Below are 69855 nucleotides of genomic sequence, written 5' to 3' on the forward strand. Positions count from 1 at the left end.
TCTAAGAAGAAACAGACAAATTGTGGCTAAAGGCCTAAAAGTTGGAAGACTGTATCACATGCTCATGACAGTAGTAGTAATCCAAGAGGGAGAAGTACATGTAGTGGATGCCATTGACCCTTTGCAACTGTGGCATGAAAGACTGGCACATAAGAACAAAAGACATGTAAAAGATGTGTTAAAGTGAATGGGAATTCAGGTGACTAATAAATGTGAAGATAATATCTGTAAAGGCTGCATGATGGGAAAAGCTCATAGGTTGCCATTCAGCAAAAGCAAAACTGTCACTCAAGAAATAGGAGAATTAATCCATGTAGATATTGGAGGACCAATGGAAATTGGTTCCATAAATGGCTCCAAATACTACATCCTCTTTAGAGATGATTTCTCAAATTTTCGAACTGTAAAAACACTAAAGGCAAAAGAAGAAGCACCTGATCAAGTAAAGAACTTCATAGCATACATAGAGAATCAAACAGGAAAAACAGTGAAAGCTATTCGTACTGATATAGGACGTGAGTTTGTGAATCAGAGATTGTCGAGTTACTTGGAGGGTAAGGGCATCTGTCATCAGACCACAGTAGGGTATTCTCCTGAACAAAATGGAAAAATAGAAAGAGAAAATAGAACAGTGGTTGAGCTAGCTAGATCCATGCTGTATGCAAGAGGACTTGACAAAAACTTGTGGGCTGAAGCAATACATACAGCAGTTCATGTCATAAATTTGACATGAACTGCTGTATGACAGGAAAAAGTAATGTCATAGACAGAACCCCAATTGAAGTATTAACTGGAAAGAGAATCCACATTGATCATTTGCGTGTATTTGGCTCAAGATGTTTCATACATGTTCCTGAAGCTAGAAGACAAAAATTAGACCCAAAGAGCAAGGAAGGAATCTTTGTGGGATATGATCAAAATATAAAGGTTGGAATACAGAGTTTTGGTTGGAGGAAAGGTTGGAATCTTCAGAGATGTTGTCTTTGACAAGGAACTAATAGCAACAACACAGCTTAAATTAGATGTGGATAAAAGTGAAACAGATAATCATCCTTGTTATACTAGTGAAGAAACTGAAGTACAAGTGCATGTGCAACCAGAAATAGAAAAGGCAACAAATGGCAAGGAAGACTATAAAGCAAAATTAAGAAATAGAGAAACTTTAAAGAGTGTAAAATCGTTTCAATTACAGGAACTGCCAAGTGCAAACATAGCTGAAATTGCAGAACCGCTCACTGTGTCTGAAGCACTACAATCAAATGAAAGACAACATTGGTTAGTTGCAATGGAAGAAGAATTCTGTGCTCTAATAAAGAACAAGACCTGGGAATTGGTGATCTTACCAAAGGGCAGGAAAACTATTGATAGCAAATGGATTTTTAAAATAAAAAGAAAACCAGATGGTTCAACTGACAGATATAAAGCTCGATTAGTGGCCAAGGGATATACACAGAAGCAAGGCGTAGACTATATGGAAACATCCTCACCAGTGGCAAGGTTTGAAACAATTAGAACTGTACTCTCAATAGCAATAAATCAGGGACTCCTGTTAAAGCAGTTTGATGTGAAAACAGCCTTCTTGCATGGAGATCTGAAGGAAGAGATTTATATGAATCAACCAGAAGGCTTTGATGATGGAACTGGGAGAGTTTGCAAACTAAACAAGAGTTTATATGATTTAAAACAAGCACCTAGATGTTGGAATGAACGAATACAGACCTTTCTAATTAGAAAAGGATATAGGTTAAGTCAAACAGACCCCTGTTTATATATAAAAAGAACAGAAAAAAGTCTGACTGTATTAGTACTGTATGTGGATGATGGATTAATTGCAGGTAAAGATGCACAGGAAGTACAGAATCTTCTAGAGGAATTGAAGTCAGAATTTGAAATAGTAGAAGGAACACTTAAGCATTTTCTAGGAATTGAAATATACTTCAAAACTGACAAAATTATATTGAAACCAACTAATTATATTGAAAGGATCCTACACGAATTCAATATGAGTGACTGCAAGTCAATAAGTACACCCATGGAAGGAAAAGAAATATACAAAAAGGAAGGAGAACAAGTGCATGTACCCTACAGAGAAGCAATTGGTGCACTACTTTATCTCGCAACACGAACCAGGCCTGATCTATCCTTCTCAGTGAATAAATTAAGTCAATTTTGTGAGCATCCTCGTCTAGTACATTGGACGGCTATTAAACGTATTTTTCGCTATCTAAAAGGAACTGTGAACCATGGATTGGTGTTGATGAACAATGGAGGTGAATTACTTGAAGTATTTAGTGATTCTGATCATGCTGGAGATCTGGATGATCGGAAATCCACTACTGGATATGTACAGTAGTTAAAGTACTGGGAAATACAGTGGGTTGGGGCAGTCGAAAGCAAGCTACAGTTTCACTGTCCTCAACCGAAGCAGAACTGATAGCTGCAAGTGAATCAACGATAGAACTACTCTGGTTCAAGCGTCTAATTGTCGACCTGGGACTCAAGAGTGCAATAAAACCTATATTACATGTGGATAACCAAAGCGCCATATATGCCTAGCTAAAAATCCAGAATTCTCAAGAAGGACAAAGCATCTGGACACTACATACTACTTTGTTAGGGAAAAATTTCAAGAAGGAAAATTTGAAATTAGATATTGTCAAAGCAATATTCAGCTGGCAGATATCCTGACCAAAGCTCTGCATAAAGAAAGCTTTGAACAGATCAAGAGCAGGTTGGGAGTGGGTTAGAAAGGCTGCTCAGAGACACGTTTTCTCTTTTTTGGTTTTTAACTTAAGGGAGAGTGTTGGGAGAATTTAATTTACTAAGTGAAAAACCGTAGAGAACACGAGGGGGCGCAGTAGTAGTTGGCGCCAGGGTTGAAGGGTGGTAAGGTGAAGTGTGAAAAACGTGTCTAAATTTCCTGTATATTTCTTTGTTTAATATTCAAAAAGTAAAAGTTGTTAACTTATAACTGAAGGTGTCCTTCTTTGGTTGAGAGAAACAAAGTCAACATTAACAAGAAAGTATTATGGTGGAAATATATTTATCGATGCAATTAAAACGGTTGGTAAGAAGTTATTAAAAATAATAGGCAACCAAGCAAAATCTGTGGTTGAGGATAAGACGAAACAGTTTGTAAAAATAAACTTGAAAGTATTTTATCTAAAAAATCTCCGAATGTAGAAAGCATAGTAAGAAATATTATAACTAAGCAAAGTTTATATGGAACAGGATTCAAGAAATTTTTATACTAATAAATGGAAAAAATTTGGGATTTAACTCTTCCCAATTATTACAACAATGAAATCGAAAGTTTTCAGTACAAACAGTATAGAGAAGATAAAGTTTCTATCGATGAAAAGAAATCAGCGAAATATGAATTTAATATTAAAGATGTAAATGATATGATTTTATATTCCAGTGGTTATATCTGTCCAGAACTCGAAATTATGAAGCAGGATGGTTCTTCGATTGGAAATGATAACATAACCTTGGTAAATACTGGAAATTTGTTCTCAAGATCTGAATTACACATTGGTAAGACACTAATTGAAGAAATTGAATTACCTTCATTAGATCATCACATTAACGGTCTTATAAACTTTACAAAAGATTATTCTACTTCCGAAGCAACTAATATGTTGTTTTTCATTGACACCTCAGAATCACCAGATAAACAAGTTTTAATGTTTGATGGAGCAGATGATCAATCTCTTGGAACTAAAGAAAAAATGGAGACCTTTTTTAAAGGAATAAAAAAAATGCAAATTATAACGAAGGATTTACAAAAAGATGGATATTAACTAAAAACAGTAACAAGATAAAACTGTGAATACCAATTTAACAGATGTATGGATTTTTAACGACTTTAGGAAAATAATATCAAACATTGATGTTGGATTTGTGTTCTGGAGAAATTCGAATAATGATATGATCTATACCGACGTTGATAATCCGAATTATAAAGTTATAATCTATAATATAATCGAGACGGGTTGATAATAATGATAATAATAATAAGTGCAGAGCCTAAACGGTTAGGAGTTAAAAGTTGAAATTTGGTACATAGATAGGGTACGTCACGAAAACGCACACTAAGAAGGGATTTTTCGAAATTCCCCCGGGGGAGGGAGAAAGACAGGATTAAGGCTTAACACTTCCATCAACAATGGAAGTGTTAAGTAACAATGGAAGTGCTAAGTAACAATGGAAGTGTTAAGTAACAATGGAAGTTTTAAGTAACAATAAAAGTTTCAAGTAACAATGGAAGTATCAACAATGGAAATGTTACGTAACAATCGAATTGTTAAGAGAAAGCGACATGCAAGACGCAGATGCACTTTGTTTCGTTTTTGCAGGAAATCGAACACATTTTTACACCCATCTAAAAATTCTGTAATTAGTCTGGAATCAAGGGGACCCAATTCTTGCATTCTGTGAAAACGGGTAAGGTTGACTGTAACGTAATAATTTTTATCTTAGTTATCGTTACTTTTGCCTGAGCAACGCCGGGCCTACCTGCTAGTATCTGATATTTCTCTTTGGTTACCACATATTAAACTATATCGAGAACCACAACTAAATTATAATAGTGTATCTCTAAATCCCTCATCAGATATAGAAATTAATTGGTATTCTGTTAGATTAATTAAAAGTAACGTTCAAAATGGTTCTAGCGAAACAATAATTGTAAATACAACCACAGATGGAATCAGAAATATTTTTGTAATCCCACAATATCAAGAAAAGGAAAACGATCAGAATCAAAATAATATGATATTTGATAATTTAGATATGATGAAATGTTGGTTAAGAATTAATAATGATAAATATCCAACAGAAGATTATAATGTTAGCTTTAAACCCGGAGAATTAGATTATTCGAGATATTATTTTGATTTCTTAGCGGTGGGATTAAATACTAATAACACAAAGTCTGGTTGTTTAGTAGGTTAAACAAACTATGGAGGACTGTATCCAATAATTCATTTCGATGTTTTAATCACCCCTCTTATAATAATGTTGATAATTTGAAAGTTGAATTCTTTTGGCAATTGAGAGAAACACCTGCTAAACCGTATAGATTAATTTCGTATTAGTCGAAAAAAGAAAAGGATTTATGAATATGTACAACAAGACTTTTGAAACCATTAAAACTTTAAAGTAATTACATGGCTTGGTTTCCTTTTGGTCATTATTACGATGAAGGTCCTCCTGGTCCTCACGGTAATGGTTTCAAATTAACATATGATGGAAATTGTGATATGCAAAATAAGATCTTAAAATATTGTGAACATCCAATAGATGAAAACGATGCTGCAATCAAGGAATATATTGATAGTAAATTAAAAATAATCAATGAAGTAAATAATGATTCTCAAACTTTTGCTAAAGAAAATGCTAATAAATTAAAAATATTACAAGAAGATCACCTAACAGATAAAACTAATTCAGAAAAAAATATTGAAGAACTAAATTTAAACGTAAATAATTTCATAATAGAAACGAGTAAAAAACTTCAAACATTAGATGATAGATGTCTGAAAATGTATAATGGTGCTTTCAATGCAAAAAACAAAAGAATTGGAAATGTCGATGATCCAGTGGAAGACAAAAATGTTGTGAATGAAAAATATTTGAAGAATAATGCTTTATCCATAAATGATGAGGATGTGTTTGACGCAAAAAATAAAAAAATAATAAACGTTTCACAACCTACATCTGACTTTCAGGTTGCCACTAAATTTTATGCAGATAATAACACTTTTATTCTTAGTCAAGTTGATACAAAAGACAACAATATACTTTCAAGAACAGAAAATGGATTATATGTACCTCCCGCTCTTTTCTTGAAAAATGATTTTTATGATTCTGATAAAAAAAGAATAACTAATTTAAAAAATCCAATTAATGATATGGATGCAGTTACAAAATTTTATCTTAAAGATTGTTTCAAAAATAACCTTTCCTTCATCTTAAGAGGTTATCGACATTTAGAAAAACCAGAAGATTATGTATCACTTTATTTAACATTAGGCGTTCTTTTTTTAGAGAAAGTCATTTTGATAATTATAAAACATATTTTATATTAGAATCTAGTGGTTTCATTAGTAAGATATTTTATAGATGTAATTTTTTAATATCTCATTTTTGTGGGTATATTTATCAATGAAAAAATAGTAAGTTTTTTTAAAAATGAAAAAAATATCCCTTTATTCTTTAAAGAAACTATTCCATTCGAAAGGGGAGATAAAATTACAGTTAAAACTTATAAAACAATTCCATCCAACGAGGAAGAAATCCCAAAACCTTTAAGATATTATATTAAATTATTTATATATTATACTGATTAATTTTTTTCTATATAAATGGACACAAAGAAAAAACTAAACAATATTGAAAAAATTCAAAATACTCCAACAAAGAAATTATGGGAGTTGGAAATTGATTATGAATATTCGATTGATTATGTTAAAACAATATACAGTCGTTTTGGAAAAAAAAACTAGTAGTTCTTAAAGATGAAGAATTGAATGACTTTCAAGTTTTTCTACCTGATCGATTTAATAAAAAATTAAGGGATGAAGATTTAGAGGAGATAAGTAATTTTAAATTTGAATATAAGGGTAAGAAAAATTGTGGGAATAATTATAAAGCACATATTATAGAGTTTGTTTGACTTTATTTTATATTTTCTTTTTTGTAATCAACGAGATTTTCAGTGGTTTATAATTCTTGTTTAAATTTGTTGAATTTTGATTAAATTCATTGAATTTTAAAAAAAAAACTTAAAAATTAGGAATCAACGAGATTTCATTGGTTTTAATTTTTTTGTTTAAATTCATTGAATTTTACTATTGATTTTGATTAAATTTACTGATTTTTAAAAACCTAATATTTATGTTTTGGGCAGAAGGAACATTATTATACTACTGATGCCCACATCCTGGCAATTTGGTTGTCTCATGCTTTTCAAACAAAATACTTATTTCTAATATTAAACCTTTGGATGTTCATATTTACTACTCTTTTTCTTGAGAGATTTGTCCACAACATCATTAATCGGCATTAAGTAATAAATTAGATGCTAAAAATCACGTTTTGGTATCATCACAAAAGGACACTGAAATAAAATAAACCAGCAACGAGTTCCTCAACTTTTTTGGCAACATTTAAAATTTTTATCACATCCTGTTCTCACATTAAAAAACATTTTATATATTCAACTAGTATAAAATGGCACAAAGCTTAATTTTAAAGATAAAGATGAGTTTACAAAAAATTCTGAATGCTTACAATTAGTAAAATAGTCATTAAGTAAGACCCTACTGGAGAAAACACACGATTTCCATTATCTTTCTTTCCCTCGATCTTACACTATCAAAATTTAAAACAATCTATTTTCCTAATAAGTAAACCACACTGCAAAATTTCAGATATTTCAAATAAAAAGAACAGGAGTTATTTAATTTCAAAGAATATGAACAAAATCCTGCCACATGAAAAAATTACAAAAGGATTTTTAGTATTTCTGGAAGTTTCAAGATGTCCTACATCTAAAAATGAAAAATCTTGCAAATCATTTTTCACCGATCGCAATGCTTTTCCTCTATTATATATAACAGCTGGGAATGTATAAAGAAATTAGCGCTGCAATATTCACAACACCAATTTAGTTTGAAAGAAAGCATTACATAATCAAGACTTTTTAAAGTACTACGAATATTGGCATAATGGAGCGGTCGACCAGGAAACGTCTATAAATATTACTTAATTGTAATCTAATATATAATCGAGACGGGTTGATAATAATAATAATGATAATAATAATAATAATAAGCGCAGAGCCCAAACGGTTAGGAGTTGAAAGTTGAAATTTGGTACACGTTAGGGTACGTCACGAGAATGCACACTAAGAAGGGATTTTTCGAAATTCCTCCCGGGGGGAGAAAGACAGGATTAAGGCTTAACACTTCCATCAACAATGGAAGTGTTAAGTAACAATGGAAGTGTTAAGTAACAATGGCAGTGTTACGTAACAATGGAATTGTTAAGAGAAAGCGACGTGCAAGATTTACAGGCGCAGATGCAGTTTTTTCGTTTTTGTGGGAAATCGAACATATTTTTAGAACCATCAAAAATTCTCTAATTAGTCTGGAAACAAGGGAACCCAATTCTTGCATTCTGTGAAAATGGGTAAGGTTGACTGTAACGTAATAATCTTTATCTTAGTTATTGTTACTTTTTCCAGAGCAACGCTGGGCCCACCTGCTAGTAAATAATATTTTTTCAATTTTACTAAAAACTGTTACAAAAATACAACAATATTCATTAAAATCAATATTTTAACCTCTGTTTAAAAATGTGCTGTATTTTATATGTATAAAATGAATAAAAGATATATATCTTAATACGAATTTTTTCTTACAGAATACAAACACATTATATCTGTTGAGTAGGAAAAGTTAACAAGTTCACCAACAGACGAAAAAAATAGTACAATAATACCCCGAACTTACGCGATAGGTGGAACCGAGCGATAACCGCGAATTCTCTTAAGTCTGGGGTATCATGTCGCATATAAATACATACAAATCATTTTTAATTGCGGCTGGAGATTAAAGAAAACAATAATTTAGAAAAAAATGTTTAATAAAATTTTAGATAATACATATGTATAACAAATTCTATAATAATATTACTCCATAATTTTAACATTGCTTCCATCTCAGGGATAACACCGTGACGTTTACGAATGATGCTTGAATTTAAAGTTTGAGCATATTTTTCAGCTTTGAAAACTTTTTCTTTACCTTTTATAATTTTTCTTTCTGTCGATTCCGGTAGATCAAACTTCTTCGCCAATTCACAAATTTTCATTTTTGTATCGAAGTCATTAATAATGTTAACTTTACATTCCAGAGATAAAAACGTTTCTTTTCTTGTTTGATGCAGAAGAATCGGTTCTACTTCGTTTGCATGACATAGTTCAGTCTTCAAATATCCGTAGATATAACAAACACAGAAATAAATAACACAAAATAAATTGTAGCTATATGTCGATTCTACGCGACACGTCCGAAGATGTAAGCCAAACAATAGTGAGGCGGAGTGAGTAATCAGGAGTTGCGTGGCACTCAAACAAAAGACGAGTCGACAAGATTTATAAATCACGTAACTCCGGATTCGCTTTAAGTAAAGGTATTACTGTATTTGAAATTTCAAAAGTTATTTTAAGAGAAATGTAATAAGTCAAAAAACTGACTTAAATCACAAGTTTATTTATGAATTCGCAAATAATCTAAACTGGGAATTAATTAATATAGAAAAATTATATATTTCCAACATCATTTATTGAAAGACATATCAGACACAAGCAAAATAAAATTTGATTTTAAAACACCAAGTATTAGACGAAGAACTCGTAAATAATTTTTCAAACTTGCTGGACTGGAATAAAAAAGCAAAATTTTTAATTTTGCTTTTTTATTCCAATAAATATAATTCCTAATTTACATACATGTTACCGCTAAAGCTCGAAAGCCATTAATGTGTACATTACCTAGCTAATCTCCAGATTAACTAGGGTGAGCCGTTTACATGCAGAATCAAGAGTTTTCCGCATTTAACCTAGGTATTCCGCACATTAACTGCTTCCGTATCGTTAAAGTTCAAAAGTTTGTTTTTCTAATTTCCTTTCCCTACTACTTCCCAAACAAGACAGAGCAAAAACTGATGCACGCTCAATTTTAGCTGTGGTTCTGAGTAAAACAGAGGATAGCTTTTATAAACTTGGTACTAAAACGGGTATTTTAAAACAATTGTATGCAAAATCTGAATTCAGAGTTTGCGAAGAGAGATTTTTAAACGACAAAAGATGTCCCTGCTGTAGAAATATGTTTACGTCGAATAGCAATAAAACAATTCCTTGGTACTGACTGGGCAGGGTTTCAGAAAGTTTGACTAAAAATCTAAGTGTACTACAATTAGGTGGTCTTGTTCAAAAAAATTGCTATGTAATTCAAAGTGTCACCAATCTTTAGATTGCTTTAATAAGTAAGTACAGTTTTATCATATGTTTTGCAAATTCATTTCCTTAATTGTAATACAGTAATATTTTAAACCGTTTGATTTTTATATTACAGTTTTTTAATTGATTGATGATTGAATTTATCAACTAATTTGTTCATTGTTTGATTCTATTAACTTTTCTTTATATATCGAAAATTGAATAAATAACATTATGTTAATTTAAGCGTACAGAAACGTTGCTGTTGTTCCAGCAAAGATGTTATTTTCAGTTTACCGAGTGCCTAGTAGGTAATGTGCAGATTACCTAGATCATCTGCATATTACCTAGGTAATTTGAGAAATGAAACAATTTTCGACGGACCACCCTAGTTAATCTGCAGATTAGCTAGGCAACGTTCCACAAGCTTTCAAGGTTTAGCGGTAACATATATACTTTTAAACAATAAATTTGTTTAAAAGTATATACATAAAATAGATATGAAAATAGCTTTAAAATAGGAAAGATTAAAAAACTGCACTCTTTGTGAAATAAAAGATTATTTATATTGGGATTCAGTGTTTTGTTATTAAATACTGAACGAAGTTTTTATTCATAATTTCAAAAACCATTTTTTTGTGTGTTCTTTTGAAATATCAGAAACTAAATCAGAAATATATTGCTAATAATTGACAAAGTTTATTAGTTAATGTACGTCATGATACAGTCAGTATAACATTCTTGATGATAGGAAAATTCAGAAAAACAAAAAAAAAAAAACTAATACAAATCATATTTCTTAATTTAAAAAAAATATACCACAAAATGTTTGAATCTAAACTACTCATGTACAATACTTAATAATAATAGATTTTTATCATTAATATAACAAACATAATCGATAAATTTAAATATTGTACACCTACAATACGTTTTCAAAGTCAAAGTCATCAAAATATTTATTCGTCGATGTCAAAATCTTAAGTAACATGAAAATTACGATAAAATGTTAACACCAATGAAATAATCATTTCCTATTCAACAAGAAAATTTATTTTTTCAAAAATAGCATAAATGACAGAAAGGACAACGGGAATGAAGAATAACGCATGAAAAGCTGTTTCCATTGCAATAAGAATTACAATTTTTGCAAATATACAAAGAAAATATACATCAGAATATAAAATCAATATTCCTAATCCCGTGGTCAATGATCCTTGGAGTATTGGAAAGCCTATACGATATAGAGAATCTTTTAATTTTTCGTTTGGTGTTTTGCTTGCTGACATGACATAAGCATACGAAACATGAGTAGGATAATTCACGCTGAATCCCACACACAGAATAAGGCTGATCATTGATATAATATCCAAGTTGACTCCCCATAAAGACATATAACCTAAAGTTTCTATCATTGCAGATACGACAGATATTGCAACAATAATTGCGATTAATAAATTCGGTACAAACAATAGAAATATTACTGTTATTAGCACAGCAGTAATCCAAAATAATTGTTTAATCATTTGTCCAATGATGATTCCTTGTTCAATCATACCTGACTTAACACAATGCACTAGTACAGGAATGTCGGATTCATCGGCAATTTTCAATAAATCTTTTAATGTCTCTCTTTCTGAGTGTGAAGAATTCAAATTCTTTCCCATAATAAAAAACCTACTGTATAAGATGTCGGTATTGTTACTGTTAAAAACGACATCATTCGAGAGAGACTGGGCTGCTCGGATATTAAAGAACACATCGCGAAGTCCATCGATAAAGTCTTGCTTGTTTGACATATTGTAACCTTGCAATGAAAATTTTGCTACCGGACTTTTCTGAAATTCTTTGTAGAATTTCAACCAAGACACAGTAAATTCTTTTCCAGCAATATTTGGATGATTCTCGAATTTAGTCAACACAGTTTCTATCGACATTTGTACTTTTATATCTGAGTAATCCAACGTTTCATTAATAATTATCTGAAAAGGATAGGAGTAACGGGTAAAGTAGTTGTAATTAATTCGAAAACCTCGTGTAATAAGAGAATCTTTTGGAAATAGACTCTCATATTTAATACCATGTTCGATGTGAAATGTACCCCATATTCCAAACGATAAATTAATTGTGTAAATTATAATAATAATCAACTTCACTGAGGTATTGGATAGCGTTTTTCCTAATAAATCTCTAAAAATTGCCATAGTAAATTCTTCTTCTGTGTTTTTATTTTTTTCAAGATAATCATCATTTTGTTCTGAAATAAAAAATCTGGAATTAATATACGGTTAACGAAATAAACTTTTTTTGATATTCTGATTAATATACGGTTAACGAAATAAAATTTCTGATATTCTGATTAATATATGGTTAACGAAATAAAATTTCTGATATTCTTTTTACTTTAACGCGATGAATAGTTTAGCCTTTCTCAAACTATGGTTCAAGACTCAATATTGGGTTGCATTAAAATTTCAATGGGCAAGCTATTACTGAAATATTTTCTATGAACGGAGGCATCTTTCATCTATCAACGGAGGCATCTGCCTCCGTTCATAGAAAATATTTATCAACAACTTTTTTCCTATAATTATTTTCAAATTAATATAGACTTCTGAATTATTCATAAACAGTATTATTCACAGTTGTCAGCCTTAAATTTATAGTACTTAAATTTTATTTTAAAAAAAATACAATTGAAATACGTTATATCTTACAAACGAAATTAGTTTAAACTGCTGTTAATGGAAATATACTCAATTCTACATTTTATACCTATCAATAATGATATAACCATATAACCAACACCTTATTAGTTGCTGAGGGAGTTTATTAAAAACGAACGTTTTCGATCTACTCAATAGATCATCATCAGGTTAGAACATTTAAAAATGGAATACAGCATAAAAAGAAACATCACATTCAAAATTCAAAAACCGATAACATATCAACTAAAAAGAATAAAAACTGTGCATGGTACATAAAATGTAAAAATAAATAATATACTACTATAGCTAAACATTAATACAATCCACCATAATCAAATAGAAGTTACTAAGTTTCCTTTAAAGCGATTATGGATTATATTTCGGTTCACGAGCTACTTTTAAGCTTTTTAATGGCAAACTTCCAAGCTAAGGGAAGACCTACTGCGTCTCTGGCATTAATGCATCTTTCACCAAGTTTGCTGATGTATATTTCCCTTTTTTCGGCAGTTTTTGCTAAAGTTGGAGAGTGTACTTGTCTGACAATTTCTGCTTCCGCCCAGCCTACCACACATCCTTAAGATTGAGCTATGTGGGCCAATATCGTTGCGTTAGATCTTTTTCTAACATCATACTTATGTTCTCTGATCCTTACTCCGAGGTTTCTCGTTGTAATTCCTATGTAATCCATTTTTATCCCTAACTGTTGGTTCTTGTAGGGGATTCTATAAAGTCCTGCTTTATCTTTATTTTTAATATCCCCTTTCCTGGGCAAATTCCGCAGATCTAACAGCCAGGCTGATTTGGCCTCTTTTTTAAATTTGAAACGACAATATAATTCACTTATTAAGGCCAAAAAGAGGAGNAAAACTAAACAATATTGAAAAAATTCAAAATACTCCAACAAAGAAATTATGGGAGTTGGAAATTGATTATGAATATTCGATTGATTATGTTAAAACAATATACAGTCGTTTTGGAAAAAAAAACTAGTAGTTCTTAAAGATGAAGAATTGAATGACTTTCAAGTTTTTCTACCTGATCGATTTAATAAAAAATTAAGGGATGAAGATTTAGAGGAGATAAGTAATTTTAAATTTGAATATAAGGGTAAGAAAAATTGTGGGAATAATTATAAAGCACATATTATAGAGTTTGTTTGACTTTATTTTATATTTTCTTTTTTGTAATCAACGAGATTTTCAGTGGTTTATAATTCTTGTTTAAATTTGTTGAATTTTGATTAAATTCATTGAATTTTAAAAAAAAACTTAAAAATTAGGAATCTACGAGATTTCATTGGTTTTAATTTTTTTGTTTAAATTCATTGAATTTTACTATTGATTTTGATTAAATTTACTGATTTTTAAAAACCTAATATTTATGTTTTGGGCAGAAGGAACATTATTATACTACTGATGCCCACATCCTGGCAATTTGGTTGTCTCATGCTTTTCAAACAAAATACTTATTTCTAATATTAAACCTTTGGATGTTCATATTTACTACTCTTTTTCTTGAGAGATTTGTCCACAACATCATTAATCGGCATTAAGTAATAAATTAGATGCTAAAAATCACGTTTTGGTATCATCACAAAAGGACACTGAAATAAAATAAACCAGCAACGAGTTCCTCAACTTTTTTGGCAACATTTAAAATTTTTATCACATCCTGTTCTCACATTAAAAAACATTTTATATATTCAACTAGTATAAAATGGCACAAAGCTTAATTTTAAAGATAAAGATGAGTTTACAAAAAATTCTGAATGCTTACAATTAGTAAAATAGTCATTAAGTAAGACCCTACTGGAGAAAACACACGATTTCCATTATCTTTCTTTCCCTCGATCTTACACTATCAAAATTTAAAACAATCTATTTTCCTAATAAGTAAACCACACTGCAAAATTTCAGATATTTCAAATAAAAAGAACAGGAGTTATTTAATTTCAAAGAATATGAACAAAATCCTGCCACATGAAAAAATTACAAAAGGATTTTTAGTATTTCTGGAAGTTTCAAGATGTCCTACATCTAAAAATGAAAAATCTTGCAAATCATTTTTCACCGATCGCAATGCTTTTCCTCTATTATATATAACAGCTGGGAATGTATAAAGAAATTAGCGCTGCAATATTCACAACACCAATTTAGTTTGAAAGAAAGCATTACATAATCAAGACTTTTTAAAGTACTACGAATATTGGCATAATGGAGCGGTCGACCAGGAAACGTCTATAAATATTACTTAATTGTAATCTAATATATAATCGAGACGGGTTGATAATAATAATAATGATAATAATAATAATAATAAGCGCAGAGCCCAAACGGTTAGGAGTTGAAAGTTGAAATTTGGTACACGTTAGGGTACGTCACGAGAACGCACACTAAGAAGGGATTTTTCGAAATTCCTCCCGGGGGGAGAAAGACAGGATTAAGGCTTAACACTTCCATCAACAATGGAAGTGTTAAGTAACAATGGAAGTGTTAAGTAACAATGGCAGTGTTACGTAACAATGGAATTGTTAAGAGAAAGCGACGTGCAAGATTTACAGGCGCAGATGCAGTTTTTTCGTTTTTGTGGGAAATCGAACATATTTTTAGAACCATCAAAAATTCTCTAATTAGTCTGGAAACAAGGGAACCCAATTCTTGCATTCTGTGAAAATGGGTAAGGTTGACTGTAACGTAATAATCTTTATCTTAGTTATTGTTACTTTTTCCAGAGCAACGCTGGGCCCACCTGCTAGTAAATAATATTTTTTCAATTTTACTAAAAACTGTTACAAAAATACAACAATATTCATTAAAATCAATATTTTAACCTCTGTTTAAAAATGTGCTGTATTTTATATGTATAAAATGAATAAAAGATATATATCTTAATACGGATTATTTCTTACAGAATACAAACACATTATATCTGTTGAGTAGGAAAAGTTAACAAGTTCACCAACAGACGAAAAAAATAGTACAATAATACCCCGAACTTACGCGATAGGTGGAACCGAGCGATAACCGCGAATTCTCTTAAGTCTGGGGTATCATGTCGCATATAAATACATACAAATCATTTTTAATTGCGGCTGGAGATTAAAGAAAACAATAATTTAGAAAAAAATGTTTAATAAAATTTTAGATAATACATATGTATAACAAATTCTATAATAATATTACTCCATAATTTTAACATTGCTTCCATCTCAGGGATAACACCGTGACGTTTACGAATGATGCTTGAATTTAAAGTTTGAGCATATTTTTCAGCTTTGAAAACTTTTTCTTTACCTTTTATAATTTTTCTTTCTGTCGATTCCGGTAGATCAAACTTCTTCGCCAATTCACAAATTTTCATTTTTGTATCGAAGTCATTAATAATGTTAACTTTACATTCCAGAGATAAAAACGTTTCTTTTCTTGTTTGATGCAGAAGAATCGGTTCTACTTCGTTTGCATGACATAGTTCAGTCTTCAAATATCCGTAGATATAACAAACACAGAAATAAATAACACAAAATAAATTGTAGCTATATGTCGATTCTACGCGACACGTCCGAAGATGTAAGCCAAACAATAGTGAGGCGGAGTGAGTAATCAGGAGTTGCGTGGCACTCAAACAAAAGACGAGTCGACAAGATTTATAAATCACGTAACTCCGGATTCGCTTTAAGTAAAGGTATTACTGTATTTGAAATTTCAAAAGTTATTTTAAGAGAAATGTAATAAGTCAAAAAACTGACTTAAATCACAAGTTTATTTATGAATTCGCAAATAATCTAAACTGGGAATTAATTAATATAGAAAAATTATATATTTCCAACATCATTTATTGAAAGACATATCAGACACAAGCAAAATAAAATTTGATTTTAAAACACCAAGTATTAGACGAAGAACTCGTAAATAATTTTTCAAACTTGCTGGACTGGAATAAAAAAGCAAAATTTTTAATTTTGCTTTTTTATTCCAATAAATATAATTCCTAATTTACATACATGTTACCGCTAAAGCTCGAAAGCCATTAATGTGTACATTACCTAGCTAATCTCCAGATTAACTAGGGTGAGCCGTTTACATGCAGAATCAAGAGTTTTCCGCATTTAACCTAGGTATTCCGCACATTAACTGCTTCCGTATCGTTAAAGTTCAAAAGTTTGTTTTTCTAATTTCCTTTCCCTACTACTTCCCAAACAAGACAGAGCAAAAACTGATGCACGCTCAATTTTAGCTGTGGTTCTGAGTAAAACAGAGGATAGCTTTTATAAACTTGGTACTAAAACGGGTATTTTAAAACAATTGTATGCAAAATCTGAATTCAGAGTTTGCGAAGAGAGATTTTTAAACGACAAAAGATGTCCCTGCTGTAGAAATATGTTTACGTCGAATAGCAATAAAACAATTCCTTGGTACTGACTGGGCAGGGTTTCAGAAAGTTTGACTAAAAATCTAAGTGTACTACAATTAGGTGGTCTTGTTCAAAAAAATTGCTATGTAATTCAAAGTGTCACCAATCTTTAGATTGCTTTAATAAGTAAGTACAGTTTTATCATATGTTTTGCAAATTCATTTCCTTAATTGTAATACAGTAATATTTTAAACCGTTTGATTTTTATATTACAGTTTTTTAATTGATTGATGATTGAATTTATCAACTAATTTGTTCATTGTTTGATTCTATTAACTTTTCTTTATATATCGAAAATTGAATAAATAACATTATGTTAATTTAAGCGTACAGAAACGTTGCTGTTGTTCCAGCAAAGATCTTATTTTCAGTTTACCGAGTGCCTAGTAGGTAATGTGCAGATTACCTAGATCATCTGCATATTACCTAGGTAATTTGAGAAATGAAACAATTTTCGACGGACCACCCTAGTTAATCTGCAGATTAGCTAGGCAACGTTCCACAAGCTTTCAAGGTTTAGCGGTAACATATATACTTTTAAACAATAAATTTGTTTAAAAGTATATACATAAAATAGATATGAGAATAGCTTTAAAATAGGAAAGATTAAAAAACTGCACTCTTTGTGAAATAAAAGATTATTTATATTGGGATTCAGTGTTTTGTTATTAAATACTGAACGAAGTTTTTATTCATAATTTCAAAAACCATTTTTTTGTGTGTTCTTTTGAAATATCAGAAACTAAATCAGAAATATATTGCTAATAATTGACAAAGTTTATTAGTTAATGTACGTCATGATACAGTCAGTATAACATTCTTGATGATAGGAAAATTCAGAAAAACAAAAAAAAAAAAACTAATACAAATCATATTTCTTAATTTAAAAAAAATATACCACAAAATGTTTGAATCTAAACTACTCATGTACAATACTTAATAATAATAGATTTTTATCATTAATATAACAAACATAATCGATAAATTTAAATATTGTACACCTACAATACGTTTTCAAAGTCAAAGTCATCAAAATATTTATTCGTCGATGTCAAAATCTTAAGTAACATGAAAATTACGATAAAATGTTAACACCAATGAAATAATCATTTCCTATTCAACAAGAAAATTTATTTTTTCAAAAATAGCATAAATGACAGAAAGGACAACGGGAATGAAGAATAACGCATGAAAAGCTGTTTCCATTGCAATAAGAATTACAATTTTTGCAAATATACAAAGAAAATATACATCAGAATATAAAATCAATATTCCTAATCCCGTGGTCAATGATCCTTGGAGTATTGGAAAGCCTATACGATATAGAGAATCTTTTAATTTTTCGTTTGGTGTTTTGCTTGCTGACATGACATAAGCATACGAAACATGAGTAGGATAATTCACGCTGAATCCCACACACAGAATAAGGCTGATCATTGATATAATATCCAAGTTGACTCCCCATAAAGACATATAACCTAAAGTTTCTATCATTGCAGATACGACAGATATTGCAACAATAATTGCGATTAATAAATTCGGTACAAACAATAGAAATATTACTGTTATTAGCACAGCAGTAATCCAAAATAATTGTTTAATCATTTGTCCAATGATGATTCCTTGTTCAATCATACCTGACTTAACACAATGCACTAGTACAGGAATGTCGGATTCATCGGCAATTTTCAATAAATCTTTTAATGTCTCTCTTTCTGAGTGTGAAGAATTCAAATTCTTTCCCATAATAAAAAACCTACTGTATAAGATGTCGGTATTGTTACTGTTAAAAACGACATCATTCGAGAGAGACTGGGCTGCTCGGATATTAAAGAACACATCGCGAAGTCCATCGATAAAGTCTTGCTTGTTTGACATATTGTAACCTTGCAATGAAAATTTTGCTACCGGACTTTTCTGAAATTCTTTGTAGAATTTCAACCAAGACACAGTAAATTCTTTTCCAGCAATATTTGGATGATTCTCGAATTTAGTCAACACAGTTTCTATCGACATTTGTACTTTTATATCTGAGTAATCCAACGTTTCATTAATAATTATCTGAAAAGGATAGGAGTAACGGGTAAAGTAGTTGTAATTAATTCGAAAACCTCGTGTAATAAGAGAATCTTTTGGAAATAGACTCTCATATTTAATACCATGTTCGATGTGAAATGTACCCCATATTCCAAACGATAAATTAATTGTGTAAATTATAATAATAATCAACTTCACTGAGGTATTGGATAGCGTTTTTCCTAATAAATCTCTAAAAATTGCCATAGTAAATTCTTCTTCTGTGTTTTTATTTTTTTCAAGATAATCATCATTTTGTTCTGAAATAAAAAATCTGGAATTAATATACGGTTAACGAAATAAACTTTTTTTGATATTCTGATTAATATACGGTTAACGAAATAAAATTTCTGATATTCTGATTAATATATGGTTAACGAAATAAAATTTCTGATATTCTTTTTACTTTAACGCGATGAATAGTTTAGCCTTTCTCAAACTATGGTTCAAGACTCAATATTGGGTTGCATTAAAATTTCAATGGGCAAGCTATTACTGAAATATTTTCTATGAACGGAGGCATCTTTCATCTATCAACGGAGGCATCTGCCTCCGTTCATAGAAAATATTTATCAACAACTTTTTTCCTATAATTATTTTCAAATTAATATAGACTTCTGAATTATTCATAAACAGTATTATTCACAGTTGTCAGCCTTAAATTTATAGTACTTAAATTTTATTTAAAAAAAAATACAATTGAAATACGTTATATCTTACAAACGAAATTAGTTTAAACTGCTGTTAATGGAAATATACTCAATTCTACATTTTATACCTATCAATAATGATATAACCATATAACCAACACCTTATTAGTTGCTGAGGGAGTTTATTAAAAACGAACGTTTTCGATCTACTCAATAGATCATCATCAGGTTAGAACATTTAAAAATGGAATACAGCATAAAAAGAAACATCACATTCAAAATTCAAAAACCGATAACATATCAACTAAAAAGAATAAAAACTGTGCATGATACATAAAATGTAAAAATAAATAATATACTACTATAGCTAAACATTAATACAATCCACCATAATCAAATAGAAGTTACTAAGTTTCCTTTAAAGCGATTATGGATTATATTTCGGTTCACGAGCTACTTTTAAGCTTTTTAATGGCAAACTTCCAAGCTAAGGGAAGACCTACTGCGTCTCTGGCATTAATGCATCTTTCACCAAGTTTGCTGATGTATATTTCCCTTTTTTTCGGCAGTTTTTGCTAAAGTTGGAGAGTGTACTTGTCTGACAATTTCTGCTTCCGCCCAGCCTACCACACATCCTTAAGATTGAGCTATGTGGGCCAATATCGTTGCGTTAGATCTTTTTCTAACATCATACTTATGTTCTCTGATCCTTACTCCGAGGTTTCTCGTTGTAATTCCTATGTAATCCATTTTTATCCCTAACTGTTGGTTCTTGTAGGGGATTCTATAAAGTCCTGCTTTATCTTTATTTTTAATATCCCCTTTCCTGGGCAAATTCCGCAGATCTAACAGCCAGGCTGATTTGGCCTCTTTTTTAAATTTGAAACGACAATATAATTCACTTATTAAGGCCAAAAAGAGGAGATATTTTTGTAATTATGCATTACAGTTGGCTGGTATTAGAGATTCTAAGGCCTTTTGGTTTCGAGTAGGTCGTTTTCGTCGGGTCAGGCGTACACTAGACCATGAGATTTCCTTGACCGCTTGGTTTATTTATTATCAAAAGTTATTTAGTTTAAATACATCGAAATTACCTCCGATTATGTCACTACCGATGGCTTCTTGTGTTGTTGATCCTATTTTGGATCTTCCTATTTCTGATTCAGAGGTGAATACAACACTTCAAAAAATGCGGATTCGTTCTGCTCCCGGGGTGGATAATGTTTCACCGTCTTTAATTGTTTACTCAAGGGACACTTTGGTTCCTTACTTGGCCAAGTTATTTAATCGGGTTTATGACACTGCTAGAATCCCGAAACAGTGGATGGAGGTAAAGATAAAAGTTATCCATAAAAAAGGTCCACTAGATGATCCCGCTAACTTTCGACCAATATCGTTGTTGCCTGTAGTTCGAAAGATATTTACCTCTATTTTGGCAAATAGATTGAGTACTTGGCTAAGAGAGAGGAGTTTGATTCAACCTGTGCAGTTTGCTTTCCAACCTCGGAAGAGCACTTTGAGTAATATTTTGATTCTCCACTCCATTATTTGTAGACAACTTTCAAAGAAAAGACAACGTTTACTTGCAGCGTTTATTGACTACGAGAAAGCTTTTGACAGTGTTGTTTTGAAGATTTTGTTATCAAAATTAAAAATGCTTGGAATCTCAGATAAGTTTATTGATATTATTCAGTGTCTATTTTCAGGTTTGAAAGCAAGGGTTTCCACTAGTGCCGGATTTACTGATGCCTTTTCATTGGAAAAGGGTTTGCCACAGGGTGATTCCTTAAGTCCGATATTGTTTATTTGTTATGTTAACGACATGGTACACGTTTTTGATGATTTAAGTAAAGATTCCATTTCTCTGGGAAACTACGAAGTCCATTTACTTCAATTTGCTGATGATACAGTGGTGTTATCCACTACCCCGATTTATCTACAAAGAAAACTGGACAGGTTATATAATTATTCCTCTAATTTGGGTTTGCGCATTAATTTATCAAAGTCGAAAATAATAATTTTTAGACAAGGTGGAAGGTTGAGGAAAGCTGATAAGTTTTTCTTAAATGGTAGAGGAGTCAGTATTGTTAATGAAGTAATATATTTGGGGATTCGTCTCTCAGCTACTGGCTCGTTCCAAAATTACATTTCTTACGTTAAAGGTAAAGCATTTTCCAAGATAAATGTTATTATAGACATCTTGAGAAAGGTTAAAAACAGCCATATGGCTTTATGTAAGAAACTTGCCGCCTCTCTTTTTACTTCGAGTTGGTCTTATGGTTTGCCCTTTTGGGGGCCTTTTTGCTTTGAAGATATTGACTCTATAGAACTGATGTTCTTTCGTCGTCTTTTTGGTCTCGAGAGGTCGGTCCCATCGTATGCAATCAGATCAGAATTGGGCCTTGAGTTTCCTCGGAAACGCTTGATAAAACTGACCTTAAATTTTCTGACAAGCATAATCTCTGACCCATCATCTTTGGAATGCGAGGCTTATTTAACCTTCAAGAAGTTTCCATCGAAAAGATCGTTCAAATACTGTTGGTTTACTAAACTGGAGAATCTATTTAATAGAATAGGTTTTTCACTCTCCTTAATAGATTCCTCTCCAGATGTTTTGAAATATTATGCAAATACAATTTTACAAGAGTTTGATAATCTTTTCTTGAGAGAAGAGGGGGACAGGATTCTTAAGGCTAAGTATCATTTATGGTATCCAGAAATATTAGACAACAATCGGTGTTTTTACATTTATTATCAGCAGTTACCGTTTATTGTTAAGAAAACGATCATACAGATTCGTCTAAATAAGTTTCGTTTAATATGGAAACACTTGTGTATTGACCTATGTTCATCGGAAATGTGTCCGTTTTGTAAGAATGGAAATGCGACTTTAAATCACTACATGTTTGACTGCGAGGATTTTGAATATCTGCGTCTATCAACACTGCCTAATAATGTTTTTTGTACTAATAATGTTTGTAAAAATCCAGCAGATAAAATTCATGGATTATTCTCCATCAACGACTCATTTGAGTCTATATGGAATAAATATAATTTATTAACCAAAGTTATTAATGTTACCCCTCCTCCTAAAAATTAATTTTATGTATGGAGTTTTTAAAAAAATAAATAAATAAATTTTTAATATCCCCTTTATCATTTCTTAAAATCTTGTACAGATTTGGAGCTCTTTTCATTACCAAGTAGAATTTTTAAATCCCACAATATCCTTCATGACGCCTCCTAAATATTTGCTGAATGTAAACTTTGTGTACTTAGGACGCTGTCAAGATATTTTTTTTATCGCTCGCCTCAAATTTTCTAACAATGCCAACAATTATGCTTCTTTTATAACCTAAGGTTTCCGCTATCTACATAATCCTTTCGATCTCTTTAACTCGGTCAATAACGTTATTGCAGTATAGATACACCCTTCTAACGAAGGCACGAAAGGCTGCTATTTTAAAACGATATGGGTCATAGGACCTTGCCGGAATGTAGAGTGGGCTATGCGTTGGTTTTGTGAACACACTAGGGGATACATGGCCTTCCCTAAAGACGATATTAATATCCAAGAAATGTATCATTATGGAAATTTTCTGCTCTAGCTTCAGGTTGAGGCCGTCTTCATTTTCGTTGGTTCTTTCTATGAAATTACTAATTTCTTGATTGCTTCTCCATATTACAAAGATATCATCCACATATTACTTGTAGTTAATAATGTGATTTTTTATCGGAAGTTCACTGTCTGATGTTTAAAAACAAAAGTATTTTATCTGGGTCTTTCATTCGTTCTTGTGTATTGTCAGGAGTAAAAATGAATAGCAATAGGAATAACAAAGTTTTTGAATTGTATTCAAGATTGAAATTCCAAAATCACACGGGAGTAAGATATAAGTTTACCCATACCCATAAAATGTATTCTCACGTCAAAACAGATTATTCAGAAATCAGAATTCGGAAAAACACATAAGTGTAATCGACGGAGTGACTTTCAACTCTTAAGAATTGACAAAAAAGGTTCTTGTCCAGCTTTGCATTAACAAATTACGAGTATGTTGTCGATTTTACATGATTTTTTCCTCAAAGTTAAAAATTCCAGTAATTTTTGCGGGAAAATGTTTGCATTTACGTGCATTTGACATTTTATTTGTGATTAAACAAAATAAAATTGAATTGTATTAATTAATCTAATTTTCTTTATTTTGACCTTTTCCACACCTTTTCCTATATGCAAACCGTCTTATAATCGAATAAATTCGGTATTTAATATTTTTATAAGTTCATTTAGTACGCAGTCAATATGACATAATTTAATTTATGAAACACAATATTTTGTTAAAATAAATATCAACTTACCACATCTAACAAATTTTCCAGAACGAAGATTCCCCTTCTCTCTGTATCCACTCAACGCCAAACATCCTCCAAAAAACGTTATCTGGTATACAAAATTAAACATTATGCAAGTTGCAGTGTAATAACTGAATATTCGAATGAATGGGAAAGGAGCCATCATCCCGATGCAATACGAAAAAAAATTAGTGAGTGAAGTTAAGGTAATGGAAACTCCCGCTTCACTATATGTTTCTTCCATGCGTCTCTCAACTGAATATTTAGGATTACTGATCCTCCAACATCCTATTAAGACGAATGCATCGTCTATCTCGGTCACTGAAATACATATAATACATACTTATTTAATGTATTAGCTCTATCTTTACAACACATTTGCACAAAAGTGATTCACTTACCAAGGACTAAAAATGGAATGGTAACGTTCCAGTAAGTGCTTTCTACACCCGATGCAGCCATTAATCCAAAAGAGGATACAACAGCCAAACCAGCGTTGATCACACTTGCTAATCCAAGAAGAGGTTTGCTTCTCACCCATTTATTACTCATATTGAGAAATGTCGAAAGTGCAATCATAAATGCCACCAAACCTCCTATTTTAGGTTTTGTTTTTTGAAATTCAGTCTGAAATCCTTTTTTTGTAGCTAATGGAGAATTTGGAACGACGTTGATATATGTGAAATGATATTGTTGAATCGTGTCATAAACATGATTGGACCATTTATCAAACAAATTTTTTTTTATTTCATTTTTATCATCGGTCAAGTATATTATCGTAATGGCGTTTACTCTGTCCACAAAGTTGTGATTATCCTCAGTAACACCCCCTAAATTCATAAAATAGGCTTTATAAGTGAAAGACAAGAAATCGATATCTAAAGGATACTTAATTTTTTTTCTCTTTTGAATTATAGAATCTATTCCCACTTCTGATATCACCTCGATAATTGGATTTTCAAAGCATTTTTTGTGCATAAGAGTGCATATATCCCGATATTGTATTAATTTCCCATGAGTTTTTAATGTTATATTTTGTATAATCTCATCGACCAATTTCACTTCTGAGAGAACGTTTTTTTCAAACATGTTTCCTTTATCTTTCTTCATCAGGTGTATTAACAGACAATTGGGAACGTCAGGAACTCTTATCTGATCAGAAAGTTGAGACGAATTATACGAAAAAGTATTTTCTACAAACTGCTTTATGCTAAAACGCTTTCCTGAATCCGGTGTTATTTCAGTCTTAATGGATGGCAATTCCTTGACAAATATCGTAAGAGTTGTGGACAGAATTACGGGTAAAAGGATAAAATAGTATGGATATCGACCAACAGTTCGTCCTAATTTTTTGAAAAAGTAGCAATGAATTTTTCTTATGCAATCGAGTTTCATTCTGCAACTTCAGTATATGTATGGAAAATGATCTTAGTCTGGTTATCTGAAAAATACATAAATGTAAATTTGATCTTATACATTATATCTTATGCTATTATTTTATGTAAAAATACATCTATATTTTTGAAATTCGTTCGGTTGTTAAAATAACTGTTAACAGAAGACAGTATAGAGTTATCCTTCTCACTGGTGAATAGGGAGTTTCCTGAAAATTAGGAGGTCTACGAATTAAAATGTATGGAAATAGGAACCAGAAACAATAGAAGGTCTCATCTTTCCAAAAATCTAAACAACAGTTTTGTAGAATTTATTTTTAATTAACCACAATTAAACAATTAAAGATAAGAGCGGGTATTGTATCGTCTACAACCTCTACTACTTTTTAGTTTAACCCACTCGTTGGAGTGTACAATATACACCTCAGTAGCAGTCAATTGTGTTTAGAGAAAATGAATTTCGCGAGTTTGTATTTATTCTTGAATTTGTATTATATTTAAATATTTCTTCTTCGGATTTTGTAACCTTTTCAAGAAAATATTTTTAGATGATCCGCTTCCATTTGTAGTCAAATCAATTTACATCATTTTAGGAAGAAAGAATGTGAAAGAAAAGATCGACTCTTCCAGTGTTAATTTTGTTTCAGTAATTGAAAAATAATGTGAAAGACTCCAAATTTTATTTGTGCTTAATAACCATTTTTTGTATTATTTATATTTTATTCTTGAACGTTTATATTTTTTAAATAAAATGTTTAATCTTTTTAAAAACGTCGTTCTTCATTACCATTCAATTAGTTTAGTGTTATTTACTAATTATACTTGTTTACTTTTGTGATATAATTATTCAATTTATTTGTTTTTTACTGTAAGTTAATTTTATATATTTCGGCTTCAATTTGAAAAATTTGTTGACCAATAAATTCCTACTTTCGTCTGTCTCTCTGTCGATAAACTCGAAAACAGAAATTAGATAAATAAAAGATAAGACAAGATATGAAACTCTTAGGGGGGTAAGAGTCCTGAGTAACTATACCGAGAACTTAAGAAACAAATAAGAAGTAATGTTATTTCAATTCAAATCTTTTTTCCGAAATATAGGGGAGATCGGGGCAACTTCGGCAAGCGGGGCAAGTTTGTCAAGCGCTTTTTTTAAAAAACAAATTAAAAGGAGACTTTGGTTATAGGTTAGGCAGTTGAGTTTTATTGGTGGCTTGTTGAGTGTAGTGTTTTTATTGTTCTCCAACAAGCGTAGTTGAATTATCANTTAAAAATTTTGCTTTTTTATTCCAATAAATATAATTCCTAATTTACATACATGTTACCGCTAAAGCTCGAAAGCCATTAATGTGTACATTACCTAGCTAATCTCCAGATTAACTAGGGTGAGCCGTTTACATGCAGAATCAAGAGTTTTCCGCATTTAACCTAGGTATTCCGCACATTAACTGCTTCCGTATCGTTAAAGTTCAAAAGTTTGTTTTTCTAATTTCCTTTCCCTACTACTTCCCAAACAAGACAGAGCAAAAACTGATGCACGCTCAATTTTAGCTGTGGTTCTGAGTAAAACAGAGGATAGCTTTTATAAACTTGGTACTAAAACGGGTATTTTAAAACAATTGTATGCAAAATCTGAATTCAGAGTTTGCGAAGAGAGATTTTTAAACGACAAAAGATGTCCCTGCTGTAGAAATATGTTTACGTCGAATAGCAATAAAACAATTCCTTGGTACTGACTGGGCAGGGTTTCAGAAAGTTTGACTAAAAATCTAAGTGTACTACAATTAGGTGGTCTTGTTCAAAAAAATTGCTATGTAATTCAAAGTGTCACCAATCTTTAGATTGCTTTAATAAGTAAGTACAGTTTTATCATATGTTTTGCAAATTCATTTCCTTAATTGTAATACAGTAATATTTTAAACCGTTTGATTTTTATATTACAGTTTTTTAATTGATTGATGATTGAATTTATCAACTAATTTGTTCATTGTTTGATTCTATTAACTTTTCTTTATATATCGAAAATTGAATAAATAACATTATGTTAATTTAAGCGTACAGAAACGTTGCTGTTGTTCCAGCAAAGATCTTATTTTCAGTTTACCGAGTGCCTAGTAGGTAATGTGCAGATTACCTAGATCATCTGCATATTACCTAGGTAATTTGAGAAATGAAACAATTTTCGACGGACCACCCTAGTTAATCTGCAGATTAGCTAGGCAACGTTCCACAAGCTTTCAAGGTTTAGCGGTAACATATATACTTTTAAACAATAAATTTGTTTAAAAGTATATACATAAAATAGATATGAGAATAGCTTTAAAATAGGAAAGATTAAAAAACTGCACTCTTTGTGAAATAAAAGATTATTTATATTGGGATTCAGTGTTTTGTTATTAAATACTGAACGAAGTTTTTATTCATAATTTCAAAAACCATTTTTTTGTGTGTTCTTTTGAAATATCAGAAACTAAATCAGAAATATATTGCTAATAATTGACAAAGTTTATTAGTTAATGTACGTCATGATACAGTCAGTATAACATTCTTGATGATAGGAAAATTCAGAAAAACAAAAAAAAAAACTAATACAAATCATATTTCTTAATTTAAAAAAAATATACCACAAAATGTTTGAATCTAAACTACTCATGTACAATACTTAATAATAATAGATTTTTATCATTAATATAACAAACATAATCGATAAATTTAAATATTGTACACCTACAATACGTTTTCAAAGTCAAAGTCATCAAAATATTTATTCGTCGATGTCAAAATCTTAAGTAACATGAAAATTACGATAAAATGTTAACACCAATGAAATAATCATTTCCTATTCAACAAGAAAATTTATTTTTTCAAAAATAGCATAAATGACAGAAAGGACAACGGGAATGAAGAATAACGCATGAAAAGCTGTTTCCATTGCAATAAGAATTACAATTTTTGCAAATATACAAAGAAAATATACATCAGAATATAAAATCAATATTCCTAATCCCGTGGTCAATGATCCTTGGAGTATTGGAAAGCCTATACGATATAGAGAATCTTTTAATTTTTCGTTTGGTGTTTTGCTTGCTGACATGACATAAGCATACGAAACATGAGTAGGATAATTCACGCTGAATCCCACACACAGAATAAGGCTGATCATTGATATAATATCCAAGTTGACTCCCCATAAAGACATATAACCTAAAGTTTCTATCATTGCAGATACGACAGATATTGCAACAATAATTGCGATTAATAAATTCGGTACAAACAATAGAAATATTACTGTTATTAGCACAGCAGTAATCCAAAATAATTGTTTAATCATTTGTCCAATGATGATTCCTTGTTCAATCATACCTGACTTAACACAATGCACTAGTACAGGAATGTCGGATTCATCGGCAATTTTCAATAAATCTTTTAATGTCTCTCTTTCTGAGTGTGAAGAATTCAAATTCTTTCCCATAATAAAAAACCTACTGTATAAGATGTCGGTATTGTTACTGTTAAAAACGACATCATTCGAGAGAGACTGGGCTGCTCGGATATTAAAGAACACATCGCGAAGTCCATCGATAAAGTCTTGCTTGTTTGACATATTGTAACCTTGCAATGAAAATTTTGCTACCGGACTTTTCTGAAATTCTTTGTAGAATTTCAACCAAGACACAGTAAATTCTTTTCCAGCAATATTTGGATGATTCTCGAATTTAGTCAACACAGTTTCTATCGACATTTGTACTTTTATATCTGAGTAATCCAACGTTTCATTAATAATTATCTGAAAAGGATAGGAGTAACGGGTAAAGTAGTTGTAATTAATTCGAAAACCTCGTGTAATAAGAGAATCTTTTGGAAATAGACTCTCATATTTAATACCATGTTCGATGTGAAATGTACCCCATATTCCAAACGATAAATTAATTGTGTAAATTATAATAATAATCAACTTCACTGAGGTATTGGATAGCGTTTTTCCTAATAAATCTCTAAAAATTGCCATAGTAAATTCTTCTTCTGTGTTTTTATTTTTTTCAAGATAATCATCATTTTGTTCTGAAATAAAAAATCTGGAATTAATATACGGTTAACGAAATAAACTTTTTTTGATATTCTGATTAATATACGGTTAACGAAATAAAATTTCTGATATTCTGATTAATATATGGTTAACGAAATAAAATTTCTGATATTCTTTTTACTTTAACGCGATGAATAGTTTAGCCTTTCTCAAACTATGGTTCAAGACTCAATATTGGGTTGCATTAAAATTTCAATGGGCAAGCTATTACTGAAATATTTTCTATGAACGGAGGCATCTTTCATCTATCAACGGAGGCATCTGCCTCCGTTCATAGAAAATATTTATCAACAACTTTTTTCCTATAATTATTTTCAAATTAATATAGACTTCTGAATTATNTATGCAAAGCTTTTTTTTCAGTTTACAGCAGTATTTATTACACAAAATTTAAGTAAAGCTTAACATGCCGATCTTGCCCCGATCTCCCCTAAGTAATTGAAATGGGCAAAAATCGTGAAAATTACTGCATTTTCTCCTTCTTCCTCTTCTGGGAAAAACTACTCTAGGAAAAACTACTTCATCTAAAAACTCAAATTTTAAATTTGAGCCTTTCTCGTTACCAGTGAGGTACCAGCGAAATTTACAGACCAGTAGGTAATAGGGATTGTATACCGGTTTACCGATTTACCGGTTACCGATAAATTGACAAAAAAACATTCGGTAAACTTACCCGTAAATGTCAAAAGTTTACCGGTAATTCGGTAAATGAAAAATCCATACTAGAAACTTCTATGTAGAAAATATTGTGTTTATAGACACTTAAATGGGCTAAAGGGACATTGAAAAAAAAACAGGTAAGTGTAAGCAACAATATACCTCATTATTAATTTTATGTGAGATAGTTTTTGTTTAATTTTAATTTAATGATCATTCGTCCAAATTCGTCCAACAAGTGTTAAATCAGAAAGGGTATTATCGGGATCTGGATTATTTTGTACAAAAATTAGATCAAAATTAGGAGATAAGACTATAAATAATTTAAGTTTCTTGAGAAGTTAATTTAAAAAATGGTAATGAATAAAATGGTATTAGGTACTATATATTATTTCTGTTGTATTTTTATTTTTCTGTATTATTTTATTTCTGTTATTTTTATATTTATTATTATAGTTTTTTTAGAATAACAATTTAATTTATATATTTTTTATATTTGATATTTTTGAAATAAAAATGTGAAATGGAAATCATAATGACTTATTTTTTATCATTTTAATTTTACTTTTCAAGAAAAAAATTTACCGGTAGTTTACCGGTAAACCGGTATTTTAATTTTCATTTACCGAATTACCGGTGAATGAAAATTACCGGTAAATTTACAATCTCTATTAGGTAAAACTTTACTGGGCTTTCCCGAAGAGCTATTTCAGTTTAATAACTTCATTTTATGCTCATAAAGATAAAAAACAATTAAATTTTATTCAAAACATTATCCTTAATAACAAAAGTTTAAATTTATATCAATTAAAACTTTTAAAAACAATTTTTCTGTCGGCAGTCATTTTAATGAATTTTATAATTATAGGCCTAAAGTAACATATAAATTATCTATTTGTACTGATGACATTCTTCTCCCAAAGCTTTGGTAGATTTTGGACTTTTCGAGGTATTTCAGTGGAGGCAGTTTTGTCACGCGATATGATAGTCACACACGACAATGCTCGCTGTTCTATCTGTAAGAGGATAGCACAATAAAGTAAGCACAGAATTATTATTAGAACGATTTTCTCACTTATTAGAAATGAAAAATACCCCATTAAGAGAAAATAGTACCTTAGCAAAATCATCTGAAAAAATTAAAAATCTACAATTAAATTCGAAGAGACCGACTGTTTTCGTCAGTTCCGGAGAGCGCTATTTGAGCTGACCTAATTCTGACAACATGAGAAATTCTGCATATTCTATTCTAAGATTTTAATATTTTGTGTTCCATTCATAGTCTCTAATCATGTGATTGTCAGTTACAAAGTGGGCATTACACTTGTATATTCAAAGAAACTAACGAGTGGATAGAATACAATGATACTGTAGTAGCTAAACATATATGGACACGCAATGCAAATAACCTGTATGTTCTTATTTTATGAAAAGCCTAATTATTATAGCTTATGACTTCTGGAAATTAATAAATAATACATTAAAATAAGAGTATCTGTATTCCTTTCGAAATAAAAACAGTTTCGATCGTTCATTAGTCAAATAAAACAGCAACGAGTTGCTCAACTTTCTCGGCAACATTTAAAATTTCGGTGGAGCCATCTGTTATAATATTTCCTTAAAAAGTATTTTTATACTTTTCACTATTATAAAATGACTAAAGCTTAATTTTGAGGGTAGGGATGAGTTTTATATAAAAAAAAAATTGAATATGCTAGTAACGACTAAAATCGTTTTTTAATCCGATTCTACTGGAGATAAACACGGCCCTCATTATAAACCCACTCCGTCAATTTTTAATTACTATAATTTATAGTCGTCAATCCTCCTAAAAACAAATCATCCTGCAAAATATCAGAAATTTTCGACAAAAAGCTAAGGAGTTATAAAGCTTCAAACAGGATGAAAAAAATTGTGCCACAACACACACACACACACACACACACACACACACACACACACACGGAAATTATCTTGAAAAGTTTTTTGCATTTTTAAACGTTTCAATGTTCCCCAGTGCCAAAAATGTAAAAAAAAAACTTGAAGGTAAGTTTTGACCGATTATATACGACCCTCAGTTATATTTAACAGCCAAACAAGTAAGAACAATTGATACTCAAACAAAAACATTTCAGATGTAAAAAATTGAGCCAAGTAAAAGCTTATTACAATTTAGACGACAACTTCTTTATATCTTAAATGTTTTTGTGTGGATAGAAACATAAGTTATTATACATTTTCGGAGTTAGCAAATTCAATAAAACTAAAATAATTTACATTTATTGTTTATAATATGGAGAGTAAAAAAATCTTAAATATTTTGCTATGAGTACAACATAATATTTTAAATAGAAACGATAAAAGTTTTTTTCTAAAGTTATAAAGAACTAAAACTCACTTTTCGTTTAACTCTAAACGAAGAAACAGTGATACCCGGACAAAAAAAAAAAAAAACAGCAACAAAGAAATTAGATGAATACTTTCAGATTTGTTATTTTCTAAGTGTTTCTGAAAATATAACTAAAAAGTTCGGTAGAATTTATATATTAATAATAATCATCTTCCAATAATTATAGTTATAGAACATGGAATTTTATATTCCTTGAGGAATATAAAGTTTCATGTTTCGAGAGGAATATAAAATTTCATATTTTGTGTGGAATATTTTATCAGATATTCCACACAAAATATGACAATAAATCAAACTTTACTTTTAAACATAACAACCAATATATGTATTTAAACTATTAAATAGTTTTGGTTTTTTTCTGGCTAGCATATAGAATTTCGTTTTTTTTTCCTCTATACAGTGGAACCAGGGTTCACGAATTTAAACCGTTCCGCGAATCCGTTCGTTAACCGAAGCAATTTTTTCCATAGAAATTAATGCAAATAACCCCATAAAAATATCGGATAGCACATGAAATTCTTTGAGTCGCGATCTCTTTTCATAAGGAAAAAGAAAGAGATCTAAAGTTGATTATCTTACTCTTTTAATCAAAATATTTTTAAATGCGATAGTGCAGTGTCGTTCATTAAATTATTGACTCTATTTGCCACAACTTCTCGATAAATTCCTGCACGTCATTCCATTTTCTGCAAATTTTTTTGATCTCAACACTGGTGATTTATTCCCTAGCTCTTCCTCTGACAAATGCTCTTTTCGTAAAATTTTCATCTGTTCTTCCTGTATGGCAACCAATTCTTCTGTCGTTAATTCATGTTGATAGTCTTTCAGCAACGTCTCCACGTCTGCGACATCTACCTCCACTCCCAACTCTTGCTAATGGAAACGATTTCATGAACTACATCAGAAGAGCTCTCTTCAAATTCCTCAAAGTTTCGCTCTGGGACACAAGTTGGCCAGGTTCCTCCAGGCCAATTGCAAAGTGCGGTGAGAGACCTCACTCCACGCTTTGTCAATAAGGTTGATACAATGCAGGATGTTAAAATGCTCTTTCAAAAAAGCTATAAGAGTTAAGTCGGTATCACTGGTAACCTGAAAACACCTGGTAAACGAAGATTTGGTATACAGCTTTTTAAAATTGGAAATCACTTGCTAATCCATTGGTTGCAGTAATGGAGTTGTGTCGGGTGGAAGGAATTTGACCTTGATAAAGTCATGTTCACTATCCAAGACTTCCTTCAAATATGGTGGATGTGTTGGAGAATTATTCTTTAAGAGAAGATATCTAAGAGGAAGGTCCATTTCCTGAAGATAATTTTTAAGAGTAGGAGCAAACACTTCTGGGATCCAATTTACGAATAAAGTCCGAGTTGCCAATGCCTTGCTATTTGCCTTCCATTGTGCAGGCAGTTTGGACTTTATCACATTTTTGCTCTTAATTAGAAACACGGGAACTTTCAGTATTGTAGACTAAAAGTCGCTTGATTTAGAAGTCACACTTGCATTAGCGCAAAATAAAACAGTGAGTCTGTCCTTCATGTACTTGTGCCCGAGAAGCGCTTTCTCTTCTTGGGTTATGTACGTTCCTCAAGATATTCTTTTCAAGAATAGACCGGCCTCGTCGCAATTAAACACTTGATTTGACACGTATCCTTCACGATTACAAACTCTGCAAATTCACCTACAATTGCTTTTGCTGCTTTTTCAGTTGAACTTGAAGCCTCCCCATGCCTTATGATACTGAATGCCAGTTCGTCGATAAAAAAAAAACCTATGAAACCACCCTCGGCTCGCTTTAAAGTCCTGCCTGTCTGCACTTGCACTGGGTTCATGGGTCAACAGGTCATTGTATAAAATTTTAGCCTTTTCACAAATTATAGCTTCACTAACACTGTCTTCAGCAAGTTGGTTTTCATTGATCCATATTAGCAACAGTTTTTCAACTTTATCTAAAGCTTTATATCTTTGTTTTAATATCACATTCACTCCTTTAGCCACTTCGGCAGCCTTAATTGCTTTTTGTTGTTAATAATTGTAGAGATAGTCGATTTTGTTACATTTTATTCTTTAGCGATGTCAGAAACACGAATGCCATTCTCGTATTTTGCAGTAATTTCTTTTTTTAATGCTACACTAAAACATATTCTATTGCCACTATCACTTTTCTCTTTTTTCAGTGCCATATTGATTAATTATATAAATAACAAAACTAAAAAAAGAAGTTTAGCACACTCGAAAAAGCAATGCTTACCTCGCACACGCCTAACAGAAACCGAAATTTGTGAGATTCCAGAACGGCTGAAAACTGTAATTTAATATTTACGTGTTAAAAGCGAAAACACTATTGTTTAGTCGGACCAAGTTCATGTTAGTTATGTAAGGGAGAGGTAAGGAAAAAAACTGTAGTTGTCAAAACAAATGCGACGTGAAAACGAATGACGTAACGGATCAGGTGGATCAGGTGGAATGTCCGCAAGGAAGATAGAACTCTGACAGAAGAGCGTATAAACAGTCGATCTAGGTTAAATTTTCAGAAAAGGGGAAAGTTTTGACAGGTATAAAAACATCTCGTACGATCGTTAAAGTACTAAAATGACAGATAGCAGAAACAATGGGCTAAATTATCAGCGCAAGGCTTATATGTTTATCAACAATCTCCGATCAGAGTCGACGAACAGGTGTCAAATAAACGCCTGGGAACAAATTTTTCTCGTGACCTGATCTGATTTCGGTTTTCAACTGGAGACAAACAATCGGGAAGCAAGGGATGGGATGCAGGACTAATCCTAAGATGAGATTCAAGGAAGAAATACTATAAAAACCACAAATCTCACGGTCAAAAAGGTCAAAACGCAGTTCTGCTAAAAATTGTACTGCGATTAATCTGTCTCGTCATCATCTGAATTAAGCCTGAAGTCGTTCCCGTTAAAATTTGTGTTGTGTCTCGTGGACCTCTTCAGTCTCCGAAGCTCCATCACCTACCATAGCTTCTGTGACTGAGTGAACCCATCTCGTCTGCCCGGGGCTACGATTAATCATCTTGCACTATCGTAGGATCTGCGATACGACGCTCCTCAGTGCGGGGGGAAAATATTGTAGATAAACCATTTCCAACCAACTCAAATTTGTAATATCTTCCCGTTCTAACAAACGATTTTCACTGTAAAATACTTCTCATCTTTGTCTCCTCCACCATTACCACCAACGTACGAATGGACCCTAGACCATCACCGACGCGCAATTAACTTATTTCTGCATAAAAGACGGCAAGCTTACAAAATTGACACAAAAAACCGCTAAGTTCGTTATCCGAATTTCGTCCGTTATCCGAGACAAAATTTTTGTAAAATAAAAGTTCGTTAACTGATTTGGTCGTTAACTGGAGTTCCACTATATTTGATATTTATTTGCATTAAGTTTATGTTTCATATTTTTCACATATTGTAATAAAAATAAATAAAAACAGTATTGCATAGTTATCACGAATAATCAATTATAAGTTACATTATATACAACAACAGAAGGAAATGCTATTGTTATCTTAATTGTTATAAGTGTTAGTTCTTTTAGTTTATCTTAATGGATGTTTTATGTCGTGAAACACGTAACGTGTTTCATTTGACGACATAAAACATCCATTAAGATAAACTAAAAGAACTAACACTTATCATCAAAAGATATCACTTGAATAATAAATTTATATTAACTATTTTGCAAGTGATAAAAACATAACAGTAAATGACAAATTACAAATTTATGATAAATTATGCAACAAAGAAAATGTCTTTAATTACTAACGTTATCAGCCTATAGAAAATGGCTATAACGTGCTCAGCGGAGATAATAAATTTGTAATTTATTCTCTACTGAGCACGTTCCAAGTGCAGTAGTAAATGTTAACAAATAGTAATACATAAAAACAACTTAATTAATAAAAATAATATAATAAATCATGAAATTACTATTTATATTTGAAATTTTGTAACTGCACATTGCCTTGATTATCATATTAGTAAACAGTTAAGAGCAACTATATTTATATCGAGTTACTACTAAAATAATGTTTAACTTTATAATGAATCTTCAATCAGTTACCTGAGAAGTAAAACAAAGCTGTTGTATTTTCTTCACAATCCACCTTGTGTTCAATTCAGTAGTACTTGTAGGCCTATACATAACAAAATGACGTATTAATTATGGATTAAAAATAAAATCGATAGAGTTGACATTTACTTAGTTATTAGCATAAAAACTTTTTAAATAGTAGAAAATTTTGTTTCATTATCACGCAATCGAGTTCCAAGAATTTAGTTTAATCAGTATTCCTATGGAATCTGGGTTACATGGCAAGTTTTTTCGTTTATTTTTAAATATATTTAATTAGTTAAAAAATCCGTTTGTCGGTCCGATAAAAATTTATTAAGTAGCTTTATACAATGTTTCGAGTTTTATGTGTTTAAAAATAACACAGATGTTTAGTATTTATATAATATATAATTCGATTTAAATCTATAAAGTATTTTTTTCAGTTCTTTAAAACATTATTTATTTGTTTAAAATAATTTTAGCATGGATAATTAAAAATAATAAATTTTAAAAACATTTTTTAAATGACACTACTGCATTATTGTCAACAGACTTCAAGGATAATTGCTTTAAAATATAATAGAAAACGTAAATAATTTATTTATATGTCCTGAAGGTGGGATAAATCAAGGTAACCTTGATGTCTTTTTTATTTATGGTGTTATTAATAACTTTTTTCCCTCCTTATAAGCCAAATACACTTCACTAATTAATAAGTTATATGTTTCGGCTATTTTTCACTTTTCTTTGTAAAAAATATATTTATACATAGAGAAATCATTGCCGAATATTTTTATTAAACAATGCAAATTTTACAAATTATACACGTGTGTAAAAATAAAATTCGAACACGTGATTTTTCTCTAAACCTGTTCTACGACTCTCGTCATTCGATGTATAATGACTACTTGACCTTTATTAATTTTCACGCTATAAATGTTCTGTTCTTACGTTAATAATTAGTTAACTGTTTTAGTTTACTACTGATTCTAAAATATATCACTGCATATAAAATATGATATAACAGAGTTGTTAGTATATAATATTTTCACCTGTATTGAGTAATGTTATTAGGAAAATTAAATTTTTGCCAATCATTCGAATATAAAAAAAAATCGTAATTTTACGAACGACTGTTTTTAATAAAGAACGAACAATTATTTATTGTGACATCGTTACAAGGTCGGACAGATATTTATAATTAAATTTTAACTTATTTAACTTAAAAAAATGCGCTCTAACTGAAATTAGTAGTGTCTTTTCTCTATACATAATACTTTTTTTTAACAATAGAGTCGTCCGGTTATCCGTCTAACAATTTTCAGAAAAAAATTTTGAATTGGAATGACTTGACTTCTTGTTCGTGTCGAATGTTTGCATAGAGTTAATTAATCCGGGCTGTCCTCCCATGAGGTATCGTCTCGGAGTTCACTTTCTTAACACCTCTCTCGTGACTTACGAAAGATGGCGGACAGACCGACGACATAATTCTTTGACGTTGCAGCTCAATTAACCGATCGATATTGACTTTATTTTGTGCATGCACCCTGCTTAAATCATGTCAAAAATTATTCAGTATTTCTTTAAAAAGTATTTTTCATATTTAATTTGTTTTTTTTGTATCTTAATCTACGTTATTAGCCAACATTGAAATAAAAATACATATAAATGTATGTGATATTAAATTATTTAAAGAATAAAATCGACATTAAATTACGTAAATTCAGAAAAATAAATTTAAAAAATGTATAGAATTTTTTAGTAATTGAGAATTTTTCATTAAATTTACAGAATTATTCTTTCTCAAATAATAATATTCTGAATAATTTTAAAATGTTTGTAGACAGACATTAATTCATTTGATTTTATCTACTGGTATAGGGGAGATCGGGGCAACTTCGGCATGCGGGGCAAGTTTGTCAAGCGCTTTTTTTAAAAAACAAATTAAAAGGAGACTTTGGTTATAGGTTAGGCAGTTGAGTTTTATTGGTGGCTTGTTGAGTGTAGTGTTTTTATTGTTCTCCAACAAGCGTAGTTGAATTATCAAGCAAATTTTCATTTTCGTTCAATTCCATATAATATTTTTTTTCCATTTATATTGAATTGGCAGGTTTTGTTATAATTCCATGATAACGAAAGTTACTTTTCCTGTTAGAAGGATGTAACTTCAACTTATTCACGTGGCCAGATCGTGGCTTGGCATTCTGTTCTCAGGGTTGTACTTAATGTTTCGAAATCATGACTAGCGGGGTAAGATCGGCAACATAAAGCCACATTAGAAGCAAAGGATAAAAATCAAACAGATGATAAATGAAAACATGTTTGCATTTGTTATTCATGTATATATGTCTTTGAACTTGCATTTCGTTGTAATAATATTAAATGGGTGTTGGATTTGTATTTCTTTGTTTTAATAGTGAATTCCAACTTATACATTGTTAATAACATAATTTTATATACGTGCCTATCTTGCCCCATTACTGTTGCCCCTATACCAGGGGCAACTTTAATAAAAATAATTAAAATAATTACAACTTTACAAAAAGAGAGAAGTTGCCGATCTTGCCCCTATACCCGGGGCAACTTCGTCAATTTCTCTCTTCTTGTAAAGTTGTAATTATTTTAATTATTTTTATTTCCAAACTGATTTTAACCAGTTCTATAGTAAGGTAACATTCCAATAGACAATATGCAAAGCTTTTTTTTTCAGTTTAGAGCAGTATTTATTACACAAAATTTAAGTAAAGCTTAACATGCCGATCTTTCCCCGATCTCCCCTAATAAATATTTCTATTATGAAAAGCTTGAAAATTTGAAATAAGAAATAAAAACGTGCTCAAACAAACGATAAAATTAGTAAAAATTTTTCTATATTAATTAAAGCTTTTTATTTATTATCAATCTGACACGTGAAACAAATTCGTGAAGAGAATATTAAATCAAGCATTCACTTTGTGCTTGCAGCAATGCATGTACAGACTGTAACGAAACTCTAAACACACCTTTATTTATTTAATTATTTAAATTTAATTTATTACTTAACAATAAAAGTTTTATAAGATGACTTTATATAATAAATTATTTATTTATACGACGTTTTATAATAAAGATAAAATAATTACATCATTTATACAATCTTTTTTTAGATTTTGACTGTAAAAAAATTATAAACACGTTATTAATAAATGACAATAAGGACAGTCAGACAAACAGACCGATTTATTCCTTCTTGCTTAAAACTGTTCACGATTCCGATTAACATCTCGAAAGTCCATTCTTTAATGAATTACGTAGTTTCTACGAAAATTCCTAAGAGCTAGAGCGCTTTTCTGACTTCACACAACGTAGAGGCCATATTTGTCTTTGACAGAATTTAGCTACACTTTCTTATCATCCCTACTTTACGCATCCCTTACTATATTTTCAATAATTATCATTTGATAATTGTTCGTTATAAAATATAAAGTACGATATATATATATAGCATTTTATGTGGTGCGTAATCGAATGTGATTTAATTCTTTTCTTTGTAATGCAATAGTTTAATGTTTGATCACTTACCTAATCACAGGTTAATGCTGTAATATGCAGGCAATGTCTTTATAATTATAGAATGTTATAGAACGTAACCTACCCTAAGAATAAACGTTACGCGGGCAAAGTAATAATCTGAATAATAATAAAAATACATTATATTCGTGAATTGAGAGAATAAATTACAATAGAGAAGCGATAAAAATTACAGAAAAAAATTTATTTTATTATAATTATTTTACTTACTTTTCTGTTAATGGTTCCCTCTACATGTGTTTAAATCATGTATGTGAAATACTACAGCATCAATTTGCAATTATTATTGGAAGAAAATAGGCAGTTATCCAATGAATTTATCGATAAAATTTTATAAGATACTTATTATTTATTACATCAGTATATTTCGTGTTTAGTTTTGAATAAGATTTTAATACGTTCATGAATAGAATAACAATTAGATCAAATTGACAAGAACTTTCATAAAAAGTCGAATTATAATAAATAGCTATAAATCTTTCCTTATAAACACGTCATTCTGTTTATTATCTGTGTGTAAATAATTACATCGTTATATGAATACATAATTAACACGTTTCTTTCTCATTATTAACCTATTATTTTATATTTTCATTTTCTTACTTTTACATAATAATTCAATACTTCACTATTAAAACCGTTTTGTTGTTATAGCAATTTATATATTTACAAACGTTACTGCTATTGTACAATTCGAAGAAATAAAGAACAAATATATGATTTTCTTTTAAATGTTTATTCTAACTCATAACAATTAATTTATTAATATCTCATAACAGTTAACGTGGATTGTTTTAGTTAATTTTGCAGTCAATTACTGACCTTCAGTGTGTCTTTGCCTTTTCTTAATCTCGAGAAATGTGCTTGATAAATAAAACTTGACGACAAATATAAAAATTTTGAGGGCAGGAATCTTCGTTTGACTGTATAAGAACTTTCAAGGCAAACCCAAAGTTACGTTCTTATAATTCAAAACTTTCTTCCTGAAATGTGTTAGATAGATTAGACCGGTAAGGCACTTTTGTTGTAGGAAAAGTATGTATAGGGACAAAACACTACTAATTTCAGGCAAAAACAATATATTTGAAATGAAATGAATTAAAAATATGATTTAAAATTGCAGCTTAGCATTGCTTGTTATACAAAGAAGTTACTAATGAATTAGAATTTCTTATAAATAATTTTAAAAAGTACTTATTTTGCAGCCATTCAGTTACTTAAATGAAAATATTTCTCATAATTATTTCTTTAGAAATTATAAATATGCAGCGTTTTTTTTCAAAAATAAATATTTTATTGTAAAAAATTATTTAAAAATTAAAAATTTTTATTACTATCCGAAAATAATAAAGGCGTTTAAACTAACTGAAACTATAGAAAACTTTATAAATGTACTGTACAGTACTTTACTGACAATATCACGTGTGAAATACAAGTCAATAATCTAAACTCAGAAAATTCTTATTAAAATCTGTTGAATTTTTTCAATTATAATATTATATAAAATGATATTCTGTACTTTGTAAAAGTTCGTAGAACTTATAAGTTGTAATATGGAAGCAATTCAATGCTCTGATTATTTGAATAAAAGTTGTTTTATAATAGTTTAAGCAGCAAGGACTTGGCTTCTGCTAAATTTATAATGCAAAAAATAAATTAGTTGTTTCGAAGGTCGCAAGGAACGTTGACAACCAGTTTGACATAACGTGAATGAATTTACGCAAAAATAGAAAACGAGGTAAACTCTTACACTTAACCTAAATTACAGAATAAAAAAGGAAACGCTTCTGGATAATTGGTGTGATTTCTGATTATATTAAGTTAACATACACTATTCTATTTATTAATATATTAAATGTAGGGGGAGGGCAAGATGGAGGGGTGGGCAAGATGGAAATTACTTACCCACCCCGAACGGCGCGACGAAGCACCCGAAATTCCATGCACACAGAGACACCCGGAAATCTTGTATTTACGAACCGCGACTCAGACCGGTTGGTGCCATCAAGTGACCTGTTCAAGTATTTTTTATTTCGCAGCAGATTATTACGCAATCATTGTATTATTTCGCAGCAGATTATTACGCAATCCTATGTATTCCATCTTGCCTTCAGGGTGACGGCAAGATGGAATTTTTGACGTTTTTACTTCATGATTCCTAACAGATTTTATACTTAATATATTAATTATTTTTAATTACACAATTTTTTTAACTAATAAGATGTGGACAAGTTTATAATTCCCGTACATAATCTTAATCATTCCAGCATCATCAAATTTTTAAATATCGAAATAAGAAAACAGTATGTTGCTTTAACACATATTAAATTCTTGAATCTCTATAACATCAATTATATCAAATGTTTAATTTAAACAAAGTTAGCTTTTTATCCTCTAAGATTTCGAAAGTAGAGTTTTCAGTCATCTTAATTTTCGTAAACATTTCAGATACGGAATTTTTTCTTGTGTTTTTTACTAACTTATTTTTTACGAATTTTTTACATTTGTTTTCATACAATACTTAAAGCATTTTACAGCGTCAAATGAAATCATATGTAAGAAATGATAGCGTAAAGAGCCTTCCAAATCTGATATTATAGTCGCACGTATCAGGCAACATAAAGTTTTAAAAAATACTAAAAGTTGTCATGAATACGATATATAATAAATGGTCTCGAATTAGAAGATTATTATTGTATTTTTTTACCATCCCAGCAGTTATATAACTGGGAAAGTATTTCGATCGGTGAAAAAATGACTTCCTAAGAATTTTACATTTCTGATCTGAGGACATTCAAAGGTCCAAAAATTAAAGCAATTCGGATACTTTCTTATATGTTTTGCTCGATTTGAAACTGAATAATTCTTGCTATTCTCGAGAAATTTATGAAATTTTTCAGGGAGGTTAGTGTATTACGGAAAAATTTCTAGAAATTTTCAAGAAAATCAGACCATTGGAACGGCAGATATGGCTTAATTAATATCTCTCTGAACCAATCTGACGATTGAAATGTAGTGATAACAACTAGTAGAGAAGACAACATATTAATTATGTCTAGCAACAATGTCCCTAACTTCTTAGGTTATTTTTTTATAATAATTAATTGTTCATATTTTTTATCGTTTCATTCATCTTCATTGCATGTAATTTCAACTATTATTTCTCTCAAGCAGTTCTATCGGATTTTTATTTACCAGATAAACATTTATAGATGTTAATCTAAACATATCGTATCGTCAATATCAAGATAAATTGTTTTTATTAAACTTATGTAAACTACTCTCCCCTTTCGTTATAATAATTTCTTAAGCCACGGATTTTTATATATGTACAGTACTATATGAGTAGTTAATATTATGATATGTATTAAAAATTAAGTTATGAGTTTAGTTATTTTGAAACTTTTAGATCAAAGTAAACATTAAAAAATTAACTAACAAATATAATATATTTGACTTAATACGTTCAGATTAATTGGTAACAATGAATGAACAAATTAAGTGGAATCGATCAGAAATTATATATCGTATTATCTTCATTATATAAACATGTAGATCAGTGTTTTTCAAAAAGAACAGAAAGAAACTTAAATACGTAGTTTTTAAAATCACTTACATAGTCTTAATATGGCCCTGGGGGTCGCCAGAATTTTTTAACTTGTAAAGGAGTCGCTTATTCAAGACGGTTGAAAAACACTGATGTCGATGATCCACGAAATAACTGTCAAAATGGTTCCTATTGTGTACCATTGAAAAACACGTTTCATGCAGAAAATACTCATGAATGTATATATATATAACATACGTACCCAGTTTATGTGTACCTATTCAGTTTTTCAAATGTTCCATAAATGATAATAAAACGATAAGTGTTCTTAATTGAGATTAAAAAACATTAAAAATTCTCTAAACACGGAAGAATTCACTTATGTCATGCATACGATGATTACTGAACATTTTGCGAGCACTTTTTCTTTATAATAAGTACTTTAAGAACAGTTCTGGCTTTCAAACTTTTAAGAAACACGTTATATTAGAATACGATCCTAATGTAATCCGTAAGTGTGCGAAGGATTTGCTGTTTAGTGTAACAGCTTTCTCGGATATTGTGATACATATAACAGTGGAAAAGTATGGTGATCGGTGAAGAAACGATCCTTCAAAATGTTTACATTTTTGAGTTTAGAACGCCTTGAAATGTCGAGAAATGCAGAAAAATTCAGAGTTAACTTTTGTATTTGTGGTTATTGGTGTGTGTTTGTGTGTGGGTGGGGGGCACGAATTTATTCAGCTTCATTGAAGTTTCATAACTCTTGAGGTTTTGTCGAAAATGTCCGAAATTTTCAGGAGGGTTCATTTCTTAGGGGGTTGATGAAATTGACAAAGTGAAAAGATAAAGGAGATCGTGTGTATCTCCAGTAGGGTCGAACTTAATAATGATTTTTCTAGTTATTAGCATTAACGATTTTTTATAAAACCCATCAACGTTAATCTTTTTGACATTTTACAAAATTTAAAAATATAAACAGGTTTTTAATAATGAAATATCGTAATAAATAGCGCCACACGCAATTTTAAATGTTGAGGGCAAGTTAAGTAATTTGTTGCTGGATTTTTAATAACATATAATTTTAATAATGTTTAAATTTAAGAAATGTTATAAACGATAATGGTCTAACATAATGTGATAAATAGAGTATAAACTTTCTGAAGTTTTTCAGGAAGGTTGTATTAGGAGGATTGATGCTGTTAAATTTTGGTTGTTAAGGGTGGAGTTTTTGTAGTGATAGAGGGTGTCATGAGTCATATCACAAATACGGTCAGACTTAAAAATTTTTATAAAATTCACATTTTCCCTCGATATTAAACTATTTGTCATTTTATAATAATTAGTAATATAAAAAGTTTTTTAAAACAGAATATTATAACAGATGGAGCTTTACTAAGTATATATGTTTTGGCCGAAAATGTTACGCAACTCGTTGCAGGATTTTCAGCCATGTATTTCATGCTTGCTTTTAGTTGTCAATACTTCAAAAATTTATTATATATTTTTTGTAATTTTTAAATTAATTTTTGTAAATTTTTTATAATATTGTTACGTATCAGAATATCGGCTACGTAAGCAATGTGTGAAGTAAAGCAAAACAACATACATTTATGGCACCATTCCGTAATTCCAAATATATCAGGTTCAAAAAGGACAAGGCATTTAATTGACTCGTAAACTGTATTCTATTTCCACATTTAAAATTTTTCGATCTTTAACAGAATTTAACAGAATACTTTTTCTCTTTATTGAAGTTACGGTTTGTATGGAATCAATTATACACAGTCCTTTACTGTACTAATAAGTATTCACATATCAAATTCTAAATATTTGTGAATCTATAAAATTCATTAAAGTAAACAAACGTGGATAAGTTTTGTTAATTATAACTAAACTTTTGGAAATCCATGTATATAAACAGCGGGCGTATACGTGAATTTTACATAATTTCATGTAATATTCTAACGTTACCATTAAACATATTATTTTCTAACAGTTATTTTAGGATAAAGTATTAATTATTCTTTAAAGACATAATAGTATAGTCCAGATATGTTGACAACATTTTCATCTTGTGGAGAAATGATGACAAAGCACGGCGTTTTATAAACACGGTCAACAATAACCCATTTGGGTTGGCATTGGATTTGGAGCAAGAAAGTGAAAATAATGTTAACTTCCTAGCTGTATCGATCACGTTCAAAGAAGGAGAGATATGGACAGGTATATATCGCAAACCGGTTTAGCTATTCATTATCATTCCAAGGAATTCTACAGATCCTAAGCACATTAAGTTTGCAGCTTTTCGACCATGGAATAAAAGAGCGTACACCCATTGCACGAATATATATGGTACCTATGAAGAATTAAATTACATACGGAGGACAGCGGTACAACAAGGATACAACAGAAGAGAGGTCGAAGTACTTATTAAGAGACTACAGAAACAAAACCGGCAACCTCCCGAAGCTGAACAAAGAAAAAATGTGGTACTTAATTATTTTCCAATTCTAAACAAAATGATTAGGAAGGTTGCCAACAATAATAATCTACGAATAATATATCGGCGCAATCCAACTGTGTACAGATTGTTAAGGAATGATAAGAGGAAGGATTGACGAAATAACATGACAGGGGTATATTTATTCTATACCCCTATAAAAGATAATCGATTTAACTCCGACCTTGTGTATATTGGGGCAACTATGCGAAGCTTATAACAAATGATAAATGAACACAAATACACTATATGTAGGAGCATTGATGATACTGTACTTGCAGCGTCTGCAAAACAACAAGATATCACCGTATTATGGGATCGAGCGGCAATCATTAGATCTACGAGATCTACACAAGCTGTGAGGCATCTTGAAAAAATAGAGATACACGAAGAACATATTACCAGGAAATGCATTAATCACAGGTATGCTGATGGATTATCCACTGCTTGGAAGTTCTTTCATAATAACGCTAGTTACCATATGTATCATCGTGGAAGGCACTGTTATTTTTTTACATTTATTTGTTTGTACTTTTCATTCATTTTGTATTTTTAAAATTTTGAATAACCCACAACCGCATTTCCGATGATGTTTTCAACCGCGGTTTGAGTTTGCTCAATTTTTATAGTACATAAATTCGAATGCTTTGTTTTTTTTTATTACTAGAATAACTGATGAAAACCGCTAAAATCGGTCGAAAACGTTTTTATCGAATTAAACATTTTGCTGGACCGTTAAAAATGTTATTTATATTATTTTTATATTAATTATTCTTACACTAGAGCTTCAATTGCCATATTTCAGTTACTTCGATTGAAATTAAAACGTATACAAGACAACAGTAAATTGTTATCAGTATTTCATAACAAAATATTATTCTGAGGAGTTTAATACACATATTATTCGAAATTTATCGAAATGTTTTTTGTCTGTTTGAGGATTGAAAGAAATCAATTATATTCAAATTCCGATAAAAATGTAAATATCAATGAGATTATTTATCATTCCCAATTTAACAAGAAACCAATTTCAACTTTTTGAAAATGGTATAAATGATGGAAAGAACAACAGGAATAAAGAACAACGCATGAAAAGAAGTTTCTACGACAACAAGAATTACAATTTTTGCAAATGTGGAAAGAAAATATACATTGGAATATAATATCAATATTCCTAATCCCGTAGTCAATGATCCTTGAAGTATTGGAAAACCTATACGATATAGAGAATCTTTTAATTTTTCGTTTGGTGTTGCGCATGGTGATATAACATAAGCATACGTAATATGAGCAGGATAATTCACGCTAAATCCCACACACAGAATAAGGCTCATCATTGATATAATATCCAAGTTGACGCCCCATAAGGACATGTAACCTAAAGTTTCTACCATTGAACAAACCACAGATATTGCAACAATAATTGCGATTAATAAATTCGGTACAAACAATAGAAAAATTGCTGTAATTAGTACAGCAGTAATCCAAAACAACTGTTGAATCATTTGTCCAATGATAATTCCTTGTTCAATCATACCTGACTTAACAGAATGCAGTAGTACAGAAATTTCGGATTCCTCAGCAATTTTCAATAAATCTCTTAATGCATCTTTTTCCGTGTGTGACGAATTCAAATTCTTTCCCATAATAAAAAACCTACTGTATAAGATGTCGGTATTGTTACTGTTAAAAACGACATCATTCGAGAGAGACTGGGCTGCTCGGATATTAAAGAACACATCGCGAAGTCCATCGATAAAGTCTTGCTTGTTTGACATATTGTAGCCTTGTAATGAAAATTTTGCTACCGGACTTTTCTGAAATTCTTTGTAGAATTTCAACCATGACACAGTAAATTCTTCTCCAGCAATATTTGGATGATTCTCGAATTTAGTCAACAGAGTTTCTATCGATTTTTGTACTTTTATATCTGAGTAATCCAACGTTTCATTAATAATTATGTGAAACGGATATGAGTAACGCGTAAAGTACTTGAAATTATTATTAATTGCTTGTGTAATTAGAGAATCTTCTGGAAATAAATTTTCGTACTTAATACCTTCCTCAATGTAAAATGTACCCCAAATTCCAAATGATAAGTTAATGATATAAATTACAATGATAATTATCTTCATCAGAGGATTGGATAATGTATTTCCTAATATATCTCTGAAAAGTACCATTATAAATTCTTTTTCGTTGTTATTATTCTGTTCAGGATATTCATCGCTTTGTTCTGAAATGGAAAAGAATTAAAATTAATATCAAGAATGAAATAATATAAAATCTAAAAGCTTATGTTGAATTAAATATAAACTTTGTTAAAACTTATGTCTACAACACAACGTACTGTACTGTACATGTATGATTTGTGTTACTTAACACTAATATTTTGATTATAAACTATTCTTGCTCAATCTTCATATCATATATTACGTTATAGTTTTAGCCATCACAAGCATCGTGGATAAAATTATTCAGCCCGGATAGTTGGTTTCTGTCTGCCGCCTAATTAACTTTTAACTTGTTAGCTCTCTAGAATTTTCTTGGTTCTCATCATGTGTCTGAACGAAAATAGTAGCTAGTTTCCTCTATAAAAACTTGTTGGCTATTCTTCCATTTGTTGTATTGCCATAGCCTTCAAACCAAACCTTTAAATTTTCTTAAAGTGATACTGTAAGAGAATATACATGTATTTTTTCAGAAAGAATGTATCAGGCGTTGTCAAATTTGATCATGTTTGGTTTTTAACTCTAATAACTCTATTTAACTCTTTAACTCTAAAAAGTTTTCCATAAGATTATATATTCGTCAGGACTCATAGTAGTGTGTTGATAAAGACAAATTTTGATATATCAGAAGCAGTTGGCTTACGAAACGATTTCAATTTGTTATCAAGAGTAATAAAACACTCCGTGTTGACTCCATAAACTATTCTGTCTGCAGAATATCAATCGATTTCTGCAGTGAAATAAAGGTTAGAATTTCACAAACGAGACATTTCCAGGCTTAAAGAAATACACCCCACAATCTCTCGAAATAAGATTTGCAGCCGTATATTTACCCAGAGACTGCAGTGTAAATTGTGATGTCTCGTAAAGTTAACTAACGGTGTTACTTGACTTTGGACTCATTAAGAAAACATAAAATATGTTCTTGTAGGTATTCTTCATGAAATCGTCTACGACAACCGTGTATTTACTCTACAATGGAATTTCATTTCCCTGCTGTAAGATCTCATATTGTTTAAATGAGTGGCGGCGCTGTTGTTGCCGCAGTTCGCCATGTTGTTTTCTGTTGTTTGTTCTTATCGCCATAAGTTAAAGTTGGTAAGCATCAAATATTAAATTATTCATTAATTAGTTGCGTTATATTCGTTTATTAATTCATAACGTTGTCACTCGACGCCGATCCAAACCTTATATTGCAACCTTTTCTAATCATTATTCAGCCTCCAATCGTTTTAGTGTTTTCTTTCTTTTTGAGAGTGCACATGTGTAAAGCATAGCGAAAATTTTCTCATAGAACCGAAAGCTTTTTTTAATTACTGGTAACAAGTAATTCATGTTCTCAGCTAGGTGTATATGTATAATAATTACCCTAATTATCAACTTTGTGTTTTCTCATAAGAAAATTTCAATTTAAATAAATGATTTCCGATAAAATTGGAAATACTACAAAAATATCTTTTTATTTGTTTTATTCAATGAACGAATTTCAGCTTGCATATTAATTTTAAACACTAGTTTACACTCAAAAGATGAATGCAGGTTTAAATATAAATTTAATATTTGATTTTATACGTTTCTGTAAAATAAAATATTATAACAAAAAATATTTGATGTGTGCTTGAGAAAACCCAGTGAATTATAACAGAATTTCATGTCAAGCGATACCAAACATAAATTTTCGATAAAGTAATAGGACTGATTTACAATTATATATACTGTAAATATTACATTTTCTGAGATCACCAAAAATTTATAAATTATAAAATATAATCATTCGTTAAAAATTAATGCTAACTTACCACATCTAACAAATTTTCCGGAACGAACATTTTTAGCTTCTCTATATCCACTCAACGCCAATAATCCTCCGAAAAACGTTATCTGATATATAAAATTGAACATTATACAAGTAGCAGTATAATAACTGAATATTCGGATGAAGGGAAAAGGAGCCATCATCCCAATGCAATACGAAATAAAATTAGTAAGTGAAGTCAACGTGATGGTAATTCCTGCTTCGCCATACGTTACTTCCATGCGTTTTTGAACTGAATGTTTGGAATCAGTGATCCTCCAACATGCTATTATTACGAAAGCATCGTCTATTTCGGTCACTAAAATAAATATGAAATTCTTATTAAACATACCACACTATCTTTAAAGTATTTTTGACGCAACAATGATTTTCTTACCAAGCACTAAAAATGGAATGGTAACATTCCAGTAAGTACTTTCTACACCCGATGCAGCCATCAATCCAAAAGATGAGACAACGGCCAAACCAGCGTTGATTACACTCGCTAAACCAAGAAGAGGTTTACTTCTCATCCAGCTATTACTCATGTTAAGAAATATCGAAAATACAATCATAATTGCGACTAAACCTCCTATTTTTGGTTTTATTTTTTCAAATTCACTTTCAAATCCTCTTTCTATAGCTAATGGAGAACTTGGAACTACTTTGACATTTATAAAATGATATCTCTGAATCATCTCATAAACACGAGTTGACCATTTTTTGAACAGTTCCATTTTTACTTTATTTTTGTCATCAGTTACATAAATAAGCGCAATGGCATTTACTTCTTTTACGAAGTTGTGATAATCCTCTGTAACTCCTCCTAAATTTAAAAAGTAGGCTCTGTAGGTAAAAGACAACAAATCTACATCTACAGGATACTTCAGCTTCTTTCTCTTTTGTAGTAAGAAATCTATTCCCACTTCTGATATCACTTCAATAATAGGATTTTCAAAGCATTTTTTGTGCATATTTGTGCAGACATCTGAATATTTTATTAGCTTTCCATCAATTTCTAACGTTGTATTTTGTATGATTTCATCGACCAATTTCACTTCTGAAAGAACGTTTTTTGTAAACATGTTTCCTTCATCTCGTTTCGAGATTTGTATTATCAGACAATTGGGTAAATGAGGAATTCTTATTTGATCAGAAAATTGAGATGAGTTATATAAAAAGGTATTTTCTACATATTTCTTAGTGTTAAAAAATTGTCCTTTATCCGGATTTGTTATATCATTAAATGTCTCACTTGGTGTTAATCTTCTGATAAAAATGGATAAAGTAACAGAAAGTATCATTGGTAAGATAATAAAGCAATATGGATGTTGTCCAACTTTCTTTCCGAGATTTTTAAAAATGTAGCAACATGTTTTTCTTATGCAATCAAGGTTCATTCTGCAGTTTCAGAATATTCGTTGATTATTTTTCAGGTTATCTGAAAAATACATAAATGTATATTTTATATTCAAAATAATTTGAAAAATCTTGTAAGTGTACTGAAATAACTTTTGGAAGATTTTAAATACAGTAGAGCGTCGATTACGCGAAAGTCAATTATCCGAAACTTTAATTATCCGAAAGAATTTCAGTCGGCAAATTTGAATTTTCGCCAGTGCTTTGGCGCTGCAATCTTTGGCTATGTCTTGGGCTACACAAATATTTTTCGTTTTTGATACTAAATTAACTTCTGAAGTATAATTTTTTGTTGTTTTTATATTTTTCTATATATTTATTTTGTTTGTACAAAACAAAGAAGTAATTTTTTACGATACAATAGTCACGATTATTATTTTAAAAAGTTTACGTTAGGCTTAACATCGAGGAAAATTCAACGCAAAGCGATATGCAACAGACAAAAATTTCAACATGGGATAGGTTAATATATGCTTTGTACATAATCGGTTATCCGAAATGTCGATTTTCCGAACAACTCCTGTCCCCAATTGATTCGGATAATCGACGCTCTATTGTATTTTCAATTATTAAATAAAAACTTAGTTCTATACTTTGGATGAAATCGTTTAATTTCATGGTTAAAAGTAAGAATATTGTGAGAAATAAACTTTAGTATAATCATAATAAAAAAACCAATCTGGTGTTACGTTTACCACTAAAGAGAAACGTTATTGAGGAATGTTCGAAATGCATTTAAAAGTAATAATAAAATAAACAGAAAAAACATAGAAGGTTTTCTTCCATCCACGCTACAAGTTTAATAAATAATGAGAAGGAAAAATATTTAAATAGGCAAAAGAGATTTTATAAAGAGGAACAGAACACCAGGTTTAAAATTTGTTGATTTTATAATCTATATATACAATCGAGATGGGTTGATAACAACAATAATAATAATAATGAGCGAAGAGCCCAGGGTTAGGAGTTGAAACTTGAAATTTGGTACACATTTAGGGTACGTCACGAGAACGCATACTAAGAAGGGATTTTTCGAAATTTCTCCCCACGGGGGAGAGAGACAGGATTAAGGAGTCTAGAGCAGTGGTTCTCAATCTTCCGGAGGTGGTCCTCACCTTTCTCCGGAACTATAGCATGATTGGTTTTAAAGCAAAGAAAAATAGAAAGAAGTGACGGAATTAAAATTTTGTTTAGAACTTTGTTTTTCGAAAATAGACTCTCGTTATTTGTACTTGATGCTGCATTCATCCTCCTGAAAGGCTCAATCCTGGACTTCAGAGTGACTCTTACCCCGCGCCTTAATTATTTGTTTTCTTTTTTTTTTACTAACTCGGCAGTGTTCCGACAAAACACACCAGCTGGCAGGAACCTACAATAAACTTGCGTAATCTAAATTTTTGACAGCCCCTCCCCAACACTTTAAATTTTCAATATCAAAACTTTCTTGTACAGTGGGTGATCGGTTAACGAACATAATCCGTTCCAAGTCTTTGTTCGCTATCCGAATTGTTCGTTATCCGATTATTGATTTACCATAGGTTTTAATGGGAATTTAATTAATTCGTTCTGGAGACCCCAAAATAAAAAATATATACTTTCTTGATACGTTTATTTATAGGCCTATGTAATAATAAAAATACATACGTACTGTACAGTCTTGCGTTTTTATTAGTCATAATTTTTTCATTTGAAAGGATTAAAGAATCTGTCTAATGCCGATTGCTTTTCTCTCTTCTTCGGAATTTTTAGTAAGTAATTAATAGCATTGCAATTGTAGAAATCCCCAAACCTCAACCTGGTTTGGATGCCATTCTAAGACCGTTGTTCTGACATCCTCTCACTTCTTCATAACATTTTTAATTAATAGCAGATATCGGCATTAATCCTCTTTTTTCAAAAGAAAACATATCTTGCCAAGTTTATTGGTGTTCTTCATTCAAGAGATCTTGTCGTTCTTCTGTCGTCAGATCCGTTTCGGGTTCCATTATGTTACAAACTCTGCAATTTATACCTTCGCATTCATCATCAAATTTATTTTTAAAGCGAATACCAGAAAAGAATAATTCAGGATCCAGATCATATTCCAAATTCCAAATAACTCAACTATAGAAAAATAAATTCGACTACAACGATTACGTCCAACCAATAGTAAAATCACAATGGTTGACTACAATGTATTAAATGGTCGCCATATAATTAATGTATTACGATGTCTTTTCCAATTAAATCTTTTCTTATTTACTTTTATTAGAAAATGAATAAATATTTAATAAAATATTTAATAAATACTAACCATACCCAATATACACAATACTAATTTAATAAACTAACAACTATTATTAATAATGTTAAAGTTTCGTTCTTTCATTGTCTTTCCTTTATAACACACATAAACATAAAACGATTTTAAATAGTTTTAAACAATTAAAAATAAAATTTATAATGACTGCCGATTCCTACTCAGAAAAATCATCATTAAATAATACGAAGCGATTTTATCTGTATTGTTCTTTTGTTCGTCGTTTTACCATTTTTTCCGAGTAATCGATCAACTACATCATAATATATATGAAAATCAATTTAGTGCATAATTACACGCTGGTTTTGATTGAATTTTTCATTTATCGTTATATAAATTTAATTACTCGTATAATACGTATTTCATATTGTTCTAGTAAGTACACGAAACAACAGAAAGGAAATAGCGCAGTAAATGTAGACATATCACGCTTGCCTACATAAGTAATTTTAGATATTACGGCAAAGCAAAATTATATACTGTAATTTATTCTTGATATGTCGATAGTATAACAGATACTCATGTATACATGCTGTTGATATTCGTGCATGATTTATTTATTTTCTCAATTCGCAGCGAGTAAAATAGCATTGCAAAGCGATATTAGCAGTGTTTTTTACTTTCAAAACTAGGTTAAGAACATTCGATGCTTCGGGCACTCAGTAAATACTTTTTTTATTATTATAGTCACGAATTTGTTGTCTTGTGTCAAATAATATAAAAAACTTAAGCATATAAAATTGTTTAATAGTATTACTTATTTTTACTTGAAAAATTTTAACTATTTTATTGTGCACTTTAAATTCAGAGATGATCAATTTACAGTTTTTATATTGTCCGATATGGAAAATATTTTTGGCTCTTTCTAGGCCGTAAATAAAAATTCTATATTAATTAACAGTTTTCTCGAAACTTAACAATTGTAAAATATAAATTAATTATTTTTTAAAATTTTTTACATATCCTACTTATAAAAAACAAAATCAAATTTCCAGGAAGCTTTTTTTATTTTGAAACACTGACGAGCAATTATATATTGTGGCATCGTCATATCGTCACGATGCCGAACTGCAATTTACAATCATATTTTTAATTTATTTAATTTAAAATATATACTCTCCACCTCAAATTAGTAGTGGCTTGCCTTTGTACATCATACTTTTCCTTTAACAATAGAGTCATGCCGGTCGTCTGCCTAACTTCTGGGTGCGTATCGGACTTTTCTATATACAGGTAACCCCCGTATAACACTGGAGTTATGTTCCAAAAAATTGCCGTGAAATTTATACGAAACAAAGAACTGGTGCGAAAGGAGGGGGTTAAATTCCAAAAATTAAAAAAAAAAACATGCTGTTAAATCCTTATTTAAATCGAATTTATTATTCATTTTTTCAAAGGTAAAATAAGTAAATATTTTACCAGAGGATTATTCATCCTATATGATGCTCATGCTTTTATTACATTTCATGTTACCCAATTCACGAACCGTGTTAGAGTGAACCCGTGCTATAGAAGTGCCGTGTAATACGAGGGTTACCTGTAGTTAATCGGGGCATGCTCTTGCTACTAAAGATTCCATATCTGAATTTTACTTATTTTACATAGTTATCTGGATCAGTGGTTCTTAACCAGTGTCCCGCGGTACACTGGTACAAGTGGTTAAGAACTAATTGTGTTCCGCGAACCTACCTCCAGTGCTCTACGAATGAAAAGATTTTAAAGTTATTATATGAATTTATTCCCATTGCTATATTCGTAGATAATTCCATGTTTTTATTTTATTCAGTATATTAAAACTTATTAGCTTATTGCTTCATTGTTTACCGAGAATTGTAAACATGGAATTACTTATCAATTTTTGAATATATTGATGCTTATTCTCCGTGTAATAAAAAGTATATGAATGGTGTTCCGCGACCTCAAAATGATTGAGAACCACTGCTCTAGATTAAGAAAAGACAGGCGGACGAACAAACGATAGCAGGAATTTATAGGTATATAATATAACAAAAGACATTAAAGTTTGTTACATTATTACATTAGCAATCGTTTTCTTTCTTTTTTTAATCTTATCTTCGAAACCGGACATATAAAAAAATGATTTTAAAAAACTTCTTCAACAATTACGTTTATGTAGTCGAATGAGAGAAAGAAATTTAATTTTCCTTCAAACATTACTTATTACAAGAGAAAATATTATATATTAACGCTTCTGTATTATCATATGTAATTATATTTTATTTACAAACATATTAGTAAAAACATTAGTTAATCAAAACAGTTTAACAAGTTATAAACATAAGAAGAGAATACGTAAAGCGTGAAATGAATATAAATTAATGGAGATTATATTGCAATTATATATGAAATAACGCGACTGGAAGAACAGGTTTAGAAAAAATTTCATGTTTCATGATTGCTTCTGGCGAAATTTTATTTGTAAAACCTATAATACAGTCGACCCCCCCTATAAGATCATTGATTTTTCCGTTTTATCTGAATTACATGTTGTACGAGTCACTTAGATTTTACAAATATGTGAGCCATTCACAGTCCGGCACACGTATTTGTAAAATCTAAGTGACTCGTACAACATGTAATTCAGATAAAACGGAAAAATCAATGATCTTATAGGGGGATCGACTGTATTTGGGTCCTTTAATAAAATTATTCGCTTTTCATTTTATAAAAACAATGATACCGAAGCTGTTCGTTTTTTAAATAGAAAAACTGACGTCATATTATTAGTTTAATTTTTAGTTAAGAAAACGAAGTCGAATGTAGGTGAAATCTCGATTATGACAGTAAAAGAATAAACCCAGCATATCCTTTGCATAGCAATGGACAGAGTTGAAATGCCTTCTGGCACTTATATCCTGTTACTTACTTTAAAAAAAGGTGCAAAATATAAAATGTGTCGATTATATTCTTTACGGCTGTTCTAAGAGGAAGCCAAGAAGCCGAAAAAAACACCATTAAGATATTTATAATAGAGTTTGCGATCACAGTATTTGATTCTTTCATGTAAACTGGAAAGACCTAGTGTAAACCATGCAACGTATGGAATGTTAGTAAACAGTAAATTACTTAGTTTATTTAATAATAAATATATCTTATCGAGTTTTCTTAAAACTTTATTGAGAGGAGATGGATATATTATAGACCAATGCAGGTAATCATCAACCATACATTATAAATTCGCAAAAAAAAAGAAACCTTTTATACTTCCTTAAAGAAACTAACAAGTACGGTATCATTGTTTAAAGAAAAAAAAAACACCGAAACGTTTAGTTAATTTAAATTATTTATTACGGCCTAGAAAGAGCGAAAAATTATTAATTTTTTGAACTGAAAATTCATAAAAACATTGACTTGTTTTATACTGACTACTCCCAGTAAAACTGATAAAGTACTATAAAGTATTCAATATTTTTTTAAATAAATAAATACCATATTTAAATTTTTTCTGCCTTACGCTGTTATTCCTTTCTATTAAACGAATAATAAGTTTTCTTGTTTCTGAAATAAAATGATTTAAGAAAAAAAAAACAATAAATTCTCATATTAGGAATATTAATTAACTTCAAATGTCATTCTGCAGTGTTTATTAATTTTTAATAAAATTTATAAAATTACTTTAATTCAAAAGTTGTATTCAAAACTCCTTTAGGATATTACTAATTTTTGTAAGGAAATGTTAATAAATTTGCTTTCACAGAAACTAAAATACTTTCACTATGAGACAATATAGAAATAGAAAATTGATTATTTTTGAATTTAAAGTGCACAATAAAATATTTAAAATTTTTCCAAGAAAAAATAAGTAATACTATTAAACAATTTTATACGCTTAAGTTTTTTATATTATTTGACACAAGACAATAAATTCGTGACGATAATAATAAATGAAGTATTTACTGTGTGTTTGAAGCATCGAATGTACTTAACTCAGTTTTGAAAGTAAAATAAATACTGCTAATATCGCTTTGCAATGCTATTTTACTCGGTGCGAATTGAGAAAATAAATAAATCGATGGACGAAAATTAACAGCAAGTAGTTGAGTATCTGTTATACTATCGATATGTCAAGTATATAATACAAGAAAGTGTTGATATTGAAATTTTAAAGTATAACGATGAGGCCGCCTTTAATAAAATGAAAAAAAAAATGATTTTTCGGGCTTGCAATTATAAAAAACTATGCTTTTTCGTAGTGTATTTTAGTAGTTAAATCATAAAATTATCAGGTAATAAAATTATCATCGTATATAGCATTTGTTAACTCTGTACAATAATCAATTTCAAATTTAAAATTGATAGGGAACCAATTCTAATCAACAACATGTCCAGTGAGACTTTCTTCTTTTGCGATGGTCTTTATTTAGAAGGAAGTTACTGTAAATTTTTCTCTGTAATTCATTAATTAAACACTGCTAAAAGGAAAAGAATAGCTTTCTACGTTAACTTCTGTACACCTATTAATTTAAATGTTTCAATTACTTTTCTGATTATATGGTAAGGAAAAGGATATAAATAGTGTTATGAGCTCTCGACAACTTTCTACTTTTTCAGAAATGGTTCTAATTATCTTACTACATAATTCTCCTAAAGACAGAAATGTAATGTGAGAAAAGCGATAACAATAGACTTTAAGAAACTGAGAGTTTAAATTAGAACAGAATAGCGTTAGAAATTACAGCATCAATTAAATTATATTAATATTTTACTTACCTTTCTGGTAATGAACTATTCCTACATACAAAACTAATGTAGGCTTTCTGTAATCTAACAGCAACAATTTTCAATTACGAATGCGACAAAATGGACTGTTTCCAGGAATGTAGCAGATTATATTCACTAGTAAACGTATCTTTTATTCATCTTTAGTATATTTTATCTTTTGTTTTGAATAATATTTTTATAATTTTACGAATGGAATAATAATTATGTTAGATTGACAATAAATATTACTCAAAAAATCAGATTATAATCAACATATATAAATCTTTTCTGGTTAATGACGGATATATAATAAAAACGTGTTTTCATTACAAATCTATTATTTTTGTTAATATTTTATAAATTAAGTATTAAAACAGTGTTTTAACTGCAGGAATTTATAAATTAAAAAAACTCGTGAAATTCACAAAAATGAAGATTTATTATTAACATATAAAAATTACTAAATTCTAAAATATTAATTCGTATGATTAATAAACATATTTTAAATCTTTTTATTTAACAGAATTAAAAATATTAAAATTTAAAAAAGTACGTTGTTTTTAAGATCGTAAGGAATATAAAGATTTGTGTGGTATTATTTAAAATTTATAATAGAAAACAAATATAATTTATTCGTGTATACGATTTTCTGTTTCTGCGCTCTTATTACTTGAATGCAGATTGTTTTATAGTAATTTAAGCAGCGAAGGTTGATCGTTGCTGAATTTCGAATTTGAAAAATAACTTATTCTCCTGAAGGTCGTCAAGGAAAGTTGACAGGTATGACATAACGTGAATAAAATTAAGGAAAAATTGAAAAGGTCTCTTGAATATAAATTATAGAAAAAGATAACAAATAATTAGTGAGAAATCGCGTTAGATTAGACTAAAATAATTTATACTATATACCTCTAAGAAACGGTTTATAAACAAATGAACGAATTTGTTTTATCCTTCTAATCCGATTGATAGATGACATACGGAATGATGTCAAATATATAAACAAAGTTAGAGTTACGTGATGAGAAATGATTAATATTGTAATAGATGTACTATTTATACAAAAAATTCAAAGTTTCGCAGAGTACAGTTATGTAAGTTTATTTGTTTTTCAAATTTTACACGTCTTGACTGTAAATTAAAAACACATTTTTATTACTTTTAGACTGATGAGGTATCGGTACAAACTCAGATCTGAAATGCATATAAATGAAAAACACTGTGAACTAAAATTAACTTCTGAGTGGTTCTTGACCTCTAATGAACGTCGGATTGAAAGGAAAGAACAAATTTATTTGCCTATAGACTCCGTTTTGCAAATAACCCGTTTGGTGGTTTGCAAAATAAGTTATTCTATCTGGCGTATATTGCTAGTCTTAGCTTTATATTATAGAATACTTTATTTACATTAAGTAAAGTACAGTTTCTTGAATTTGGTTTTTCGATTATCTTATCGTTTGTATTATCCTCTTATAAATACTTATTTGCTTTTTATGCAAAACAAACGTGCATAAAAATTCTCTACGTATAGAAGATGTTATGCTTTAAATAATTCTGACAAGAAACGTTTACTTTTTCTAAAATAAACATTTTTTTTCAAAGTTATCTAACAGCTTTGAATTTTTAAAATGTTTGTTTTTAATTTTATTCTTTTTAGAGGTATTTTTTAAAGTTTCGAAGACAAAGTCGCTTACAGAAAAAAACGAGTTCCTTAACTTTGCCTGCAACATATGGTTGAGCCATCTGTAATAATATTTAATTTTAAAAACTTTATATATTTTTAACTGTTATAAAATAATAACAATCATAATTTTCAGGATAGGAATGGGCATAATAGAAAAGTTGTAAATCCCAATAACGAGTAAAATCTTCATTAAATCCGGCCCTATTGGAGATACACACGATCTCCTGTATCTCTAATAGGTTCTTTAATGATATCTCTTCATCGCCTTGAGCTTCAATCACCAAAATATAACAGTATTAATTCTCCTAATATCCAAACCTCCCTCAAAATTTCAGAAATTTTCGACAAAAGCAGAGGAGTTATTAAGCTTTAAGGAGAGAACAAATTGGTTCCTCCACACATATACACTAACATCTATACATACAGAAAAAACTAGATTTTTTTGTCTTTATCGACATTCAAGGTGTTTTGAGTCCTAAAATTTAAACATCTTAAGTTATCGTTTATTGACCGATTGCCACACTTTATTTTTCTTACAAATTTTATAATTCAAAATAAATTTAGTATATCTTACTTTTAAGCCAATAATTGTAAGGTATGTACTAATTTACTATTCTATGAAAAATTCTTTCGAATGTTCATTCTACTAAGCTTAATTAACAAACTTTGCAGTCTTCACTTCAAACAAAATATCAATTCAACCTGACTGCACGTCGCACATCCCAATAATCAGAAAAATCTTCCTATCCAACTTGTGAACCAAAAACAAAGTATTATCTCGAGTATTCTAATTTTAGCGGCTGAAGGCTGGAGTCAAAAAACAAAGTCATAGAATAATTCACACCTTATAAGCTGATAGAAACTGATACTCTAGACTTTCAACTGCTTTGTACAAAGTATCGTTTAAAGAAGAGTACCACGCCGAACCTGTAAGACAATAGTAAATTAGTACTTTACTTATAATTGTTAGTTTAAAATAACTTTATATTAAATATATTTGTCATTATAAAATTATGCTATTGACTTAATATATTTTTGGTTTAATTTATATTATAATTAACAGAATAGCTCGAAAAATTGAAATAAAAAATCGAATAAAATAAAGGACAGAAACCTGCCAATAACCAATTTACTCCTTTATATACACTTTCCCTGATTTACTTTTCGAACTCTGCTTATAACCTAAACAGAAAACTTTAAGGCTAATTTCTTATTTTATTGTGTAATTGTCAAATAAGTGTATTATAACATATTAAAAAATTAAAACGTCTGATGAGTGCAACAGTCTCCATATCGGTAAGCAAATTTTCAGCATCCTGAACTGTCAGTTACATAACAGTAAATGGAAGTACAGAACACATACATAGATAAAGCAGAGTGCTTGTTTACTGATTGAAACTCACACTGTATTTAGTTAAAATTCTTTAAGAAAACGATTTTTATACAAAAGTAACGAACGAGAAGACGTTAATGTTTTACTCTTCGTGAAATTACTTAAAAAGAGAAATATCTATGACATACACATAAAACTATTTCCTATAAAATATAACAGCAAACTGATGATTGCTTATTTGAAGATTATTCTTATTTCCCTGATTCACTTTACGAACTCTGCCTATAACCTAAACAGAAAACTTTAAGGCTAAATGTCTTATTTTATCGTGTAACGTGCTAACTTTGACCGATTGACCCGAGATATCTCGTTTCATTATCGGAACGTTTTTGAAACTAGATGGCTCGTCATTATAGGAGATTATGAGAAATTATAAAAAATAAACGATATTTTTTTACCATACAGTTTATTCTTCTCCTTCTTGAGTATAAATTAAATTTTACTATTGGTTATTTCTATTTCACTAACATTTTTAGAATTAAAACTAGTGCCATAATAGTAGCTGTCATANGAAACTTTGGGAAGTTGTTTAATACACTTCCGCGAAGGTTTCTGGCATAGCACATTTATCCTACAAAAAGTGGCGCGGGTGTGTGCGAGAATTTCATCGTGAGCATTTCAGCGTGGTTAGGAGTAGGAACTTGAAATTTGGTGCAGAGTTAGGGTACGTCACGAGAACGCACACTAAGAAGGGATTTTTTGAAATTTACTTCCGCGGGGAAAGAGACAGGATCAAGGCTTTAACAATGGAAGTGTTAAGTAACAATAGATGTATAAGAATGGAAGTGTTAAGTAACAATAGAAGTGTTAAGAATGGAAGTGTTAAGAGAAAGCAACGAAAAAGATTTACAGGCGATTTTCTGTGTTTTCGCGAAAAATTCAACATAATTTTAGACCCATCTAAAATTTTTCTAATTAGCCTGGAAAGAGAGAAACCTAATTCTTGCATTTAGTGAAAACAAGCAAGATTGACTATAATGTAATATTCACATTTTGAACTCTTTAAAAGTATATATATATCAACGCCGGATTTATCTGCTAGTTTATAATACTAGCAGATAAGCCTGGCGTTACTTGAGCAAAAAGTAACAATAGCGAAGATTAATGTAGTTACATTATAGCCAATCTTACCCGTTTTCACAGAATGCAAGAATTAGGTCCCCCGTTTTCAGACTAATTAGAGAATTTTTACACGGGTCTGAAAATATGTTCGATTTCCTGCAAAAAACGCAAAATACCGCATATGCGCATATAAATCTTGCACGCCGCTTTCTCTTAACACTTCCATTGTTAGGAATGCACTTCTTCATTCCCCGTGGTACCCTACTAAAAGTGGTAGCCTACTAAAATGCAGTCAAAAACGCAAAAATCGCATCTAAAATTAGTACAATAGAAGCCGTGTTATTCAGGGTAAGCCTTAACTTCCAGCTTTTATATCTTCAACAGCACGCCCTTCAGTTAAAAACGGGAACCTTTTTGATGGATGGGGGATAGAGGGCTACCACACCATATAACTCCGTTGATCGTACCGGGACTAGTTTTACAGTTTTAGCAGCACGCACATTGTACGCTTACCTTTATAATATATATTGATTGATTAAGATCTCTACTCGCATCTAAATTTTACAAGAGTTGATATCGCGCAAGATAGCTCTAATGACAATTGATTTATGAATAATGCTTTCATAATTTTAGATGTAAACAATTAAATAACTTAAAAAGTTATATTACTAATGTTTTAAAATCAGCTGAATTTTCTCTATTATTATGTACAAATAAGATCAGAGCGATGTTAAAAAAAGAATAAAATTAAATCGTTTATGTAGGACAAGGTTATTTATAATGGCATGATACAAACGAAACTTGTTGAATAATGTCAAAAATGTAAATATAATAGTACACTTTTTATATTATTATTGTTTTATTTTCTTTGTTATACGAATTTAATTCAATATTATAAATACTTTTAATGTTAACGGATAGATATAAATAATACATATTAAGCTAATAATCCACATAAGTGACTACTTAAATTGACTTAAATAATTACTTCACTTGAAAGAAAAATTGATTTTTGTGATTAATGTACAACATAAAACAAGTAAGCCATTCAGAAAAATACGAAAGAGGAAGTTCGAATTTTATCGTTGAATGTAACTATATATAATAATGCTTTTAAAATTATTATATAAGTAAATGATATGATTAAAAACTCTTATTTAGCTGATTTATTGATGAGTTAATCTGGAAAAGGAAAATTATTTTTTACTTATTATTAAATATAGTTATTATAGATACAGTATCATGTATTAAAGATTTAAGTAATGTTTATTAATTAAATTTATCAGAGCCTAAAGAAACAGAAGGATGGTTGCTTTTACAAAATAATTAAAAATTAAAAACATTTAATGCTTGAAATAAAGGTTATATATTGTACGAGGCCAAATAAAATAATTTAGAAACATTTTTACTAAGAAATATTCCATTTCACTAAATTAAATACATCTAAACGTCTCGGAATGACCTTCAAATTCGTTCCTCTCTTGTTTTTATACAGCTGAAACACATGTAGAAAAAGTTTGGGATAAATCCAAATACGGAAGGAATTTAAGTCGATTAAATTGCCAGTAAAATCTTAATGAATAATTAATAATGTAAATAATTTAAAATCATTTGAAGTTCAAAATTAAATTGCTTTGAAGAATTTATCAAACAGGAATACTTTTTTAATCAAAAAAGGGCTATATTTTCTACTTTTTTACGAAAAAAAAAAGAGATTTCGAATCGTTTGCCTTTCATCAGTCATTAATAAATAATATTGTAAAACTGAAATAATATCTAATGTTGACTGCGGGAAGAACTACGGATTTATAAAACGTAAAACTGTAAAATTAAGGAAATAAAACTTTGCTAAAATATAAAAAATTGGCAAATAATAAAAGTAAAAAACATGAAAACTTTAAAAAATAAAAAGTGTATAATGCTTCACTGTACATTTAGCAGGTGAGCCTACCTAATAAATAATGTTATATAACTAAAAATATAACAGAAATTAAATATAAAATTTAAATAATATTTTTAGGAATTAAATCAAGTATATATTTTAAAAAATCTGTTATTTATTTTAAATGATAGCGGAATCACTCACCTTTTTCTGCATTTTCGTACTTTATCAAAAGTCATTGGTTTACGTATAAATTCAAAATACCTTTTTATTCGGTTTCATTCCTAAAATATCTTTTACATTTTTTTTACATTTTATTTTATATTTATTTCATTTTATTATTTATGTAATTTTATTTATAAACATTTATCAAAACGAATAAGTTGCACAAAAAAAAACAAATAATTTTCTTTGCAGAACTTGTGATTTTATTTACTAAGTCTTAAGCTATATTCCGTTTTAATTCTGCAATACTTTACATAGTTTTTAAATCAAATTGTTCACACATAAAATTTCTACGAATCTTCCAGAAACTATTTATCAGAATTGCTGCAGAGAGGAATAAAATTAGAAATGCATACAAAATTAAAAATAAAATAAAAAAAAACAAAAAAGAAAACATGACCTACGATTATTATATCTAGTTGTTAATTTTTATAAATTTATAACATTTATCCATACTAAATTAAAACTATTTTAGTAAATAAATTTTATATACTAACTTCCAACGAATAAAAAACAAAAAAAGAAAAAAAATTACAGAAATATATATTGTCATTTCGCGTGTTTACATATAATTAACGTAATAAAAAATAAAGTCAAACAAGTTGTCTATCGGAAAAATTTATTAGTTATTGAATAGAATATGATTTTTTTTAATGTCAAATTTATTACAGTTTGGTCTTATTAATATTCTAGTCATTGCTCTCCTATCTTCAAAAGTATAGCATGAGCGCAATAGAGTTACAGATACATCACCTGTATACACGTCCCGATAGTCATTATCAGGTAGGTAAGTAGAATAACATTAAAATAATTTAAAGTGTTATTTTAATTTGCATATCTTTTTTCTGATTTAGTTTTGTTCTTTTATATAAAACGATCAAGCTATATTTTCATCGCTTTAGAGAGTAATATGAAGTAAATGTCTGTAATTATAGACTCATTGTCATCTTTATATATACAGTGGTACCTCAGGATACGTTTAGACTGATGAGGTATCGGTACAAACTCAGATCTGAAATGCATATAAATGAAAAACACTGTGAACTAAAATTAACTTCTGAGTGGTTCTTGACCTCTAATGAACGTCGGATTGAAAGGAAAGAACAAATTTATTTGCCTATAGACTCCGTTTTGCAAATAATTCGTTTGGTGGTTTGCAAAATAAGTTATTCTATCTGGCGTATATTGCTAGTCTTAGCTTTATATTATAGAATACTTTATTTACATTAAGTAAAGTACAGTTTCTTGAATTTGGTTTTTCGATTATCTTATCGTTTGTATTATCCTCTTATAAATACTTATTTGCTTTTTATGCAAAACAAACGTGCATAAAAATTCTCTACGTATAGAAGATGTTATGCTTTAAATAATTCTGACAAGAAACGTTTACTTTTTCTAAAATAAACATTTTTTTTCAAAGTTATCTAACAGCTTTGAATTTTTAAAATGTTTGTTTTTAATTTTATTCTTTTTAGAGGTATTTTTTAAAGTTTCGAAGACAAAGTCGCTTACAGAAAATAACGAGTTCCTTAACTTTGCCTGCAACATATGGTTGAGCCATCTGTAATAATATTTAATTTTAAAAACTTTATATATTTTTAACTGTTATAAAATAATAACAATCATAATTTTCAGGATAGGAATGGGCATAATAGAAAAGTTGTAAATTCCAATAACGAGTAAAATCTTCATTAAATCCGGCCCTATTGGAGATACACACGATCTCCTGTATCTCTAATAGCTTCTTTAATGATATCTCTTCATCGCCTTGAGCTTCAATCACCAAAATATAACAGTATTAATTCTCCTAATATCCAAACCTCCCTCAAAATTTCAGAAATTTTCGACAAAAGCAGAGGAGTTATTAAGCTTTAAGGAGAGAACAAATTGGTTCCTCCACACATATACACTAACATCTATACATACAGAAAAAACTAGATTTTTTTGTCTTTATCGACATTCAAGGTGTTTTGAGTCCTAAAATTTAAACATCTTAAGTTATCGTTTATTGACCGATTGCCACACTTTATTTTTCTTACAAATTTTATAATTCAAAATAAATTTAGTATATCTTACTTTTAAGCCAATAATTGTAAGGTATGTACTAATTTACTATTCTATGAAAAATTCTTTCGAATGTTCATTCTACTAAGCTTAATTAACAAACTTTGCAGTCTTCACTTCAAACAAAATATCAATTCAACCTGACTGCACGTCGCACATCCCAATAATCAGAAAAATCTTCCTATCCAACTTGTGAACCAAAAACAAAGTATTATCTCGAGTATTCTAATTTTAGCGGCTGAAGGCTGGAGTCAAAAAACAAAGTCATAGAATAATTCACACCTTATAAGCTGATAGAAACTGATACTCTAGACTTTCAACTGCTTTGTACAAAGTATCGTTTAAAGAAGAGTACCACGCCGAACCTGTAAGACAATAGTAAATTAGTACTTTACTTATAATTGTTAGTTTAAAATAACTTTATATTAAATATATTTGTCATTATAAAATTATGCTATTGACTTAATATATTTTTGGTTTAATTTATATTATAATTAACAGAATAGCTCGAAAAATTGANGCTTCTAGAATATATAGAAGAATACATATATGAGGTTATTTGTATAGCACTACGTTCGTAATTTTTGTTTATTCTTAAATATGTCGAAGTTAAAATAAATCGTAAATTTCCTCTCCTGTCCTTTTTAAGCATATTTTATTTATTTGTAACTAGCTTACCCGTCGCGCATTGCTGCGATCTCAGAAGAAAGGAAACTCAAGCAAACTCGTAATGATGAAATTAAATTTTCATTCTATCATTTTTATTGAAACTTATTATTATTATTCGTTTTCATCGGGAAAACATTTCAAAGTGTTGTTTCAATTCTATTTATTTATTGGAGTGCTCGTGGATACACGATATTTTTTGTTTCTCCGTCTGGTGCGTACACGAATAAATCGGAAGGTTTTCCGAGGCATGAGCCGGCCACGTAGATTCTCCAAATTTAGCCCACACACTCGCAGCGATTGACAGAAGCGCGATATTCCCCATTTATATATATATATATATTNTATTGTTATTATTATTATTATTAATTTTTAATGTATTACTTAGCTTTAATTTGAGTATGTTTTTCGTGTTGGAACGAATTATTTGGTTTTACATGTAATCTTATGGAGAAAAATGATTCACCTTACGACATTTTCATGATACGATCTCAGTGTTGGAACGGATTAATTTCGTATCCTGAGGTACCACTGTAATTTTATAGTCAAGATTTTGACTGAACAACTTCTATTTATAAATTATAATGATGATTAAATCACTTTGTAAAACCGCTAGAAATTATTTGTAGATTGACCAGGGCCTCAGTTTGCCCGAGGAGAAGTGGGCGAATCGAACATTAGACAATATGTTATAAATGTAAATGACTTTTTAGTAGCTTAAAAATATAATAGAAGCTTTAATATTATTATTATTCTATTCTAAAATTTACATTATTATTTTGATAAAAGAATTTTTTCAGGAATAGTTTTAAATATAAGAAAATAATAACTCGGAAAAAGTTCTTCTGACTTGTATATTGAGCCAAAACATACGCTATGTAGACTGAAAATCCCAGCCTGGAATCTTGACGTGCAGCCAAATTTAACTTTCTATTGATATATCACATACATTGCGAACAGCAAACGTTTTTTACTGCCTCAGTTAGAGTGTGGTTTGTCAGCTCTTTACCACATGATACATGCATTTTTAATTAAAGAATATTTCATATGCTGTGACCCTATGCCCTTTAATTTAAATATAAAGATTACAGGCATCGTAAAGATGTTAGACAAACAAGCGTTTCTTTTCCGAGGAATCGGCCTACACTATGGATAATGGGAGTTTGTTTTATAGTAATTTCAAAGCTACAGTGTAGTTGATAGAAGTGTCTCCGAACATCACCAATAAAAAATCAGTAAGAGAAGAAATCGTAAAAATGCTGGGCTCTAATTGTAAATCATATTTTTAATATAAATTGCTTTTATGAGGGAGACATGCTTCTAGAATATATAGAAGAATACATATATGAGGTTATTTGTATAGCACTACGTTCGTAATTTTTGTTTATTCTTAAATATGTCGAAGTTAAAAAAAATCGTACATTTCCTCTCCTGTCCTTTTTTAAGCATATTTTATTTATTTGTAAGTAGCTTACCCGTCGCGCATTGCTGCGATCTCAGAAGAAAGTAAACTCAAGCAAACTCGTAATGATGAAATTAAATTTTCATTTTATCATTTTTATTGAAACTTATTATTATTATTCGTTTTCATCGGGAAAACATTTCAAAGTGTTGTTTCAATTCTATTTATTTATTGGAGTGCTCGTGGATACACGATATTTTTTGTTTCTCTGTCTGGTGCGTACACGAATAAATCGGAAGGTTTTCCGACGCATGAGCCGTACACGTAGATTCTCCAAATTTAGCCCACACACTCGCAGCGATTGACAGAAGCGCGATATTCCCCATTTATATATATATATATATTTAAATCCTTTATAATTTTAATTATTTAATTGCTCCTTCCTCTCTTCCTTGGCATGTTGTGAAATTTCTGATAGTTGGATAATAAACCGTTTTATTGTAATTTGTCTTTTTAAATTATTTTGAGTCGATATTAAAATTTGAAAAAGGGGG

At 29.9% G+C, this 69855-nt stretch overlaps 3 protein-coding genes across 5 annotated transcripts; all 3 read right to left on the reverse strand.

The window, feature by feature from the left end:
• Nucleotides 1–10989: 10989 nt before the first annotated feature.
• On the reverse strand, nt 10990–12213 carry LOC111635067 (patched domain-containing protein 3-like). The gene is made up of 2 exons (XM_023379919.1): nt 11182–12213; nt 10990–11043 (listed from the first exon to the last, which is right to left on the reverse strand). The coding sequence occupies exons 1-2, from the start codon at nt 12211–12213 to the stop codon at nt 10990–10992; spliced, it is 1086 nt and encodes a 361-aa protein (XP_023235687.1).
• Nucleotides 12214–18055: 5842 nt separating this feature from the next.
• Nucleotides 18056–40704, reverse strand: LOC111635164 (patched domain-containing protein 3-like). Of its 2 annotated transcripts, XM_023380040.1 has the most exons (5): nt 40618–40704; nt 36847–36919; nt 24608–25647; nt 24213–24527; nt 18056–19463 (listed from the first exon to the last, which is right to left on the reverse strand). In XM_023380040.1, exons 3-5 carry the CDS (start codon nt 25599–25601, stop codon nt 18241–18243), a joined length of 2532 nt encoding a protein of 843 aa, XP_023235808.1. In that variant the 5' UTR covers nt 25602–25647; nt 36847–36919; nt 40618–40704; the 3' UTR covers nt 18056–18240. The 2 variants fall into 2 exon arrangements, with proteins under 2 accessions (XP_023235808.1, XP_023235818.1); XM_023380050.1 differs by lacking the exons at nt 36847–36919; nt 40618–40704 and adding an exon at nt 32743–32792.
• On the reverse strand, nt 28255–59011 carry LOC111635152 (patched domain-containing protein 3-like). Of its 2 annotated transcripts, none has more exons than XM_023380029.1 (4): nt 58933–59011; nt 50881–51924; nt 50488–50802; nt 28255–29662 (listed from the first exon to the last, which is right to left on the reverse strand). In XM_023380029.1, the coding sequence occupies exons 2-4, from the start codon at nt 51881–51883 to the stop codon at nt 28440–28442; spliced, it is 2541 nt and encodes an 846-aa protein (XP_023235797.1). In that variant the 5' UTR covers nt 51884–51924; nt 58933–59011; the 3' UTR covers nt 28255–28439. The 2 variants fall into 2 exon arrangements, with proteins under 2 accessions (XP_023235797.1, XP_023235788.1); XM_023380020.1 differs by lacking the exon at nt 28255–29662 and adding an exon at nt 45634–48693.
• Nucleotides 59012–69855: the final 10844 nt, after the last annotated feature.

This window comes from Centruroides sculpturatus, unplaced genomic scaffold (genome assembly GCF_000671375.1).
Source record: "Centruroides sculpturatus isolate CEXI.00-Female unplaced genomic scaffold, Cexi_2.0 scaffold108, whole genome shotgun sequence".
Lineage (NCBI taxonomy): Eukaryota > Metazoa > Arthropoda > Arachnida > Scorpiones > Buthidae > Centruroides > Centruroides sculpturatus.

Excerpts from the sequence above, each read along its gene's own strand:
- LOC111635067 (XM_023379919.1), bottom strand. The coding sequence starts at position 12,213 with ATGGCAATTTTTAGAGATTTATTAGGAAAAACGCTATCCAATACCTCA. Across the intron at positions 11,044-11,181 it reads TATTGATTTTATATTCTGAT|GAAATGATTATTTCATTGGT; the intron begins GTATATTTTCTT and ends CTTGTTGAATAG.
- LOC111635152 (XM_023380029.1), bottom strand. The coding sequence starts at position 51,883 with ATGAACCTTGATTGCATAAGAAAAACATGTTGCTACATTTTTAAAAAT. Across the intron at positions 50,803-50,880 it reads CATTCCATTTTTAGTGCTTG|TGACCGAAATAGACGATGCT; the intron begins GTAAGAAAATCA and ends TATTTATTTTAG. Across the intron at positions 29,663-50,487 it reads CGGAAAATTTGTTAGATGTG|AACAAAATGATGATTATCTT; the intron begins GTAAGTTAGCAT and ends TTTTTATTTCAG.
- LOC111635164 (XM_023380040.1), bottom strand. The coding sequence starts at position 25,601 with ATGAAACTCGATTGCATAAGAAAAATTCATTGCTACTTTTTCAAAAAA. Across the intron at positions 24,528-24,607 it reads CATTCCATTTTTAGTCCTTG|TGACCGAGATAGACGATGCA; the intron begins GTAAGTGAATCA and ends TATGTATTTCAG. Across the intron at positions 19,464-24,212 it reads TGGAAAATTTGTTAGATGTG|AACAAAATGATGATTATCTT; the intron begins GTAAGTTGATAT and ends TTTTTATTTCAG.